The sequence below is a fragment of the Hippichthys cyanospilos genome, chromosome 14 (genome assembly GCF_059441005.1).
Source record: "Hippichthys cyanospilos isolate Australia breed blue-spotted pipefish chromosome 14, RoL_Hcya_1.0, whole genome shotgun sequence".
NCBI lineage: Eukaryota > Metazoa > Chordata > Actinopteri > Syngnathiformes > Syngnathidae > Hippichthys > Hippichthys cyanospilos.
In genome coordinates, this window is record NC_142382.1 from 8,922,148 (window position 1) to 8,994,236 (window position 72,089).

Sequence of the window (72,089 nt, forward strand, 5' to 3'; positions counted from 1 at the left end):
TGATCAGTGTAAATACATGTATATTTTTTCCAGTCATCCATTTCTAAATGGCTTATCCTAGCAAGGCTAATGGGAACTTTAGCCTGTCCTGGATGACTAAAAACAAAAAGAAGAATTATCCTTGGATAAGAAAGAAACAAACATTCAGCCATTAGGTTGCTAGACACCAAGCTGGGCATTTTCTTAGCTAAGATAAAAAAAAAAATCATATTTGGAGTAGATAGATAGATAGATAGATAGATAGATAGATAGATAGATAGATAGATAGATAGATAGATAGATAGATAGATAGATAGATAGATAGATGGATGGATGGATGGATGGATGGATGGATGGATGGATGGATGGATGGATGGATGGATGGATGGATGGATGGATGGATGGATTCTGAAGGAGCAACTCATCATCATTTTTATTATTATTATGGATTGTCACACTCATTTTGAACGGCATGTAAGGCAATGCAATATTACCTTTGTCCCTCACAATTTTGTATTATACATTAAGGGAGGAAAAGGGCAATTTGCTTTTCATGCATGCTACCAGATTATTCTCACGGGAGTGATTCTTCCTTGGTGTTGTGCCAAAAGTGTGTATTGCTTGGTCGGTGTTTGGGTGGTGTGCTGATTGGATGCATAAAGTGATAGATGCTAATCTTGGTGATCTTGTTTTGTTTTGCGGGAAACATCTTACCCAGTAACAAATGACACTTGGCCTCTGTGAATCTTCAATCAAATCTAGTGTTCCCTTGATAACAATAAACACTTAATGTGAATGTTGAACATTTAACAAGGTTAAGCAACACAGTTTGGCCCTTGATTGGGTTGTAAATTGAATAAGCATCCATAGGAACGAGCAACCAAGACCACATATGAGTTTTTAAACACTCAGAAACTAGAATTTAACAGACACAGAGTTATTGATGAAAGTTGAGCGCATCAACTGTACTCAACAAATTGAATGATCGAGCCAGAAGCAGACGGAAGAAGGCTCAAACAGGTGTGACACCAACTTTGTGCCTCACAGGAGACAATAAAGGCCTTGGTCAAGGGCACAGCACCTGGACCATTGTTTTAGCCCACAAACTGGCTTTTAAGTGCAAATTTCCACTTGGTCCTAAAGGAGACCTGGCCTGCACACTTGCTTTACTCATTTCAACCAATATGTGATCCCTTCTCATTTGCATAATGGGTAGAATGCAAATTAGGGGGCCAGCTTTGTCAAACCAAGACAAAAAGAAGAAAGAAAAAGGAGTGGGGCAGTGGCGGTGGGAGGAGGGGGGTGGGGGCAGACTGCTGCCATTCTGCTAAATTGCATCTGTAACAACACAAAGCTGTAATATATCTTGGCTCTTATTTCAACAGTGATCAAAGTTTATATTGAGTACTTTAAGGGCCATTAATACAAGTAGCTTATTATACAGCATAAAGGCGAATATAAGCAATTTACACAAGGATATTTAGCTTTCTGTACTTCAGATAGGATTTATGTATTTTCTTCAGGCTACTGTTCAACTTAAACTTGAAACAATGACAGCTTTGAGTCTCACAATTTGTTTTGTGCTGACTCTCTTGCCTGCATGTTGCATCATATGTTTTCTCAATTGTGTCTCGCAGTCTGCTTTGCAAGATAGCAAATGATGGTGGGATTAGAGCTAAAGTTGAATGGGGAAAGGTGTCCTTGAGCAGCACCCTACAAATGCAGGAGCGTACATGTACACAATAAGTAACATCGCTGATTGAAATGCTTCAAAATTGGTATTGAAACCATATCTTGGCAAAAACAATAAAAAAATATCATCATTCACGTTATATTCACTTATATAAAGTTGTTAGTCAAATTTTGACTTCGATTTTTTTTATTTAAAAGAAACCGCCAACAAAAAGGTGCAGGCTCGCTGGTGCCTATCCCAGCTGACTTCGGGCAGTAGGGACACCCTGAAATGGCTGCCAGCCAGTTGCAGGACACACAGAGACAAACAACCAATTTTGCACTCAATACCACCTAAGGACAATTTAGTATGTCCAATACACCTGCCATGCATGTTTTGGAGTGTGGGAGGAAGTGCCTGCGTGGGCTTGGGGAGAACATGCAAACCCCACACAGAAAGGCCAAAGCGAGGAGCATTGGAAATCGGATCCCCGAACTGTGAGGCAGACGTGCTAACCACTTCTCCGCCGCGCCGCCATCGCATCACAAAACACTGTTATTTTGAAATTCAGTGTCTTGATATGTAGTTAATGGTAACAGTCATTCTCATTTTTACAGACTAATAGACTAAATCTATCTCTCGCGTCGAGCTGAGAATTCCTGATCTATTTTCTAGTACTCTTCTTAACGCCACAATACGATAAGTGCTCCGCTGATATTTTGAATAATCCATTGCTGAGACTCCCCTTGTGCCTTCCCTTTGCCACACTGCCACTCGGGCTCATAGGTATTTACTTTAGATTAATCTTCTTGAGCTTCTTACAATCAGTAAACACGTTTACGTACATTCTTACATGGACAAATACACAGAGAGACTAAACCCGGTCGCCTTGTTCTCGTCGAAGGTAGATTATCTGCGAATGTACGGGGGAATTTCTCCAGGGATGTTTTTTTGGCGCTGCGTAATAAAACTCAGAGAGTGTTGCCTTTGCCAAGCTGAGACATCTGGTCACCTTATCACAGATAAGTGGGGGTTAGTCCTGGCATCTGCTAGAATTAATCCATTTTGCAAACACCGTTATCCTAATCTCCTAAATATGTCAGTCCACAACTGTACAGTAAGGCGCTAGGTATCGTTTCTCCGTCTCGAGAAGGCTGACGAGTGTGAGCTCGTCGACCTGCGACGCCCGGTGTAGCAGTGCGGGACGAAAAGACGTGGCGGGATCCGCCTGGCCAACAAACGCTACTGCCCAGTGTGCGCCGCGACTCGCTACCTAACATTCCCCCATAAATATTCATGCAGGCGTATTTCTCTTTTGTTGCTTGCCTAGTCAGCAGTCACAGAACACATGGTGAGTGTTGGCAGTGGCCAGCCTAGGTAGAGAGGCCGCGGACGGAGGCAGTGGCAGGAACCAGGACCTGTGAGGCTGACTGACATTTCCATCTGTGGCGAGGCCTGGTAATTATCGGGGAGAGGAGCGCCCGCAGCAGCGCGCCATCTGCTAGGGGAGATGGCTCAATGAGGTATGAGCACGAGCGGCGCTCCGTCGGGCCACTGCCTGTCTCTGACATGAGGGCTCGCATCTGCTACTGAGGAGCCGGGCCGCCCAACACAGCCTGCCTGCCTGGCCGAGAGAGGGGGCTGACAGGAGGGAGAAGAGCAGCCAACAGCCCGTCTGACCCCCCCCTCCCCACACACACACACACACAACCACATTTTACCTCTACCGCCACCCATCGTCGTTCACTGCCATCGCTAGCCTGCCGAAGAAACACTTGACAAACCGTAAAGCCACGATCAAGTTTCTGCTAAAAGATGTTCCTGAGTTTCAGCTAACCTTTGCCCACTGTCACTAGCCTTTTACATTGGAGTTTAAGCCAGGATTTTTCATGTCACTGTCATGTGATTGGCTGAGAGATGTTGACGTTTCTTGTAGTGATGTAACAAGCAACATTAGTGCACTTATTAAATAAAAAAGGTATATATATATATATATATATATATATATATATATATATATATATATATATATATATATATATATATATATATATATATATATATATATATGTTTAATTTATCAATGACCTTTTATTCTGTATTAGTCTGAAACGTCCGACTGTATTTGAATGAGCCATGAATTTAATTTTCACATCAGTATCTACCAGAGACTTGGATGTGTCAAGTTAAATGGAATGTAACCAGCACTTTGGGGAAAAACTTCAAAATAAAAGCTTGATAAGGCTATTGCATTGACGTCCATGTATTATTTGGTATTTTTCTTTTGAAGTTGGCCTTTGTTGGCTTGGCAAAGTGTGTAGTTGCAGCCCTTGACATGGTTAGGGTTAGAGTTACTACTAACCCTAACCCTACTACTACTTCTCTTCATCCTCCGTATTGTGGTGCTTATAATGTGTTGATCAAGGAACGTATGAGTTGCTTCAGAAAGAGTAGACCATGTCGATCGATAAAAAAATGAAAATAATTCTCATTCGACTGAACGGACCCAGGGACATGCACATGTTTGGTGAAAATTTGAAAAAAATTAACAAGCTTCTTTTTTTGCATCTGAAACGGAATATGAAATTGTTGATGTGTTTATGTCTGTAAAACACATTATCTAGTCACTGTATAAATTGTCTCTTGCTGTCTTGAACCTGATAATTGTTTGGTTTTTTTTTCGTCTGTGTGAAAGCTTCTGTGTATTTAATGGATTTTAATGAAGTTTTGCCATGTAACTTTTTCCATTAGACATTTATTTTTTTTGTCATGTCCAAAACACTTCTCATATCTTATGATCAAAGGTGCGTGTTGTCCTATTCCATTCATTGTATAGTTTTGTACCGTATGTTTATTATGTTCAGTAGTTGGGTTAAATGACAGAATCCAAATAACATAACTTTTTTCGATCCAAAATCTTGTTGGAAGCACTCATTTATACACTTGACTACACAAGGGCAAAGAAAGCTGCTCTTTCATTTGCAAAACAATGAACGCATCTATATTAGCCTTCAGGTTCTTCACATCAAGTACCCTTGGCAGCTGTTGAAATCCGAAGTATTCTTGGAAAAGCTGCAGGCTGCCTGCTGCATCTTCATTCTTGGAAGTTTATTTTGGTCCTGGCATAATCACGCAAGGACATCAAGGTGGATGAAGAGAGATAATGCTCGTCATCCGCGTTTGCTAATGCATCATCGGGTCACGTGGTTTCACTTAGTGATGGTCTGAAAGCTGCTCGGGTGGCTGTTGGCAAACTCCCAAGAAGGCTCTCATGTACATTTTAAGGAGCAAGTCCGGCCTGATGTGGAGGTATGATTGTTGAGAGCTTGTCCTCATGTAAGGTTAATCTTCAGTCAAATTGATCTGGGAACACCTAAGGAAGCTGTGCTTGTTTCTTTTCTTACTCTTTGGTATCTTCATTGCATTTCTTGTATCCTCCCTCCCAAACATTCACCTCTCTCGCTTCTCACTCTGACATACTCAATTAGGTGTGTGCCTTTCCTAATTACGTTCAATGAGTTTAGTCAGGCACCAGTGAACTCCAACCATGTTGTAGAAGCAGCTCAAGGATCGTTGACAACCGTAGGTGGGTGCATCAGTTCAGTGTGAGGTCCCACTGCCCTGCGTGTCGTAGATAATTTGCTGCTCCAAAACGGATCTGATTTAAATAGTTGGAACAACATTTAACTCCTGTTTTAGACTCATTCAAGCAGGAGAATATGCTAATCATGTGATAAACTAGATTGCTAAAACCAGCATTGACAAACAATCCACCAAAGCCCAGAAGTGAGTTTTTTGCTTTTAACAAACTGCATTCTAATGAAAAAGGTGAAGGTTTTTTTTTTTTTATATTTTACAATAAATTGATGGAAAACTCATTTTAATATATTAAAAGTATAAACAGTAGGACAGGCAGCATTTGCAGGATTACACGCAAATGTCTACTTACAGTTTTTGAAGGCCACCATCCTCTGTATCTCTAATGTTTCACTCCTTCATCTGATTCAAATGATCTGGAGCTCGCGTGTTACACATACTTTTTATTGTCAACTGAGAAATGTTTTTTAAATCCAAGCCAACCGATGTGTCTTTTTTTTATGCTTGGGTTTTCAGCTCCAAAAAAAACCAAACCAAACAAACAAACAAAAAATACCAGGCATCGCGACATTATTTGGAGATCAAATACTATACGTTTTTAAATCGTAACAAAGTGACACTTGCTTTGAACGGTCACTCTCAATAACATCTGTCAGGTTGATGCCAAGATTTCTCCTTATCTTTTGTGACTGATGTTTTCGTACTTGCGTCTTGCATTTGCATGACTACCTCTTGAGAGTCATTTTTAAAAGTGAGAAACTAGCAAAGAGCGAGGGAGAGGTAAGAAGCGAGCGAGTTTGCAAAGGAAAAGGAGGGCGGGGTGCGCTGAGTGAAAAGCGCATCGCCTCGTCACAGAATTTTATCAGACTATTTGGACAGATTGGTAGAATTCAAAATGCAGCAGGGGCCTGTGATGTGGCAATAAAGTGTTTGCCTTTGATCCCGCCTCACTGTTTTTTTTTTTTTTTTTCCATTCCTGCGCTGCACATGTGCATGTCAAACCGAATTAGATCAACCATGAAGAGGCGAGGCAGCTGCGGCGCCGCGTAGCAAACCTTTGCATCACCTCAGTTTACCAACAGTCTGCTTGTTATTGTCATTGTCAAACTCAACAACGCGCAACTCGCAGCGGCTGCGTCACCTGCGCGCACAACAAACTTCAAGGTGTGTGATCAAGATGAAACGGCGCACAAATAGAATATCCTTCTTACATTACCAGCCTCAGCTGTCAATTACCTACGACGAGAAGGAAAAAAAACACTCTTTGATAAGGAAAATGTGAAACCAGCCAACACCCACACTTGGAGAGGCTTTTTCAGATGTCGTCGCACTTAGGAGAAATTTGCGACGGCACATCAACGCGCCTATTTCCCATTCAGCAGCATTAACTCTGTGCCATGTGTCGAACAAACGGAGGCCATTTTGGAGCCCTTAATGACAAGGCTGCTCCGCTCCTCTCCTCTCCCTCTCGCTCTTTTCAAATTGCTCTCTAAATGAAGTACAGCTGTGTGGACCAGGTGCTGCCTGCCTACCCTCATCCCAACCCGCCGCCGCCCCCCTTTTTAGAAAGAACAGGAAATTATGAAATCCCCCAAATCCTTCACAAATGGGCAGGAGGGAAGGTTGGAGAATGTCAAGCTGCACGTCTCTTGTCGATGGATGAGCTTTCATTTGGGTTCATCGCCAACGTTTTCTTCATCCACCAGCCCGACGCAGGACACGTTTTACGTTTGGGTAGCAGGGCATGCGCCGTTACTTACTTAGTGGATGCACTCAGGAGTGGCATCCTTTTGCTTACAGAGTCGACACCGGTGAATGCAGACTGTGTGGGGTAACACTTAATGAGCGCTGACGTTGGTAGCTTGCAATTACTGAAAATATTTGGCTCATATTTTGGTTTGTGCGGAAGCAGATTAATCAAGAAATGTTAAACCTTTGTAGGGCACTCATTAAAATACATGGAAATTCCAATTTGATCCTTCAATGGATTTGAATGGCTATTGCAATGGAATAATACATAATAATTTTGAGATGTTTTCAGTAATTTGCACTGAGTTGTTGAAACACACACACACACACACATATATATATATATATATATATATATATATATATATATATATATATATATATATATATATATATATATATATATATATATATATATATATATATATATATATATATATATATATATATATACTTTGACTATGACAGCCCTAATGATAATAAACACTTTTATACTCTCTGTCCCACAGACAGGGCACCGATTTTGAGAAAAGCTGCATTTTTGAGTGACCGTTAAGTTTGTGAAGTTGCAACTTTATTCAATTTGTAAATCGAATCAAAATTGCGCAACGCTTGACTCGACGTGCCCTTGAGTTAACCAAATACGATTTGCTCTGAGGCTTAGTGACGGTCCCTATTTGGTAGCTCCTGGATAGCATCCAGCCTATAAGTAAGCACTCCGTTTGTTCTTTGACAAGAGAACGCGCACGACTGCTGAACTAGGCCTCCTGCTCAGGAGACCGCCAATGTGCAGCTGTCAATGTCTCCATAAAGCCCCATATCCATAATAGACAAAGCACTCATCAAGCCTCGACTTCATCTGGCCTCCCAGATGCCCCATCACCAGGGGCAAATCCCATCCAGGTCTCAGCGCCGCACCATGCAGCCAGATGTGCGCTGGCAACATGGCCGTGGGGTCAACACATGGCGAAGGTAGAGCCGATAAATGAATTATACTCTGATTATCATAAATGCGGCATCTAAGCGTTGACGTTGTGTGGAATTGAAATGCCGGGACATGCGTGTTGAATCACGCGCGGACAGACTCGATGAAGCCGCCGCGTTGTGTTCAAACCGCATGGCAAAATAAATCTAGAACTCAAGCGTGTGCCGCCGTGTTTTGGCACGGGTTTACAAATTGCTCAAAGTTTCTGCAGGAAAATGACATGTTTGAGCCAAAGCGCATTTAGGATTCTCAAAATGGTTCGCTGCCATATGCCCCGTATTTGTACATCTTTCCGCAATGTTCTAGGTCGCTCTCCCGAACATATTCCGTTTCGTCACATGCCAAAAAGACCTTTTTCCCCCTCCGCCTCCATCCCGCCGTTCCTCGCTTCGCCACGTTCGCGCGCGGCCTTGGCTCCCTGTCCTTCCCCCTTGAAGACACCATGCCAACTTCAGAGGACCCAGGTGTATGGGTGCCTTATCAATTCCACTAACAAGCGTGCTTACTGGGATCACAGGACACGTCGTGGCTTGCTTTAAAGTCCCCGTCTGTAGCCAAGAGTGACCTGAATTGGAGACACGGGGCCCCTTGCTGATAGCAGCCAACCTCTGATGGGCAGTCCCTCTTCCAGACTTGGCCAGCACTCCGCCTGGGAAGGAGGAGGGGAGCGCGGAAGAACTCTTTGAAATGTTGGAGTTCCATGAAGAATTGAGAAGCAGGACGGAATCAAAGACTTGTGCGATAGGAAAGCAGGGAAATATAGAAACTAAATTTGAGCAAAACTGACTGCACACCAACAAAGAGCATGTGTGAGGTTGCATGTATGTATCTCAAGAGTCTCCAAATGAGACCAACCTGAAACTGCCATCTGATCATCATTTTAGCATTTATTAATTAGCATGCAAAAAATAAACAATCCAGCATTACGGTTAACATCAAATCATACAAACAGGCCATTTATCCATTCATAAAGCGTACTTTGGGGGTGGAGCCTATTCTAAGCTTGAAAACATAGAAGACTTTTGCATATAAGTCAGTGCTTCTCAAACAGTGGGGCAATCGCGAGGTGATGCCAGGGGAGGTTCGGATGATTTTTAGTTTCAGGCACTTTGATGCACTTGGTTATTTTTTTTTCTGTTTTAGACTAAGCTGTAATCTGTTTAAACACGGTAAAAAATGATTAACAGTTGTTGAAAGTTGATGTATAGAGTGTTGCTTTTTTTCTTTTGGTAATTTTAAAAAGGATACTGGTTTAGGTCTACTTTTTTACAGATAATCTCATTAGGGGTCGAATGGGGGGGTTCTCTTTCCTAGGGTGGCTTGGAAAAAAAAAACACCTCATAAAATGTTAGTATGGAATAGTTATGGGATTCCCATTTAGTTGTTGCAAATCTGCAACACCTGTCTGGAGAGGGTTAAGTGTCAATGTAACACAATTACCGCCTGCCCTGTTGAAATGGATCTTTAATTTTTATAGCTGTCAGTGGAGCCCAGTAAAAATGAATATTTGAGGTTTATACTCATCAGTGGCACTGACTGTTAATATCAAGTATTTAAGCATCTCCCAATAGATTTAAAAATAATACCTAACTACCTCATCCCATGTTCTGCAATGTAGGTCTATCAATATCTCCACTATCCTAATGAGACATACAAAACCTGGCAATAGCTACAACATGAAATACAAAAGACAGAACTTCCCTCTCATCCCGACATCATCTGTTGTCCAACCTGCCCTCTCCGTGCTTGGCAAAGTACAAAAACAAACTTTTGATCTTTCAATGCACTAGTTTATGTTGTTACAGCCTCATTTTATGTCATTCTTGGATCGTTTTCATCACCGGATCAAATGTTATTAATTTCTGGCCTGCAGAAGCAATTGCATTGCCACAATAATAGATTCAATTGGATCATATTCTCCTTCAATAGGTATTCAGATCTTTTATTTTGCCTCTTTGCAAACTACGAAGACTAAGTAATATTAAACGACTTTGCGTGTTTTAAGACAAATGAGATAGAAATGGGTTCGTGAGTCCCCCTTGTATTAGCAGAGATGGTGGCAGCTGAAGTCCATTATGTCCAGGTGGCCTCGAAAACGCTATGACTTTACAGAGTGCTGAACAGTTTCTCTCTCTCCCTACACACACACACACACGCACACACGCACCCGCACACACGATACAGAAAGCCTCACAGCTGCTAGGCCCTGCTGCATGTCAATTAGGATGGTAGAGGATGTACAGGGACACATGGACGTTCACACAGCACATGTATAATTCATGATAGGTTGCTTGGACTGTGTTGAGTTCTTCTACTATACTGTGCAGCACTGGTGCTTTTTTTCAGAAAAATTTGTCCTGTTAGATGAAAAAACAGAATAGTTAATTGTGACAGTCACTAGAATAATTACTTATTTCATGCTCTCACTAGAAATAGTCCCATCAGCAAAATTAGCAGGGAGGGAATTGGGGTTTAACTCATATTAAAGCTGGGATTTGCAGTTTTAAAAAAAATAAATAAAAAAAAATCTCAATTCACTATTTTGGCATAATCTTGATTTTCTGACCAAAGCCACACCCCATTAAGCACTGTCTATACATTGTTCGCAGGTCATGCTCTGTTTGGAGTGTCACTCCAATGCTAAATCCTCTGGTTTCATAATCTGAGAGAGGGAGGGCTGTGCCACTGTGGGAGTGGTCACTATCGCCTTCAAGCATGGTCATTCTAAGTAGTTCTACTTATTTGCCATTCAATACATTAATGTAACTCACTGAAATCTATATGAAGTAGGTACCTGAAGACCATTCAAATCATTTGTGTGTCCAGCTACATACCTGCGCTGCCCAGTGGGACGATAAAACATATACAAAATAGTGTTGTGTAAAAAATAACTTGATTATGGGTCAAAAAAGGACGGACCTAGTATTTGGGTCAACTAGACACAACTCTCTAGGTCATTTTGCGCGTGACAACCCTCAAAAATGGGTTGTTTTGCTCAATATAACCTCAAAAATTGAGTTGCTATATGTAAAACAACCCAGAAAATCAGGTGTAATAACAATAATAATAATAGTAATAATTTTTATTATGATAATAATATAAATGGTGTCTGTCTTCTTGCACCTAAAATTCTCCAAAACTGTTTTCTACCAGTGACTTATGCTGTATATTTGGTCTGAGTAAACCGAAATTGAAATCGCCTTTCAGTCACCAAATTGTCACATCACTAGCAACACTTCTCATACTGGCATGTCCAGCTTAGTGAAGACCTGCCATGATTTGCATCCCACAAATGATGCTTGCATGAATATTACATTAACTAAATGAAAAACTACATTTAATAAAATTTCCTTTGCCTTATGTAAGTAACATGTATTTATTGACAGTGAGTACGTATTCATAGTATAGACCCTGGGAACATATTTACTCAAGTGCAGAGAGTAGCAGAATTTATTTAAGCAAAGGCCTGTATTTTCACAAATGCTCACATATAGATTGAGCAAGGTACACTTCTGTCTGTTGACAAGGGCAATTGTTACTTTTGTGGCCCCACGCTAACAATATCTCATTGAGATCCTTGACAGAGGAGGCAGAATTAATTGTTCCTGTCTTCCTTTTCCACACTGTCACACCTGCCTGAACAGCACAGCTTAAATATACACGCAAAAATGTTTTTAAGGTCAAGGGAAGCGGAAAAAAAGGAGGTGGCCCATTATGTTGAGTCCTCTTATGAAAATTAGATGTGGTGGGGTCAGGGGTCAGCTGAGCTTAATTCAATTTTCGTGTTTTGTTACGTAGCAGCTGTGTGCGCGTGTGTGTTTGTGGGGGGGTGAGTGTGTCAAAACACAATGTAATATGCTGAGTGACACTTTCCTTGTCAAATTTTGACATTGGAGGTGAACGAGAATGTGGTGCCAGGGGAGCTAACCTGGTAGAGAAACTATATTACACAGCAGGGGGGAGTGTAGAAGAGGGTCGCCCCAATACATTTGCATCATGTAATGAACATTACTGTATTTTTCATCTAATTGATCTCAAGCATTTAAATGAACTGGGTTCTATTCATTGCCGCCTAATGTCATGAACTAAAGTCATTTTTCCCACCCAAAAGTCATTCCTTCTTCTCCCTTCTCACCTTGACCCCCCTTTGTTCTCATCACACGTTCTTCCTTCCTTCTCCCTTTTGCTCCTGGCGTAGCTGGTGGAGAGAAGAAGGCAGAGCAGCAGCCAGCGCTGTGCTGTTCCTCAGGACTGTCCTCCTCCATGCACAACACAGATGGTTATTATGGAGCTGCACATAAATTGATTATGTTGGAAATTAACTGTTGCTGTCAAAGGCAGCCGCCAACCTGTCCCAGTGTGTCCCTGTGCCCGCTGATGCATAGGATCCAGCTGATGGGCCAGATGTTTGCACAGTGCGCCGCTCCTTTTAAGGTCGCCGCAAAAAGTGGAGCGAAGGCTCTCTAATCTTTGCGCCTTTGTACTTTCAGTTGGAGCCCTCTTGACATTTCCAGAGTGTGATGGGATTTTCTCAATTGGTGGACTGGATATTTTGATGTTGGACTGAAAAAGTTGCAGTGTTATTACGTCCATGTGCTTTGATTAGTTGATAATAGCAAATCTTGTGGTATTTTGCAGGGATCAAGTCGAGGTTCTAGAATCCCTGTCACTCATCAAATATGTAGAAGATGGACAGATTGAATGGTGAAAGACCCCCAGCTAAAACAAAAGACTAGCTAAGTAACTTTTAATGTACCTGGTGAATGTGGCTTCACATTTTTGCCAGAAGGCCATGTATTCCTTGTACGTGAACTGGCACGCCAAGAGCCTTCAAACATCATCCCTAAGCAGGACTGTCCTCCAGCAGCTCATTACAGGTTGCTGGGGATAAGCAGTGATGGGTGATTCCTGGCTGCAGCCTCAGGGGACAGCTTGTGCACACAAATGCCAAACTCAGCAGAAATTCAAGTCCTGGGAGCGTCGCTACATCGTTTTCCAGGCCTGACCTTGATTCCAGGCCCGCTCCTGCATGTTTCCGTATGCATGGCGGAGTTTCGAGGGCTGCCAAAATTGCAGCCAAACGGAGGATAGGAGCCCCCTGTGATTTCCACACATACGCAGCAACATTTTGAGGCACGGGGATAAACATTCTCCAGCGTGGGCCAAGTCACATCATCAAGGTTAACTTGCATGAGAGTGGAAGGATGGAGATCTTATTTCATATCATCTCAAATGAAAGCGAATGCGAAAGCTTGTGGATCTTCAAAATAGTAATAGTTTTGCTGATGACAAGTTTTTGAGCCTTCAATTTTCACCAGTGCATCATAAAAGTAAAATTCTCAATGACACATTTCCAACTCGTGTTAAATGCGCTAATGCGCTCCAACGCTCTCCAGAAGCATTTTGAATTGCACCACTCAGGAGATCAAGATGAGTTTGACAAGCTTTTTGAGCAGAAAGCTGCTTGATGCTTTTTATAGAAGCGTTTTCGGTGGAAGAAAACCCCGCTGATCAGTGAACTCACCAAAAAAATCACATCTTTGTCCAGACAGGCAACGTGAAATTAATATGACTGCTGGCAGGTGAAAAAGAGAGCAGATTTGGGGATTTAGGAGGTTGGATGTAAGTCAGCTAGAGTACACCACACAGTATATACGTACACATATTATCATTTTCTTCTTGTGTAAAGTCTGTGGAATAGGTATGGAGCCAAAGAAATAAGGTTGGTAGGATTTTCATTTTAATATCAGAGTAAATTTTATTCTCAGATAGTTTTTTTCCTTAAAATTCAAAATTTACAGTCACTAAGGTTTAAGGTTCTGATTTTAATTCTGACTTTAAAGTGAGAATTCTCACTTCTCACTTCTCAGAATTTTCATTTTAAAGTCAGAGTGAGAATTTTGAGAATATTGGTAGATTTCTTTATTCTCTACTTTTGAGAATTCTGCTTTTTAAGTTACAACTGAGGATAAAGTCAGAACTCTGACATAAGAACAAGCATCCAGTAAACCTTTATTTATTTATTTATTTATTTTCTCTAATCTTTCCCATTACAATCTCTTATGTTTTGGTTTGTATACCTGCTTTTACCACCTCTTGACCCTTCGTATCATTGATGTTTTTGGACTTTTCTAACTTTATTTCCTGCACATTATTTGGCGTTAGTTTTTGCTTTCTTTGTAATGAGATTAAATATGTATTTTTTCTGTTACAAAACAATACTCATACAGCTCTGCAGAGAATGTGCTCGATCGCTTTAGCGGAGAAGCCATTGCAAATATTTCAACAGGAAATATCTTCTTTTCCCAAAGTATGAGTGTATAGTATCTTCTAACACCCAGATGGAATTGGGAAGAAAAGGTAAAGAGAAACAAAAATCCGGATTCCAAAGCAATGTGCGTCCATTGTACAAAACTTAGATTATGAAAGAAAAGGCTGAGGGATTTCTGGCGATTTATACTCGTCTGAATATAAAAAAGGAATAAATCTTCTATTCTTCTCATGTCTATCAGCTTGGAACACCTTGAGTTGAGAGCTCAATTACAATGTTCCACATTTATGTATGTGTGAGTGTATTAACATCAGTGAGTGTGTGGTTGTGGCAAGAGATATTTTCCAATCACTGCGCTGCCGCTTCCCCATTGTTCGGCGGCTGCTGTTTGCCATTGCGCGATTAACAACGTTATCTGTAGCGAACCCAGTCAGCCAGCCGGCCGGCCCTTGGGCCATTGTGTTTCCGTCAGGGGTGGGTGCCCTCAGAACTGTGTGTCAAACCAGACCCCCCCTCCACCGCCTTACTGCCGGGACAGGCTTGGCTTGGTCCAGGTGCGATGTGATGTGCTGGCATTTGGGCACTTTTCCGTACAGGGGGAAAGGGTACAACAGACTTTTACCCTCAACCACATTTGAGGGGTGAGGAGTGGTGAGGGAGAGAGGATGGGAGGCCCTCAGGGGGCCATCTTTATGTGCCCTGCGCGTCAGCTTCCATCTGGTCACTCTGTAGAAAGGACAGCATCTGTGACAAGCTGACGCTTTAGAAGCAGTCGCTTCATAGTCTTGGCTTCCCTGCTTAAAGTGCGGTGTTGAGGGCTTTATCCATATCGCTTGGTACTTCTTTAAATTCTATCACAGCACTGTTTGGAATTCAATGAAAGTCCACAGACCATGGATTTCCAAACTGTGATGAATACACCCAGGGTGCAGGTCAAGGAACATAGCAGATCCCTGTCTATGGGCACTAGAACATAGTCTGAATTTTTGTTGTAAGGGTGTTGTGCTCAGTCTACTTGTTAAGTAGAAGAGGAAGAAGAAGGTTAAGAAGAAGAAAAACAGGAGGTTATTGACCTCGTAGCAGCTAACAAGCAGCTCCACTCGCAACTTTACCCATGCCATGTTGTTCATGAATGCCTCTAAGGGCCCTAGAACAGAATATTTAACCAGTAGGGGGCAGTCAAGCATGAAATGTAGCCAGTCTGTTTGTTAGGTAGAAGAAAAAGAAGACAAACAGGAAATTATTGACCACATTGTAGTTTACAGGCAGCTCCACTCACAACTTTACTCATGGGATATTGTTGATGAATGACTCTATGGGCCCTAGAACAGAATATTTAACCAGTAGGGGGCAGTGAAGCATGAAATGTAGCCAGTCTGCTTGTTAGGTAGAAGAAGAAAAAGACAAACAGGAAGTTATTGACCTCATTGCAGCTAACAGGCAACTCTACTCTCTCTCTCTCTCTCTTTACTGTTTGTTGATGAATGCCTCTATGGCCCCTAGGACATAATATTTATAGGGGGGTCGACTTTAGAAATAAGTCAACTGAAAATATCTGTCTCAAGGCTCCACCGGAATAATGTTTGAGCCACAATTTTATACACAGGCCTTTCTTGCAAACACACAGGGTATTACAATGACAACCAGGAAGAACAACTCCTCCAAAATATAAGGATGCCAGATGTTCGGCATCATTTAGAGTTAAAAAAAAAAAAACATAATAAAAACAAAATTAATATTCTATCTGGTCAAAGCAGAACAGGTCAAAAAAGGGTTAAAATTGCTTTTATAGACCGTCTTGACCTCTGGCTCAATTTCTTGTTGTTTTTTTTTTTTTTTTTGTCTGTGGTTGAAAACACTAATTTAGTAGTTAATTGAGTTCCATTTTCCTTCTTTCGAAAGGAGAGAAAGTTTCAATCTTCCCAAATGCCAGAGCAGGCTGAAATGTCCGAGAACCTGTCACTACAAACGATCTAAAGTACGGTAGCTTGCTTTTAGGTATTCACATTTTAACCAGTAAGGGGTGGTCAAGCATGACTAGTGCCCAGTATGCATGCTAAGTAAGTAAAAGAAGAAGAAAAGAAAATGGAGGATATTGACAGCAAATACACAGCTTCACTCGCAAGTTTTTCTCATGAAATATTGTAGCTGTGACGTAATTTGTGCTAAAAAGTGCTGGTGGTTCTACAAAGTAACTGGCAAACATTACTGCTTGTATAAAAACATTTTTTGGGATCATTATCAATATAATACTGGGTATGTAGATCAGTTATGGATAAGTGGGATCCTATTTTTTCAGATTTTGCTGGAGTTTTCCAGATTTCTGCTTAATCAGTTCTTTTTTTTTCTGCAAAAATGGCCTTGGCGACCGAATTTCAAATAGCCTCTTCTGGGCCAGCACTGAAGAGGACAGATGTATGCTTAGAAAAGGCCATTTGAAATTCAATGGTATTTTTGGTGTTTGCAAAAAATATATAAACAAAAAATGCCAAATCTGACCAACCATTGATCCCTATGAAGTTGAAATTTTACATGTTGCCTTTCCATGCTATGGCCTTCAAAAGTGAGATGGATTGACATCTAATTGCTTGAATTGTGGACTATAACAATAAGTTTAACTTTTGTTAGTGGTAATAACATTCAAGTAGGATGCTCCATTAAATTTGAGTTGCATTTAAATGGAGTTTGCAAGTTAAAATGAAAGAAGTTTGTCATTGACTGACGCGAATCTCTCTCACTTGAAATACAACAAACATGTTTTGTGCTGTTTACTTGCCAAAATACAGCACTTTGCTCATGTTTTAATTTCATGCATGATTGTAGTGGTGTCGTCCCTGGTGTAAATATCATATTAGCATAATTATTGACAAGACTGAAGCGCTCCATCTCCCTTTTTTTTTCCACCCACAGTCTCGCTTCCTCGTCGCCTCTTCCACTGTTGACCTGCGCGCCCTCTCCTTTTGATGGACTTATGCATTCATTGCCCCCTCTCTTCCTCCCCTGATCTTGCCCCCCTCGCCCCCCTGCGCTGTATAATTGACTCAGCTGCAGCCTTTGTGATATAATAGCTAGTTTACCTGGCAGAATGACATTTCACAGGCTCAGAGCCACCATAAAGCTAATTGTTCAAGAGCGGAAGGGAGAGTGTGTGCGTGTGTGTGTGTCTGTCAGTTGTGTGCGTGTTTGTGTGCGTGTGTGTGTGTGCCGCTGATAACAGTAGTGCGGCTGCTCAATTTGTGCCGTATAGGCCAATGGAGAGTTGGAAGTGACATTTATCTCCATAGTGAGCCTCAGAAGAAGCCATGGCCTGCTCTGCACTCTCATTCCCTCACAGTTTCTCTGTCTTATCCTGTTATGTTTTATTTATTTATTCTGCCATACATATATGCATGCTAATAATTAGTGATGTCGTCCCGGAGACCTCCAACCAGGCAACCTGTGCAAGGGAGATAGTTCCTTCAATTAAGGCCAGGGGTAATATACAGTCATGGGGAGCGAGGGCTCTGGGTGAAAATTCAGCATTGACACTAAAAATAATCTGGATAATGTTTTATGTATGATCGTCTTTGCGCTTTGCTTTTTAATTGGCACTGTTCTGGCCATTCAGGGACAGCCAATGAAGGGACATCAGTCCGTCCCGAATACTTTGTACCGTTTCCGTGTTGGTGATGACCCGATAATATGTCGTGATTCGAATCGGTTTATAATGGAAACCTTGAAATTATTGTCAAGACTACTAGTCCTCGAAAATGTAGTCCCAAACTAGTCCCAATTAACTATCATATTTTATTTGTTTTATGCGACTGATGCAACAATTTTTTAAAAAGAAATATTATCAACTAACTTTTTAAAACAAGACAAATGAGGAAATAAAGCTCTAAGAAACCACTTTTTATTATAAACGTTAAAACAATTTTAAAGAAAAAGAGTTATATATACATTATTCTTAATTTGCTGATCTTGTTTTGGCCTTTATTTTTTCTAGTTTAACCAAATAATTAAGTGCACAAAGAGGACAAAATTATAATGGATACGATTACTTTATATGATTTAGATATGTAATTTTCATAACAAAATGTATTTTAACAAAATTTAACAAAGGCAAATGATGACAAAGACCAAGTGTAACAATCTAACAATTGTTTCCTTTTCCAATTAATTTGCTCTTAATTTGAAAAGAAAACTGTTCCTGTCACACCATTTGTTTTTTTTTTTTTTTTTTGAGTATTGTAAATATAAGCACCTACTTTTTTTCTCATGCATTGAACCCGGCAGCTTATAGTCAAATGTGGCTTCTTTGCAGTTTTTTAAATTGCTGTTGGGGTAATCCCTCGCTAAAAAAAGGATGACAGAAGAAGACGCTATTGAAGTGTTGTTTTTTGTTCAAATTACTATTTTATTCACCACAAGGGGACACTCTCAATTAGTATATGCATCAGACATGTTACTGTTAGTGCAGTATTCGAACGATTAGAGTGTGTTATTTCTAAATATGTCTTATTTCTAAATATGCGAGTATGTTCAACCAATGTTGAAGGTGTGTTGGTGTTGTAATTAGGCAGTTTCTAATAAATAAATGAATAAATAAAAGCAAAAATGTTAAAAACTTTCATGCACCATCTTTCTGCTTAAATATTTGATGTTACAACTGCCACTGATAGGGTGATACGGCCTGCTGTTACGGTTTATAATCCCATGCAGCTTTTGTCCAACAAATAAAATGTTTATTTTGCATCAAGTGAGATTTACTAATGCGTGTGAGCATTTCACATACTCCCTGAATTGTATTGACATTTGAGATGCACTCCTCACATTAACTTCCCGAGCATGAACTCAATTGCTCATTAATTATTTGATGCTATATCATTGGATGGTCTAAAAACGGCATTTGAATGCAAACTGCGACCGAGACAGGATATAAGATTGTTTCCGACGCTAAGCTAATGTTATCAAAACGGTGTCACATGCACACGCAGGCTTGAGGGGAGGCATGTCCTCCTGCCTCTGCGGCGAACAGACTGCGGCGTGTCACCGACTCGTCTGCTCTGTTCCCGTCAAAAAACCCACAGGCCCACCCATCCAAGATGGCCTCTCTTCTTCCCACTTAGTGGAATAGATGGAGTGTTTAAGTGTTTTTGTCGAGTCAAATGGCACCAGGCAGATGACTGCATGCCATTACCATAATTTAGCCGGATGCAGGCTGTTGGGGTGTATCATCAGCAGGTCTGTTTTCTACCCAGAGGAGCTTCCGGGCACATATAGACAGGTGTACCTCGCGCCACTCACCCAATCGGTCAGTTTGGTCAGTTTGACATTTTGAGTCGTCAGCACGTCCATAAGTTTGGCCGGCTCGCTCTATGGTGCTGGAAGGATGCTGAGTAGCACTTGCCTTCCAGTTTGTCCGTCTGTCCGTCCCACCTGTCTCGCTGTGCCAACGCTTTCAGGCGCTGCCCGCACAGATCTGTCGGGCAGATGGGGGGGCCGGCTTTTTACATGTCACTTGAGGGACACCCAGTCAACACAATCTGTAGCCCACAATGCAGCGTGTTTGAACCTTGTCAAGCCCAAACGGAGAATGGATGCGGTGCCATGCGCGGCCCAGATTCTCTGAAGAATCCCTCTGTATCCGTCCTGCCCGCGTCTACCTTCTGCTAGGCTCCTTTAGATAAACTCTGCATCTTTTATTTATCCCTTGAAGAAAGGCTGGACCCTGACGAGAGCAGAGGCTGTGCACACACACTCGCTCGCTCGCTCGCTCGCTGGCTCGCACACACCAACGGGCCTCCTTCTGTTACCGAAAAGTCGGCAATTATGGAGAGAGAGGGGAGGGACAGTTGGGATTTGCATATGTCATTGAGAGAAGAAACTACATCTCCCACAAGGCCCGGCGGTGGAAATGAACCAGCTGTCCATGGTTTGTAGATCAGATCCCATCCTCTTGATTACGAAATCACACAATAACAAGGACCAAGAAGTTGTGGGCCTCGCCGCTCGTTCCTCCTTTGTTGTTCCCTGGAACAGAAGTTATTTTGCTTCGGCTGCCTCCGAGCTCTTCGCCATGTGTGCCAATGTTTGCTGCGCCGTGCTCCACTTGCGCTCCTTTCGCGAGGAGCCAATCGCGAGTCTGCGGCCCTGCCCCTCTAAAGCTGTCGTGTGAACTCCCGCCTTTTGTTTAATTTACATTTGGAGGCGCAGCCCATCAATCCCCACCTCCTATTCCTGCTGCCCCCTGCCAAAAGCGCCGCCGCCGCACCACGCCAAATGGTGTCATCAAAAATGCAGAGTTCAAACTAATTAGTGACATTTGGTCATTTGTAAAACTTTTCTTTGCCTCTCCGAGCACAACTTCTGAGACGAAACTGGAAACTTTTTATCGGCATGACAGATTGGATTGCTCAACATTTATTGATGACTGAAGTCTATTTCTACATCATTAGCGGTGCAGTTCTGAGCAAAAATCAATAATTTTCAGTAGAGTCCTCCTCCAAGTCCTAACAAAATTGGATGAAAAATGTGGAATGTTGCCCTGTTTTTTTCTCACAAGATTATCGAATGACAGTAAATGAGTGACCTTTACTGTGAAGCCACACACAATAATATAAATAGGACCATTGGCATTCTGGGGGGATTCTAACAGTTTTGTTATGAACAGGAAAAAAAACCCTCAGTTTTGTACCTTTTTTTATTGTTTTAACTTCTTCCCGCATTTGATTAAAACGATACCTTTCCTCCTAATGCTTGGCAGAATATGCATTTTAAACCATTTTAGGCCTCCATCCACAATTTTACTTCTTCGCTATTAGAAAGCCAAAAATAAAACAAGTTGATTGTGTTTTGCACGTGTTTGTGCGCAGTATGTGGGAGCATTTGAGCTGATTTAAAGGTTTTGCTTTTGTCACGAGAGACATCTGTCTCACTGATTAAAAAGTGCTCGCAGTATGGAGGCAAACATCTGTAGGGACAAAAATAAATAATGTGATAAAGCAACGACATGATTAGGGCTTAATTACACAAATATGGCTGTTCTTCAGTCGGGGGGGGGGGTTTACTTGTGTGCGTGTGCAATTGTCAGGCTTGTGCATGTTTGTTTGTGATGAAAAACAAAGAAAGAAGGCAACTTCTACCTACTTTATATACTGTGTACTGTGTAACCCTATATATATATATATATATATATATATATATATATATATATATATATATATATATATATATATATATATATATATATATATATATATATATATATATATATATATATATATATATATATAAAAACAATCAGGATCTTTATCAGGCTTCTGCTGAGCTTGCTGATGAGCTGATTATTTGAATCAGGTGTAATTTAGGGGAGAGACATGAAAAAAAAAAAAAATGCAGGTATGTGATTCTCTAAGACCGAGCAAATGAATATATTAGTGTTGTCAAGCAACTAGGTTTTTTTACTATTTAAGACCAAAATATTTCATAATTAACTGTGATTAGTCACATTTTTCAACTCTTTTATGCAAAGCTTGTAACAGATATTTAATCAATCACATTTGCTAAAGTATACCCTTTTGCAAGTGTATTAAAAACAAAAGCCACCTGTCTTTTACAGTTCAAGACCTTGTTTGCAGCATACTTTTCTTGTTGCGCTTCCCGTGTTGTTGGAGGAGGGCTTGGAAATTAAATGAGTGAGTGGCACAATATGGCGGGATGCAGATGAGGAGCTAGGAGTTAAAAAGCTGACAACGTTAATATGGAAGCAAACAGAGAGCACAGTCTGGCAGTCACTCAAATTCTGCACCTGCACTTTTATAAAAAAGGGAAAAAAAACACCGTCTCTGGTGTCTTGCCTCTTCTTTTTTGTTTTCCTCATTTCTCTCTTCCTGCTTTGCATGCCATGTGCTGTGGCTCGCGGCGTTGTCGTTTTCGGAGCGGTTTCCCTCCACCATTGATGTGTATGTGTGTTAATTGCGGCCATCCATTGGGAGAAGAAAACGATGAGGAAGATGAAGACCTGTTTGAGCAGCCACACTGGCTTCTCGGCTCTGACCCACACCGGGTCTACGTGAACGTCACGAGAAGGTGGATAAATTTGCTTTCACTCTCCTTTTTGCCCTCCCTTTACCCCCCTCCCTCCACACACACACACACACACACACACACACACACACACTTTCTCCCAATTGCTGTCTCCAGTTTGGAGAAAACAGCTGTTTACTGGCATTTCACCACCAGGCCAACATATCCCATCAATCATTGTTCACCACTCCTACCTTTATAATGATTGAAAGTCTACTAAGATGGGAGAGAAACTTTACAGGTGTGACTTTGAAACATGCAGACCTTCTATCAGCTGAAAATATGTATGATTGCAATGTTACAGCAACTCCTACAGTAGGAGGCAGTACAAACGGCTATAAAGCGTTTCCCCCCAAAATAACGGCTATGTTAAAAAATGACCACCTATAATGAAGTTTTTTTTCTGCAAAAAAAAAACAACTATGTATAACAATGAATTGTTTTTTTTCCATTCAAAAACAAGGCATTTAAAAAAAAAAAAAACACCATCCATGTAAAGTAGGGCATTTTGTTTTTTCCCGTAGACATGAATATTCTCAAAGCATTCTATTCCCAAAAAGCAATTGTAAATGGTCGGGTTTGGTTTAAGACAAAAAACAAAACAAGTATTGTAATAGACGTGTCATCTAAAATGAAAAAAAAATGCACAAAATAAATAAACAATAATAAACTTCAGTATAATAGTGAAGTATGTTCTAAACTTATATATATATATATATATATATATATATATATATATATATATATATATATATATATATATATATATATATATATATATATATATAGGTAATATTTTTAAGGGAATAATAATGGCAAAATACTCAACTTCAATAGGTTGGACTGGGTTCCTCAGACGTACAGTGATGTTAAAAAAAAAAAAAAGGGTCAGAGTTCAGCATCCAAACTACAAGTGTTTTTTTGGGGGGGTAAATTTTCATGCCCTGCCACTATGTTTTCTCTGACTCAATCTTTGGCCTTTTGACTCAACTTTGACATTTCCTCATGGGCTTTGTGGCCATATGTGCTCATGGCGTGTTCAAAGCGAATGAAAACAGTTTTCAAATTCCCATCCAACATGTTTGCAGGACACAAAGATGCTCACTGGCAGCCAGACATGACGACATTCTGACACGTTCTCTCTTTTGCTCATGAAGTCATTCGTACAATTGTTGGTCAGCAGCAAAGAAGACTTGTGGGAAAACAAGCAGCTGGAGGAGTAGAAAAAAAAAGACCAAAGGCTGCGCGGCTTGCCAAATTTCATCATCTATTATGGATTGCAAGAGATGCATACTCTACTGCAAACCTCACATGCACACTTTCAAGTATTAACATATTATGCATACAAATGTGCAGTATGTCAAATTGTGTATCACTTGTATGTATGGTAGATAAAAGGCCAAAGTGGGGTACAAGCAGGTGATGTCATAGTGACCATCTTAGTCCATGTGTGTGTATGAAGAGAAAAACCTGTACAGAAGTGACCGTAGCATGAGGTTTCACTGAACAGTGGACCCCAGATACACTAAATTAATCCATTCCGCAGTTGGGATCGTAAGGCGAAATCGTCGTATGGCGGGCAATACAAGCCTATGGTAATTAGCTCATGTTTGTAAAACCCCAGGTAAAAAACATTGTGAAGAAATAGTATAGTAAGTGTTATAACAATAGATGTCACTCCCTCCAGTTGATCCACAACGCATCACTAGATTTTCATATGCAGCTGATGTTTTTGCTTTTAATCTGGAAAGCCTGTTTTTACCTTGCCAAAACTGATTGGCAGTCAGTCTTGCATCACGTTTCGTGTCCCGTCACACCACCAAAAACGTCCTGTAGATGTCGCCCTATCACGCATGAATGCAAACAGCATTGCCTGCAATTCAAATGTGTGGCCGTCCACATTGTTGATCTGAACCAAGCATTATTTATTTTCCCAAACCACAGAGAGCCGCAATATGAGGATGAAAGCGCCACATGCGACTCGGAAGCCACAGGTTGCCGACCCCTGGATTAGTCCATGTGAAAATAATGGCAAAAAGAAGTTTGTGCTGGAGGCTTGGGCAGCTGAATATAATTCTCACATCTGCAGTATTCTGTTTAGGGTTATGGCTGTGGTTATTTCCTAACCATAAATGAACTGAAACCAATTGTGAGCACAGTTCAAATTTGGCAATCCGACTAGAGAACTGCACGGAGCCAACTGTGATGAAAACAAGGCACCTGGTATATGTAATATCTAGTTAGTAGCCCATGTGCTTGGTTGTAGTTGAATCCCTAAGACCTTAAAACAAATGGATTTAGTGCTATCGTATCTTTGTTGGGGGGATAGCCACAGATTGGTGGGTGTCTCTAGAAAGCGTATTCCCTTCATGAGGCAGCAGTGCACCGTCGGCCGCATGGCAGCTGGTGCTCTAAGCGCACACAGTAGACTTTTATGTTCTAGCTGTTGCCGGCGCCTAATGTGCGGGGCCGACATTGGTTAATACTTATGATGAAAGCTGGGCCTGCATTTAGCCTGATAGTCCAGAAGCAGCGATCAATATTCAGTGCCTCATAATGCAATTGGAAGTTTGTCTTCTTTTTATTATTTGTGTTTTTTTGAAGGGTAGCTTTTTAGGGTAGCTTTTGTACAGGACATTAACACAAGGCAACTTCCAGCAATAGGTGTCAGATTAACAGATGGATTTCAATCAATTAAGTACAATTAAGTAAACACTGCATTTTCAAATTAAGAGCGAACTAACTGGAACATGAGACAACTTGCTAAGTTTGCAAAACATTGTATGCTTTTATTTTATGGTTTGATATGGATGTGCAGTGTTATTTTGTGATGTATTTTTCTGAAAAAAGATGATATTACACGGAATTCTAAATTCCTGAGTAAAATATGCAGCGAGATACCACTACAAATGTATCAAAGTGTGATAAATCAGACTTTTTTCTTTTTTTTTGCATCAAAAAATGTTTGCTCTGTTTCGGAGCTCCTTGTCTGGAGCGTGATGCTTGAAAAGTGAACTTTCCATTTTTTGGGTTCCATCTTCACCCAACTTGTTGTTGCACATGTTTGTATATGTTTTCAGAGGGAACACTTTGGCAGGCTCCATTAGCGCCCAGCAGTAAATTGCCTTGTAAATTACAGTAGTGGGTAATAAAGCCAGATTTGTATATCACCAAGAGTGGAGACTGTGTCTGTCTTGTAAATTTAATTAAACAGCAGGTGCAAAATCAGGTCATATGGCTTTGATGTGCCCCATGTGAGAATGACAACCAGACAAAGATCCGAATACAGGCCCCATTTCCATATTTTTGCATGCGCCGCGCGACTTGTGCGGAGCCTTGTCTATCACCTTGTTCTCTATTATATTCTCTGTGATTCAAAGAGGATTCAAATTAGCTGTCACCTTTAATTTTAATAGATCTACAGCAAAATAAGCGGTTTGGTTCTTGGGGAAAAAAAAGGCATAAATGCAGCCATTAGTGACGTCAGGATGACAAAGTGAGTGTTTTTTTGTTTTTTTTAGCCATAACAAAAGAACAAACATTCCACAAATAGGGCTGAAAAAGATGGGCATTTTTCATGGCAATTATACAATTAAAAACGTGCGCAGTAATTATGGAAATTCAGCTGAACCTCTTCGGATGAAAACAATTCATTTGTTTCAGGAGAAAATCCTAACTTTTTGGATTTTTGACAGGGTGGCTTTATATGATCTCATTTTGATCTCATTGTGAGGCGAAATTGCACAACACGGGCATTAGGTGGTGCAAGAGGGATCATTATCAAAGTCTGTCCTTTCAAACTTTTGAAATTGCTAACAAGCCGTTAAGCCTCCATGACACCATGAAGAAATACTTAACAGTAATGAAAAGAAAATAGGACATCTCATTGTCAGTGGGCTCACAGTTGCCATTAATGATTATTTCATTAATTTGTTTAAGAAAAAAAAAACTGCACAATGTTTTATGCCTTTTTCTTCAGGTTAAAATGTTTACGATATTAGTGCTCCTGTGTTAATGCTACAGCTCAATTTACATTTAGGATTATTTTATTTGATTTGATATATTTTTCAGCATCAAACGGTTCACTTGTTAAAACAAGGATTGACATGTTTTGTTTCAGACACTTTGATGAACTATTTTTTTTAATTTCTGTTACAGCCTAACTTGTAAAAAGCAAAGTTAACGTTTTTTGAAAGTTGGTTTATATAACTCTCTTTGGGAGATTGAGAATCTCTCATCCAAGCACAAATATAAATGTTGATCAAAACTTTATGACTATTTGGTCATCCCTGCAAAATGGAAACGTGTTCATGTTTTTCACCAAGCAAATACTATACATTTTATTTTCATACAAACACTCAATATTCTATTTGTATATCCCAATACCCAAGATTGCTGCAGGGCTTCAGACCTGTCTGTTAAAACTAACTTCTCACTCTACTACCCTACCAGAACCGTATCCGGACAGCACTTCTCATCCAAATGGGACATTAAGTATTTCCACACCTGCAGTGGAGCGGTGTGAACGCCTTGCCTTTAATATAGATACAGTATTTGCTTGTGGCTGCTGTGTAATGAAGCCCAAAAACATCATCTTGACCTGTGACTCTGTCAACGGGCTGTGTGGCCTCCAGAGGGCCCCTTGCCGTAAATGTGTCTGTTTTGAGCTCACTGCCAGAAAGCGCCCAAAAAACGTGTCAACGCCATCAGTTGACCTGACGGCAACACCTTGCCTTGTTACCCCTCCCCCCCACCTTGTTGTCGGGAAGGAAGTAGTTGATAATTACCACCTAGGATGTAGCCATCTGTGCTGCCCTTTCACGGCCTGTTAAGCTCGCTTTTCAGAAAGTTTATTGTTGACAGAGGGCACGCGAGAGGGGCGAACAGCATAATGTACAGTGGACGCTCGCCATACGAAATTAATCCCTCCTGGAGTTCGTATTGTAAGGCGAAATCGTCATATGGCGGGCAATAGAAACCTTTGATAATTAGCTAATGCGTATATATATATATATATATATATATATATATATATATATATATATATATATATATATATATATAAAAAATTAGTAACAAAATAGTACAGAAAAAATCAATTTTATTTACTTTTGCACTGACGTGACTTAAGCTAGTTACGGCCATATTCCCTCGTGAGGCTAACGATGTGAGCAGCTTCGTTTCCATAGTAATCATTTTCTTACTTCTCCTTTTAACATCACTAGCAATCTTGGCACCCATGGCTAACCAATTGAAGTTTGAATTAAACACCAAAACGCATCGTAAATACAATATCGTAAACACGCACACAAGACCAAGTGTTTAGCTTATCGGCATCTGCGTGATGCCACGATGCTGACCAATAGAAGACCAGCATCTTAGGGCTGCTGTGACGCCGGCCAATAGCAGACCAGCATCTTAGTGACTTATGCAGTAACTCATATAGTGACGTATGAGCATGGTGTGCATATTCACCGCCAAGTTTGACTTTTGTAATTGTTGTTGAAGCCATAAAGAGGGAAAAATGCCGTGACAAGAGGATATGAAAACTTAGTATTCCACTTTGTAACATGAAAGTAACGTAAGCTAGGGACGCTGTAACCCCGGGGTCCACTGTATAAGGGAAATAAGCAAATTGTGGCTGGGACTGATTTTGTTTCTGTCGGATGGCAAGGGGGTAGGGCACATCCACTTTTGTTTCCAGTTGTGTAAGTTTGCATCAAAGCCACGCATCACTCAGAGCTGTCTATTGTCGTCAGTCATGAGGGACACCTGTGTTTCTGCAATAAGGCAACGGTTATCATCAAGCTGTCGGATTTCTGTCACTGTGGCGCTTACTATGTGCAAGCCGTCGCTGTCAAAAGCTGTCAAATTGCAGCCAGTGTTTAATGAGAAAAAGCCAAGTTGAAACCACATGCACTGAAGCGTACTTGTGTGCGTGTGAGGGAACAGGTGCATGGCTGGAAGCTGTGGCGCAGTTAGGAATACAGTATGTCATCACTGATGGCTGACGCTCGCAGCCTCACTAATCAAACGCAGCCAATCTAGGAAAATACCTGAGTGACATTCTGTAAAGAGCAGCATGAAGGAAGTGCCACAATACTCCAACTTTATGTTAAATTAAAAAAAAAAAAAAAAAAAGTTATCCTCTCAGTTGACATCGTCTTCTGAAATTTTTGAGGATCGAATAGCGCAGAAATTCTCGGGACACATCTGGGTCTGTGACATATTTCGTGTGTGTGCGTGCGTGTGTGTGTGTGTGTGTGTGTGTGTGGGGGGGGGGGGGGGGGGGATTTAAATTTTTCAAGAGCAACATCTTCAATTTTTGAACAAACAAGCTGTTAAAAACAAATAACATTTAAAAAAAAAATTTAAAAGGCACATAAAGCCAAAGTTGAATGAAGAAAGGGCGCGGTAACCAGGGATTACAGAACCCGTACACGAAGTATCTAACCATCCGTACTTGCGCAATTGACCCCCCCCCCCCCCCCCCCCCACTACTTTTCTCACTTAATTGAGTTACGTGGCACCGAATTAGAAAGCTTTGAGTGTTCCTCTGTATTTTCCAATTCCTTATTTACAGCATAGAGACAAATTAGTGGTACTGCTTTGACGTGACTCGACTCCCCTCTACTGGCGAATAGTGGCAATAACTTTATGTCTTGGGTGCCTGTTGAATAATAATTATGGGGTTAAAACTTACACTTTCCTATATTTTGTTTCCGGACAAGATGAGCCATGATTTTTACAACGGTTGAAATGTGTTATTAAGTTTTTGAGTGTACAAAGGCTTCTCAGTGTTTTCTCCTCTCCCTTTCCTCATCAACTTTCCAATCCATGTCGCCATGGCGCCCGCAGATGGCAACTTCCTGTGGCCCTGCCCGGTGATTGGTGGACAGACTTCCAAACAGAGGAACAGCTGGTGTGGGGATGATATATCAGCGAGAGTTTGCACTTTCATTCTCAGCGTTGTCTTGTTAACGCTGTCGACGGATGCAGCATCTGGCAGGAAGAAAGCACAAAAGGCAAAAAGAGAGGCACGCAACCTGTTGTTTGGCACAAGAGAATCAAGCTGCAGTGTAATGAAAGAATATTATACATAAGATGATGCCATCACACCAAAGTATGCCATGAGCTGCTGGTAAGAACGTGCTGGTTTACTGACTGAGATTTCACCACATTATAACAAAACAAAATGCTATTTAAAAAATAAATAAATAAATAACGCCCTCTGGTGGTGGCGTTGATCATAAGACTCACTTACCGCGCACTTTTTTTAAATGAATATCATGATAGGAAACTTCCGATAATAGGCATTGTAACGTTGTTTTTCATCCATCCATTTTCTAGAGGCGCTCATCCTCACACCTCCTGATATTTCAAACATCAGCGTATTTAAATATAAATATAAAATACATGTTCTCATGTATTTTGTATTTACTTAATTTTTACCACCAGGGGAAGCTGAATCCACAGACCGAGACGTATAAAAAATGACATACCGGACTTCCATGGGTTTGAAAATGAATCAGGAGAAGAGAATCATAAAAAAAAGAAAACATTTAATATCTGGTATCACAGTGTTAGTGGAACTGTAGATATACTGAACCTCCATACACAACTAATACAAATATGTCATAGTTTTGTTAGCAACCAGGTGAGCTGTCATTTTGCTTTTCTCTCCCTCAATAATGCAAACACAAATACAAAGTTGATGTGTCACTTGTATGTCTGTTTAAAAAAAAGAAAAAGAAAACCCCTAGCCTAACTAGGGAATGGAGCTTGGCTCATTGGAGAAAAAAAAACTATCTTTACAGGTTAAATTAGGGGCTAAAACATTGTTTTTATGTTAAATAGCCATCTGAGAAAAAATCATGAAGCATTATGCTATGACACACCATTAAAATACAAATTGCATGGGCTTGAAAGGATTGTTACATCTGCCACATTTAGGAGCAAGCCCTTATTTAACACTTGTGCTGATGTCTACTGTGGAGTATGTTTTATAGAAGTCCTGATTGGCATAATGAGATTAAGTTTGGCCCTTTAGTTTTTTTGTTTTGCATATTCAATTGTGTAACAATTGTGCAAACAGAAAATGCCATTTATGTATGAATAATCAACAACGGAAATGATCAGGATTTGACATTATTGTGTGACTTGTATTATAATAAGACAGAATGTATTTTTTTCCCCCTCATTCTTTCTCGGTCCTGTTACGGTAAAAAAAAAAAAGTACAAGCAAATTATCTTTTGAAAGCTATCGCAACTAAATTCACTAAAACCACACAAATGACACCTCCATATGAACAATTAAACCTCGTATACAGTGCAACACTCACATTAAAGAAGCATTGGGATAATTCCACCCTGTAAAAACTGGTCTTACATTACAAATACATAGTCAAAATGCACATACATCAAACAACTCTCGCCCTTCTTTAAAGCAAATCTGCTTGGCACGATTGTCATGAAAATAAAACACCCCCTCCAAAAAAAAAAAACGAATAAAAGTGCTAAAATCACATTCAGGGGAGGAAAGACAATTTAACTTGAAAAATCTTTTACCAAATGTGGTGTATCATGCTTACACACCGTTGTAAAAAGGGCTACACAAACTTAAGGCGGCTAATATGACAAACGGATCCATTTGTGAGGATAAGAGGGAGCTTCAGATGTTTGAGCTACCTTCTAGCTTAAAAAAGCTACTGTTATAGAACACATGACCTGCTTTTGCTTTGTTAATGTAACTGTAGACACATTTTAAACTAAATGCTACATGAACCCCACCAGAATGATGGTTAATACTAGTGCATTATTGTAATGCAGCAGTTGGAATATAGAAGTATGTTAGCATTAAATTGAATGTGTGTGTGTGTGTGTGTTTTCCCAGCAAAGTGAGTTGTGACTTTTACAATTCCATTTTTTTTCATGACAGAAAAATGGTATACAGGGGATGCATTTCTTTTTCCATTGACCCACTGTCAACAAGAGAGTGTGACTGTGCCCTCTGCTGGCTGTGCATGTTGTCTCGACAAATAGGTTCTCCTAGCTTTTATAGGATAACTTTAATGCAACAAAGATGTTTAGATGCAGTTTTTCTACACTCAGTTTTTCTCAGCACTACACTTTAACTTGAAAAATATTGGAGTAGGCATTATTCAATCGGTTCCAAACCTTTTGCACATTCCTGAAGGATTGTGGATGATCATTCAATGATTATGCTAAAGTGGCTAACAGGATATTACGTGTAACTGAAACTGTTTGTTTGGTCAAAAAAACTTGTAAATCAGCGAGGTACCTGATTTTAATGGGTCGGGTCACTTTGCAGGGATTAGATTAATGTGACAAAAAACATCACTACGCAGAAACTGATGAATGATGAGAAAAGATGATACAAAACTTCCATAACATATAGAGGATGGTGGTGCGGGGGTGTATTTGGGATATGCTGTTGATCCATGGGAGGTTTCTATTTATAGATATAGATTTATAGATCATCCTCTATAAAGCATGGGCATATGCATTTTGGGTCAAGGCTGAAATTTTAAACTATTAACACTACAACTTTACCGATGCCAAGCTTGCTTTGGAGGCAAAAAAAAAGAAAAAAAAAACAGGAATAAATGTAATTCCAATTATTCCTGGTAAATAAATAATTGGTTCTGCAGGGTTCTAATAATACTAGTAATACTAAACTTGTTGTTGGCGATAAATCAGTGCACATTGAAATGAGGGGCATGTACAAACTTGCATAGACAAAGTGAGAGATCAGAGCATATTTATATTAAGGTGCCCTAAAATGGAACATTCGTTTCAATTGACTGTACAGGCTCTTCTGTTGCTCCTCTTACAGGTTTAGCTGCTTGTCGCTGGAGGTTCAACTACCAACAAGACAAAACATTAACACCGCGACCACATATATGCAAGTTTGCAATTTGGGCTGTTAGATCTCCATGGAGTGGGAGATCCGGCCATGTGCTGTGATGAGGGAATGGATGTGAAGACTAAGAAATGAAGGCCCTTGGTAATACAGAGGTTGACCCACCCCTCCCCCAACAAATATGGCTATTAACAGGGTGACACATTAACGACATCATAGAATCGTCAGAACACAGAGCTCATCTGACACTTTCATAGGTCTTTGTACACGTTTTCCCTGGGATTTGGATATTTGGATTGACCACAATGGGAAAATGGCTCCTTTTGGCTATTCTCAACCCTAAGGCTATCTGTTTCTGTTTGGCTAAACCACCACATGGGAGGCCGGTGTATTAAAGGAGAGACGTCTCTTGAGAGAAACATGGATTTCAAAAAAGAAAGTCCTCTGATTGGCTTTTAAGTCGGCACTGAATTTGAAAAAGGGGAGCGCCGCTCGCCCATGACGAGTGTGCGCATTGGAGCGGTCGCCCCTTTTTAAGAACACGCGTTCCTTAAAGGTTTGGAAACTCTTAAAAGTACAAGACGATACAATACATACAGTAGACATGAGTCAGATCTATTAAAAGCGGGAGGATATAAAACAATGACATCATTGAAGGGGGGCGCGTTGCACTGATCTGAGCGTAGTAGTCTCTACTTCAACCGTCAACATGACAAACATGTTGTGTGCAAATCGAGCGACCACCCGACATGCGTGGTGCGCTTCTAATGCTACTGGTCTCAACCTGTAGAGCTACATCAGGTGATGTGGTGGGAGGTGAAGGGGGGGGGGCGGGATTTAGTTGAGTACAATAAGAGCAGTTCATTGTCCATACGATCTCATAATGTTTGTGATATCCAACCGATGGCAAAAGCACTTACAGTGGTGCAGACTTGCTCCCCCAAATCAAATTAGGACGAGACTGATCCGAGAGGAGCCTTTAACCCTGCGCCCCTCTCTCCAGGGCCACACTGTCGACTCGTTTATCTACCATGCAAAGCGATGGAGCCCAAAGCAAGCCTGGGCTTCGTGCAGGCTCAGCCCTCTAAAAATTGATGCGCTCAAAGCTGGTGGGGAGAAGAAAAACAAAAACGGCGTGAAAAGAAGAGGGGGGGTGAGGGTCAAAAATGACAATAGTCCTTTGAGCGGCTTTTCACGTCATGGGCTCTCGACGGCGGCCTTTAGGTGGGCAAAGGGTCGTCGTCGCCTTTACTGCACTTGCACTTGCAGCACAAGACGATGGGCGTGGCCAGGAGGAGGAAAGGGGAGGCGACCAGCAAGAGGAGGCCAAACCCTGCAAAGATCCCCACCACCTGCAAACAGATAACAAACTTTAACAAACCTTAAAGAGACCCTATCACGAAAATTCAACTTTTTGGAGCATTTCTGAGCATACATTGCTCATTTTGCGCTCTCAAACCAGCCCTGCCCGAGCAGAAAAATGACTCAAAGAACTCTTATGATGACACAAGAATTCCGTACCTCCCCTACACCGCCTCCATACAGCCCATACTAGAGAAAATACATTCAGGCCTTGACCACGTCTTTTAGTTTCATTTTCGTTCCAGAGTTGAAGAGGCGAGATTTGGCACCAAGTAAACAGCAATGTTTCATTTATCAGATACAAAGTTTTACTGTAGAAAATGTGGACGTGGCAAAAATCAGTTTCTCTATTCTCTTTCTAATGCCTACTGTTATTTAAAGGTAAAAAGTTGCCTGACACAATTAATTCTTGAAAATAAAAGAGAGATTAAGATGTGAAGACAAAGAATTGACGAATGGAAAAATGTTTACGGTTGAGTCATTGAAATGAGTAATACCAGTGTGAACCAAAAGGTGGCAGGCATCGCTCGCAAGTGCCTCACACCCCGAAGCTGGAATAGCAGGAGCCTATCATTGACTCTGATCTCAAAAGTGAACAAACAAGTGTTTTGTGTGTGTGTGTGTGTGTGTGTGTGTGTGTGTGTGTGTGTGTGTTTGTTTGTTTTGTTTTGAATCCCCACGGCGTGGCCAGTTCGTTTAAAGTGCACGCGGATTAAGTGAACTCATGTCCTCCAAAAACAATCAACGCTTAACAATAACATTTGTTGGCATACGCAGGTCCGTTACATGACCACAAGAGGGAGCCAGACACGAGAATATTTGGAAACAGCGGAACCGCATAACACTCAGTCACATGTGCCAGCCCCTCATTATAACACCGTGCCACTGCTCCTCTGTTTTAGGTCAGACACGTGTGTAAGAGTGTTATTTAAGTAATATTTACTGAATCAGGTTTTAAAGAACAGAATGTTTTATAGAGTAAAACAAAATGGACTTGGAATAATTTGCGAATGTAACAGAGAATATCTATATCAATTGAAGGTTTGAGATTGCGGCTACATTTATCTTGGCAAGGTCGTGCTGGTGCGTCATTAGTATGTATGAAGGAGTAAGAGGAGGATACAGCGAAGAGAGGGGGTGAAATGAGGCGAGCCTAACAAAGACACGCACGCACATTACGAGCAAGTGATGCCGTAGCTTGTTCCCCACCAGCTGAACTGTAATTGTGTGACTCAGCCTGCCCCACTGGGCAACAGATGCCACTGTGTATGCTAATAATGACAAAAGCGGGAGGCTAGACGGCGCAGTGCCCTTTAAGGATCCTGTCAAAATAAACATGTAAATCTTGGTTCAGATGACTAAAATACACCAGCCATCACATCACACGTGGAAATATTACGCAATTTGAGTATTCATTCTTTGGAGGTTGCCATCTGTATGTTGTCTGCCACTCATCAAACTCAAACTGGCTCCCAGATTTATCTTTTGTGTTTGTGGCCCACTAAAGCAAATTAAGTGGATTTAATTACTTTTCTCTCCTAAATGAATTTGCTCTTTTCATTTTGACATAAAAGATGTTCCAAAAAATGTAATCTGGATGCAATCTGGATCCAATCCAGTTAACAATCCAGTCAACATGTCATTTAGAATATCCTACATGTACTCGTCAAACGGAACGACAATTTTATTTTATTTGTAGTGATAGTTTTCTTTAGTAAATCTAAAAAAAGTCAACGCATAAAATATGTCGGACGATCGTGAGACATTGAATCTAATTTCAAATCGTGTGCTTTTCTAGTTAGGTCAAAGGGGAAGTCGAACATAACATGGTGGTTGCCTCTGCCCTGAGGCACTGGCATGTCATTTTCACAAGAGCCAGTGCCAAAATGGCTGCCTCCACGACTGTTAAAAACATAGACCATTACATATTATTGTTCAGAAAAGTTTAGGGTCCACTTCCCCTTTAATAGTGTTTGCCAAAAATTCATTAGTGATTCTCGCGAAACATTGTAGTGTTCGTTGAGGAGAGCTGCACAAATGTTACGTAAGTCATTTTCATTAAACTTACACAGAACAGAAAAACACATTCAATTTTAATGTAACTTTGGGGCTTCATTTATTTTTTTGGGGTGGGGGGGTTATTATTTGTTTTTTGTTTTTTTCAAAATAGATCAAAGCAGTTCACTTATTGATTCAGCAAACGGTTGCACCTTTGTGGATGTTAAGACGTATTTTCTAAACAATAGATACAGCAGGTTATGTAAAACTCGCAAATGTGCGAAAGGCTGCACGTAATTGTCTGAAGATGGAGATGTCAGGTCATGGAGCAAGCTGTCCTTTTTCTTCCATTGTATTCTAAGATAACGTAGAAAGAATACACGTGTGCGCGCCGGCTCGGGCGGGCGGAGAAAGAGGCAGAGCACGTGCGTAGCCACTCGGTGCCCTTAAGAGCGCGAGCCAGGGGAGGAGCGTTTCTCACCTGCGTTCTGTGCCAGATAACAGACGCCCTGGAGTGACCCAGTTTGTTTCGACAGGGCCCTTTGTCATAGTGGATCAGGAGGAAGTCGTCCTGTCACACGGACACACACAAACAAAACTAATTACACTGAAGCGGTCTCAAAAGGCAAGGGCGAGATGGATGCTTTTGTACAACTGCTATTACATAAGAAGCAGCGGTCCCTTGATGGATTCCAGAGAAATAAACATGACATCGTTTCGCTTTGCTTTTCAAGCTGCATATTCCTCAAGAAAATCATGTCTGAATGATTAGAGGGTGAAGGCCAACTCACGTCGAGGGATTCCAGACAGTACCAGCAGAAAGCGTGCTTGCAGTTCTTGCACATCATCTGCGCGCAGCCTTCGTCCCTCTCGATGTACACTTTGCATTTAGGGCAGCGCTTGATGGGGGCGTCGTCCTCGTCGTTCTTATAGTACGAGCTGGACAAAAAGACACGAGCCTGCGATTGAAACTGCGCTTCATTCCCTTGCAGAGCACAAGATCTATTATTTATTTATTTATTTTTTATTTGGGGCTTGTTGGGAAAAGCAAGTTTTGGCATGCAAACGTGGGAAATATTTCCCCCTGGTGGTAGGATGACAAAGTGCTAGACTTTTTAAAATGTTAATATTGGCGTGGATCAGCTGAGGTACTCGTGGCAGTCAATATTGTGATCGCAATTAAAACTTGATTAATTGTGCAGCCTTAAAGGTACCCATAAATTTCTCAAAATTTATCAGTTTTTTGCCTGTCTAGGCTATCGGCCGAAAGCGGCCGCAGTGCCCAGTAAAGGGTTAAATTAAAAATGTTTTTCAAAGGATTCATCACTAAAGTAATAACTGAATAGTTTTGTAATCGATTAGCTGTCAGCCAATTAACTGTTGCAACTCTGCAGCTCTTCAACAAAGTGCAATGTGGCGTTCAGTTGTCGCTGTACATGGTTGCATAATAATTACATTACGTCCCATCACATGGCGACAGAAAATAACAGGATACAACAAGGTACACTGACCATGTACCCTGTACAGTATCCCTCACTAACTCATGCAAAGTATTTATTAATTGTTGCTAAGTGTTCCAGTCATTTGGGGCAGTTAAAAAGTTGATAAAACAAAAGCAGTGAGTGGCCTTTGGAAATGAAGAGGTTAACAAAACTGGTGGAACAGAGTGCAAGTTTGTAGTATGCCTGATGAGCAAAGAGCGAAGACTGGCTGGTGCCAATGAGTGTTTTATAGATGAGCAGATAACAGTCGTCTGTGTGGTCGCAGGGAGGGCCGATTAACCAGAAAGTACAGGGAGAAAAAAGTGGATGTGGTGGCATGGGGTGTCTCGAGACGCCGGGCACACATTTAAGGAGATACATTCAGGTATGTCCCGAAGTTAAGAAGACAATCCCAACTCCGCAGGTGACAACATAGCAATCGCTAGCCATAGCACTTGTAAGCCAGTTGTGAAACATTGTCCATAAAACCAAGTGGAACGCCCTAAAAACAAAGATTTTAACGAGAAGCCATTTAACGGAATGTGAAACGCGACAAGCACAGGACAGCAAAACTGCTCAATTAAACTCTGCGTTCTCTGAAAAAAAAAAAGGGCCGCTCTACTTTTATAAGATCCGCGTCCTGTTGTTTCGGGAGCAATCGCTATAAACGCCAGTCAAATACGGTAAATCTACTTTAGCATTCTATCTGATCGACAGCTTTTAACATTCTTTACGCAACCACTCCTGTCACTGAACTCGAGTCGACAGCAGCAGAATGTGTACGTGACATTCTTAAATAGCAGCCGGAATCTCCCTGAGAAATTCCAACAATCCAAAGCTCGCTTGATCAGGTATCACTTTCTTCTCACGCTGAACTCAAACGTCACGATAAAAGGTCAGGTGCGCAAAGAATAAGCTTGCCGCCGACGAATGTCGTTCTAAGAGTAGACTTGGTAATCCTCTCTGCCTCCACTGTGGCCTCTGATAGAGGAAGCCTGACAGGCCTAATGACTTTTTCCACAGTAAGAGGATATCACAGAGAAATAGGTCAGCTCCACGCGGTGTGTCTCGGGGCAGTCCTCTTCTGGACCCCCTCCATGCCGAAAGTGGGCACCACATTTTAGTTGCTGCATATTCTTTTATGTCTTCTTATTAATTTAAGATGGAGCGCTGTCAGCTTAAAACTATGGATTCTCTTCATGAATCCAGCACTTTATTGACAAATGGCACTGAGTTAAGGTGGCCAGACTATGACGTATCGATCGCTACTTGTCAATATGCTGAATGTCTCAGTTAAAGTGGCATGAGTCATGCTCGTTGGCAAGAGTAGTTTTATTGCTGTTGGAACGTAGGGTTTAATAGTGAGTGCAGACGCATTTACTTTGAACTTATTTAATCATGATTATTTTAACTATGTTTTCACAATAAGGGCAGTTGCTATTGCATGTCATTATTATGAAATGAATCGAATGAAAAAAATGTTCTGTCTGTTGTGATATCAGCTGCTATGTGGTTGCTACGGTCCTTTTGTTTTCCTTTTTTTCCATATAGGATTGAGATTTAACAGTATTTAAACTCGAGGTTTTCAATGATATGCTGGAATGTTCAACTCTCAAAATGTCACGTCCTTGCGGTCTTGCTTGTTTCTTTCAATCTCATTTCCGGTCTGCTTTGCAAGTCAGGTTTTCTGTCAAATTTTCAGTCTGACACTTGATGTGTGTGTTTGTTGGATTTTTATTCATAAACACTTTCTGCATTTACGGTTCTGTATCCAGTCTACTTCTGGGTCCATGCGCTGCTCTCAAATTAAACTATTGAGAAACAGATAAGAATTTGGGAAATATTAAGTAGAAGACTTTGTGTGCCCATGGACCATGACAAACCTGTAAGACAAACCTGCAACTCTGTCAATTTTAAGGTCATTTGTGTACATGGTTAGAAACTTCAATAATTTCTCAAATTTTTACATTTATAGGGGAAACATTTTATGCACAAAATTTAATTAAGGTCTAATTAAAGGTAAAGCTCAAAATTATATAATTTCTACATGCTATTTATTTAGCCATTCATTTTTATAAACATTAAATTATATATATATATATATATATATATATATATATATATATATATATATATATATATATATATATATATATATATATATATATATATATATATATATATTCTGTTAATGATGTGATAAAAATGCAAACCGATGTTTGATGTTATCACAGTAGACACATGACTTTGACACATGATGCTGTGTCATGTTCTTTGTTAGTTATGTAAAGCTTTCTGATCAGAGAAAGAGATCATTAAGACATTTGAGCCTATAAAAATTTCAAAAATGTAGACGTGAGAAAACATGACGTTTATTTTCTGTGTAGACAATCTCAAAGTTGTACACACTCACTGCACCCCTTTACATCTATAATGCCTAAAAAGCTGTCAACTGTAACTTTCTCATGAACTCAACAACCCGTTCGTACAGGAACTATACGCAGATGCAATCAATGCAATTTTATTTTAAGGTTAAAAACAAATACTTTTTAACGTGCTTCGAATATGATAATTTGCTGCAATGCTTTTAATCATATTAAAAGAAAGTTGTACTTGAATATAAATTTCTTGTTGCTATAACGAGAACAGCTATTAAACGTTTTCTTGGCCAAAGCAAAATGTCGTGTGATCGTATAAAAATTTTGTATGCAAAATTGTTTTTATTTATCTTTCTTAAGGCAGAGAAAGTTATCAAGGTTTTAGTTGTTCTCGCAGGAGAAATTCTTTTTACATAATGATGTATGGTTTTATTGTGAGTTCACTGGCTCAGTATGTTCCAATTAGAAGATGACATGCTGATGATTAGGACTGGCCTTAGAGTGTTATGCAAAGGTCACGGGGTTCTGTTTGACATCACGACAGACGCATGCGGGCCTCATACTTAAGATAACGGAGATAAGAAATGGTACCTGTTCTCCCCTGGTAAGAAAGACGCGATAGGAAGGTTGTTCTCCGAGCAGGCCTGACCAGGGTGCCAGTTGGCCTTGCAGGTGGAACAGAATTCAAGTGCGCAAACGGCGCACTGGACCAACTGGGGCAGGGCCGGGGAATCGGCCTCCTTCAGCTGGCACACGGCCTGACAGGTCGAGGAGGGGCACCACGTCCGACAGGGGTCCAACAGCACCTCTTTGGGCACAAAATCAACAGGATACTATCAGCGACATGAGCCCTTGAAAAATTCATACTTTTACACAGCCATGAAAATATTTTTTAAAGACTGGTCAAACTAAGTGTCAACGGTTTTAATAAAGTGTGCCAGAGAATACTAACTTCATCAGTAAAGTTTTATTTAATGTATTGCTGAGAGACACATTGGATTGATGCGTTATGAGCTAGAACTACAAATCGTAACACAACATCCTACAGTATATAAAGAGTAGGACACCTAAAGCTACAGGTTAAAAAAAAATAAAATCCTCAAAGCCTCAAAAGGCTTTTGACGTGTAAAGTGACGATTATATACATTTTATACGAACATTAAACTTTTATCACCATTTTATCACGTGCGGATTGTGCAGTCTTTTTAACTGATTAAGTACTCTTTCACTTGTAAAATATATATGTTCAAAACTGCTGCCAATTAAAATATTTGCAGCATCAATCAAAACTTTGGAAGTACCTTCAATTTCAAATGCTCTTAAACACATTAAGAGGTCGTAAATTTAAGCTATTAACTTGAAAACGAACAGCTGTGAACGGAAAATCATGCCGAGTCATAAAGCATTATCTGCATCATAAAGCTGACTGCGAAAATACCACGATGTGCAAAGTTGTCATCCTGCCCACTTGTAAGACTCTAAGATGCAAAACATATTTTTGGTTTGATGAGTATTTTAAATGTCAGTAAATAATTCCATGCATGTTGCCGCACAGTCAGGATAGCATCAATATTCGTTTTTGATGTCGCAACAAAAGGTTTCGAAAACCAACAAAATTAAGTTGAATTAAAAAGGAAGTGTTTCTTGTTTGCTAAAGTCACCAAGAGACAAAGGAGGATGAATTAGCCACTCGTAGCTCTGGAGTCATAGCTTACGGAGACCTGTCCTATGTAGTTATTTTATGGTCATTATCTGACCCCCTCATTTCAAATGTATTAATTTGCCATGCATGCACTATATCCCTGAAGTGAGAGTCAAGTTCAATGTACAGATTGTGTCAGTGTGTAGGCGGCGGACCCGCAGGTTGAGTGCCATAAAAGCATGAATGCGTTGCTAGGTTACCATTCGCCCTGGCAGCAAAAGGTCTGCGCTAATGTGCTCGTTAGCAGAAGAGCAATTAAAGCAGTCAGCGAGAACACAGAACCTGCCTTCATCTTTCCTGTGTCGAAAACAAATCACTTCATCGCGTAAAATTTGGACCTCCCCTCAGATCTTTCTTTTCTTTCATAACGGCACATGTTTTTCCATGACTAAAACAGCTTAAATGGTTTCTAGATTGCTAGGATTTTACTAATGTGGCGAGGAAGGAAAATAGCACATGATACTGGAGACGATTTATGCTGCAGGGATCCTCTCTTAACTGCCCGAAGCCCAGCTGTGTGTGTATTCCAGCCATGTCTAACGTGTGTAAATGATTGAGTCGGTGCAGCTACACGTGTCCAGCCTCCATTGTCGTCATCCCTTTTGTGTGTTGCTGTGCGGTACAGTAGCTGAGGGAGGAGCACAGAAGAGGCTCAGAGGATGCACGTGCCTGTAAGAGTGGCCATCGCCGAGCACGCCATAGCCCCGCTCAAGTGAGCACATGCGATATAGTGGCATCTTTGTACGTTTTTTTTTTTCTTTTTTGCATTGACTCACCTCTTTCAAACTGAAGCTTCTTGTATCTCTGCATCATCTCTGTGGCCACCATGCACTCAATCTACAGAGTAAAAGAAAGAATTATTATTTGGTCTAATTCATTCATTGAGCATATTCTTAATTTATACAAAAATATATATGTATATTTTTTTGTGTTGGCAAAATAACAGATTAATTGCAATAATTTAATTACTGTCATAGTTAAAGCCTTCAGATTTTCAAGCGTCTTGAAGTGTCATTTTTAATCTCTAACGTTATGCTTTCGGTATGTTGATTCGGTACGTTTTTATGTATCTTATCTTGTGTTGAAAAACAAAGGTCTGAAGTGGACACTGATTGGCTGTCATTGTGTTTAGCATAATCCAATAGGCTCCTGTTGCGGGTGGGAGGACACAAGGAAGACATGAAAATGGAAGAGCATTTAAGTGTTGATTAATTTTAAATTTAATGCTGCGAAAAGCACCTTTGATGAAGGTAGTGATAGCAATCTTTGTAAAAGGCACTTGCTTACCACAGAGGCCCCTCAAATTTAGCCGAGCACCCACGTGTGACTGTAGCCACAGCTAATGATAGCAACAAAGACTAATTTAGCAACGTACAGCAAAGCTTTTTGTCAAACAGATATGGAGGACCTACCGCATTTTGCAAGTCTGTGACTGACAGGATGGTGGACATTTATTTTAATGTACCAGGTGCCAAGTTAAAGCAACTGACGAAAAACAGCGCCAAAAATTGGCAAAAATAAATGTTGCAGTCAATACTTCAGACCAGTCTCAAATACAGCACAACGTAAATAGTCACAATGGCATCTGTTAATCTCTGTTCAAGAAAATAAATGCCTGAAACCACTTTTTGTTATGTATGAATCTTTTCATTTGCCACAGTAACACAATGAATATATATATATAAATAAAAAAAAAAAAAACATCTCATTGAATGTTTTTCCTCAAAAGATACACAAGACTGATAAGAAATGATGATGAATTACAGATCCTGATGAATTAATTTCTCTCATTTGAATCTTTTGACCGCACTATGTTTTTTTTTTTATACTCATATTCCCTTTATGGAAAAGTAAACAATGAAGGCTATGTCATTTCTCAAACAATCTAAAATTATGGAATAGAATGCTTCCAAGACCTGAATTCAAAGGGTTAGTAGGCTTCAAGTATGATCAAATATTTGTGGAGGAAGTTGAAGTTGGAATTGTACCACTTCTATTGACGGGAATAGACGTCAAAGATCTATTTTAACTCGTACGGTGTTAATAAAACCAGGGCTGCTGTGAGCTAAACCATGAGAACCAAAGTGCCAGATAGATGAAGAGAAGAAAGCTTTGCTCTCAAGATGACGTCCAAATGAAACTAAGACAGGAGAGGATTTGTTGCAAGAAGAGGGAATCAAAAGTTTGCAAACCATGATATTGTTTATTTTATGGTAATACTATGCAAGTTTAAGTGGCGCATGTTTGGTTTGTTACACATCGCTGCAAACAGCACGGACATTTCTTGATGGAAGGCACTACATGCCAAACCAAATTAGGGGACATATTGAATACATTTGCAGTTTGCAAGCAAGGCAAGATGCAGTGTATGTGGTCTTATTGGCCATGAGTCATCAGAAAGTTGAATGACTGTCAATACCTCATTTTCCTGCAAGTGTCCTCTTTTTGGACAAGCGGAGTCTGGACAGCTAATTGCAGTTTCAAGGCCTTCTTTAATCAAATGTTCCACATACTGCTTCAGGCACTGCGGGAAGTGACAAAGAACACCAGTCAGACCGACCAGACAAATGAATGGAAAAACAAAACAAAACAAAATGATCACAGCAGTCTGCTAACACCAGACAACATTTTTTTTCTCTCTACACAGAGAACAAAAAGGTCTGATGATCATGACATGCAGTTTGGAGATAAAAATCGCCAAGAAAAACATCAGAATGATGTAGCTTTGAAAATTTGTAGAAATATATTTCCCACTGAAATTAATGGGGAATTGTTGATATGAGACATTGAAAATCAGCTACATTTTTTATTATATTATATTATTATAAAAAATCTGTGAGGGGAACTTGTGAGGGTGGGATTAGCAAAGTGAGGTTACATTCATACTGTATCTTGATAGAAGTTTAAAAACTTTAAGTGAAATTAAATGTACTGCTGCAGCACTCTGATTGGGACTTAAAGTTTACACTAAAGTATTAAACACACATAAGTCTATGAATTAGTCTCTATATCCTCTAGCAGGCATTGATAAATTATTGTATAATCTAGGCAAACATACAAAATTGATGTACAAAGCTTTTATCATTACTATAGCTATGGTTAATCATCTCAATCTAGTGAAACTGCCATCATTAGACTAACCTTAGGGACATTTGACATAAGAAACAATTGTTTCATGACAAATACTTCATTTTTGTCCACTGTGACATACATTTGTTTGTGGTGTGTTTCTTTGGACTTTTTTTGAGCTACTCTACAATGTCTTGGTTTACAAAGTCCTTCCAATGATGTCTCATGTGTTTGTGAGGGATGCAATTTAGTTTGTTGTTTTGCTGAGACAAAATGGACACAACAGTGGACACAAATGAATAGACTGTGTCTCAGGATGATATTAGGGTGTTTTTACTGTTAAAATATAAATATATACATTTTACAGACCACAAAAGCTCATCATGTCCAATAAACAACAAAACAAAACACAAACAACCATCTTCAATGTAAGTCTTACGTGTATAAAACATGAAGAACCCTAACCCACTTATAATTGATTCATAGGAAACTAATTAAATTCTGCTCACCAGTGTACAGAAGATACATTGGCACTGTGTGATGGTGGTCATCTGCTCCAGGGGGAACTCTTCAAGGCACAGCTTACATGAGACCAGGGGGTCCACGGCCAGGTCCCATGTGGGACGGTACCGTGCCGCGTTCATCTTTGCCGCCACAGAGCTTTAACAGACACACACACAAAACAAAAATACATAAGTATTGTGCGGATATGCTTTTTTTTCAAACATTTTGTGGACACTTGATTTTTTTTCATGCCACCACATAAAAAACTGAAACAGTTCATTGTGTAACAATAAGCTAAGCTACTGCGGTTCCATTTGGCTATATCTGTCAACCTGCGGATTATTGTGTCGCTGTGCTGACTTTTAAAAATAAATAAATAAGATGAGCCTTCTCCATCAATACCAATCAGATGAAAAATCAAATTAACAAGCCTAATTTCTGATTGTGTGGTATCAGGATAACCCTACAAGGCAGACAACCAAAATATATTCATGTATGTAATGTATTAATTCATAAAAATGGTTAACAGGCATGTGTCACTACTGCTGAATCATTATAATAAATGATTCAATTGATTGAACAAATAATAATCATTGTCATCTGTAAAATATTTTTAAGAGCCCCAAGCATGCCTAAATATGCCTGGATGCTAACCCTCAGGGCTCAGTGTGCTTTCTGAGCACTTATTCACAACAACTGTGACTTTATCCAGGGCCAATTTGACATTGTCTGTCCTGTATACGAACTTTGCTTGCTTCGACCCCCAGAACAAGCACATCAGACTCCTCTCGAGTGACGTTGGGTGTCCTCCCATTTTCTGGTCAGGTGCACCACATTTAATGTTCATTCTTTGTATTATGACACAAAAAAAAAAAAAAAACAGCCATTATAGCTCCCTGCCACTGTATGAAAAACAACTTTATTTATTTATTTCACATCAACGTGCCTCTATGCCAGCAGTCAAAAGGTTATTTTCACCAGTGTTGGCTCACTCCTTCTGTCTATCTGTGACACCCCCACACCATTTTTTTTTTCCATGAAGTGATCTTGCTTGTACAACGTCAACACTATCAAGCTCTGGCCTTGCTGCTTAGCAACTGACTAAAGGAGGATTAGGGAGGTAGAGGGGGCATGGAGAAAGAGGCGGAGAGTCAAAGAAAACACATTCAGACATTCTACTTTGTTTTGGCTGAAAATGGTGTACTGCTGTTCTGTCATGTGCTACAAAATGATCTATTTTAGTTTTCAAGAGACATCTTTTTTTCTTCTTGGTTTAGTAGTAAAGATGTTCATTGATGTAGGTCCGCATGCAAAGTATAATTCATTTGGATGGGAAAAAGTAGTACGTAATAATGTCTAAAAATGCTAACTCACAATTCGTTTTTATAAAGCTTTGAAGCAGTCCGGGTTGCATAAGCAAATGGCAACATGAAAACATATCCAGATTTATGCCACACCCACAAAGATTCTATTGATGTCATTCAAAAGTGACGTCAACACACATAAGGAACAAATTCAATCAAAATGATTTGATTTCCTCCATTACTCCTCCATCACATTATTTTAATCAAACCTGCGCAGGAGGAAGAAGAAAAGTGATAGGGCAAATAGACAAAATGTGCACCTCGTGTTTGACTCACTGAAATTACGGGGCATTCATCCATCTATTCAGCATCCATCACGCTAACCGGAAAGCACTGAGCGGAAACGACTCTCCATTATGCAGACGCTGGACTCGTAAACCGAGGCTTAAATGGCAATTTGTTATCGAGTTGCTGAGCCAAGGTGCCACTGCATGTGAGTGAGTGTCTTCTGTGGCTTGAAAACAAGAATTACGTCATTTAAAAAAAAAAAAGGAAGGTATTTACGTTTCTGAAATAGGATGATTATTTCCAATGCTGATAAGAAAAATAGATATTAACCACTTGGTACGTAGATTTTGGATGACAGGATATAATATCCTTTAGTAAGCAAGTATGCTGTTCGTATGCTGTAATATCTCTAATGACTCTCACCTGTTAGTTGAAACATGGATTTGAAATGGTTAAAAGGAGACGGCTAAGTAGTTGTGGACAGCAGTTTTTAGCCAGTTAATACAGTATGCTATATAAAATGATATAACATGCTACACTATATGCTGCTTCATAACAGTGGCTGCACAACAACCTATTATAAAAAAAACGAAGGGTATCGGATTAAAAGGAAGCTTGCTTACCAGAGGCAGCTCAAGTTCAGTTTACTGCATAAATGCAAAGCAACTAAATTAAAAGGCAATCAATGTTCAAGTAAATAAATGACTGAAGCCACTTTTAAATTGCTGTATAAACATCTTTTGATAAGTTTCAATAATAAATTACAAAAAAAACTTTATGGGGGTTTTAATGAGATTTTTTTAGGTGATCTTCAGATGAATTAATTACATACCTCAATCTCATTCTTAATCTTTAGACATTACTATCAAAAATTGACAGTGCGATGAATTGTACGCAAGACCATTCTACAGGAGCAAAATTGAGTCAGCTTCCTAAAGGGTGAAAGAGCAACTGTCGTCAAAGTGTCAAAATCATTACAAGACTGATAGTGTTCTTGTCTTGAAAAGCATAGGGCCTATGCTTTTCAAGACACAGGCATCTCAATGTGAAAGGGTGCTGTTATAAGACTTCAAAAGCAGCAGTGATTGAAATTGGACTGATTTCTTGCCCAAAATTGATGTCAAATGAATTTAGATTTACAAAAGGAATGTTTAAAAAAAAAGCATAGTAAGGATTTTCTAAAGGAGGCAAGAGACATAAAGACATAACTAACAATTGGATTCACATAGAAAAGGTGGTGCAGTGTAATTCCAGTGCTGCATTATTAATGAGACAGTCCATTATCCCTTGCATTTTCAAAGCATGTGCAATTGCATGTTTCCAAACAGAATCTTACAGAGGTGAATAGGTAATTGTCTATATATAGATACATATACAGTACATATATATATAATTTTTCTAAAAGGCACCTGACTTAAGCTAATTACTTTTTAAAGTGCTCCTTTTAAGGGTGCACAAATCAATTCTAAGTATGTTTTCGTTATTACATAAAAGCATTTGATTGATGCTTTTCAATGACAGTTAACGTCATTTGTGAAATTTTCCCAATATTTTCTTCTAAGCTTCTTTGCTTCTAAGGATTGAAACGCAGGCATCCTAGCGTGTGCAGTGTCATGAATCGGGTTGAACGTTCATTCAGTCTGAAGGGAATCCACTCATTGTTTAGCTGATTGAGGGAGCATTCATGTGACTGTGGCTCCATAGCCATTAGAAAGAGCCACAAAAATGCACAACAACCTATTGCATAACAACATGATGGGATGAGGGATGATTTCTCTTGGGAGCAACATAAAAAAGAAGCACATTCTCATTGATGTATTATTTTTTTCCATAATAGCCTCTGTATCAAACTTTGTGATTACTTCTTACGAGCCTTGTAGTTTACTTTCCCAGTGATATTGTAAAACTGAATTGACCAATCATTTCAACATTTCTGACTGAAAATATTTTCTTGTCCTGGGTCTGTCTGAGAGCAAGTTTAATTTTTAAATTAATCATTTTTGATCCAATGTGCGAGAACAACAGTATTCTAACGTATCTTGCTCATGTACTACTACAGTAAATACCCTGTTATAAATCGCATCATAAGAGCATATTACAATCTCACAAAGGTCTAATATCTCATTTCAAAAGGTCTAATATGAGCCAGTCTCCACAAGCGAAAAAGAAGACTCAATTTCAGGGCGGAAAAAAAACTAACTCCATAGAATGTTATATGTAACGATGTGGGTGAGTTCAAGGTCTGTAATAAGCACAGATGACTATGACGTCAATTGCAAGCATTCCCTGTTCCTTCCATTCTTTTTTTCTTCACAGCACAGACGCACCCTACATTGCCGATTAGTTGGGGCTATAGGCTTTTCTTAAGTCATAATGTAGCTTTTCTGCTTTGCCTTTTAGTGATAAAGACGAAATGTCCAAATCTACATTATCCAGATTCATTTGCAAAAATACACATTTGTCCGTGATGTCAAAAACCCTAGTTATGAGAAGACTCGATGGAAAAGGACAATCTTAGCTGAGTGCAACCCCCACTGGAAACAAATCCGACTTTCTCTCGGCAACGTGAGCCAAACTCAGACATTGGTCATACAGCCCGTGTCAGGGGGTTTGGTAACAAGAACAATCAAAGCAACCCCCACAGAACTCTCCGAGACACAGTTGAACACTTTCTCCAAATCCACACGACACGTTTGGACTAATTTGCAGAACACCCGAGCACACTCTAAGACACTGTGCCACAGCAGGGTCAAAAACCACACTTCTCTTCCTGAATTTCACATTCAAACTCCTGAAGGATCCAGCAATCCTGAATAGAACTTACCAGGGAGACTGAGGAGTGTAATCCATCTGTATGTATACACTCTTTGGTCCCCCTTCGTATAAGAAGGGACCATAACCCTAGTCAGCCAATTCAGAGGCACTTTCTCCAATGTCCACGGCATGTTGTAGAATCTTGTAGACCAGGACAGCCCTACAAAATCCTGAGCCTTTAGGAACGTTCTGATTTAACCCTTTGGCTTTGCCAATGAGAGGGTTTCAAACTACCTCAGTGACTTCAACCCCAGAGACAGGAGAGCCCACCATAGCGTTCCCAAAATCTGCTTCTTCTTCCTGTGATGGAGAATCTGTTTTTTAATTCGCATAGTTAATTATGAAAATGTTGTGATTAATGAATCTAAGAAATGTACTCCCTTGAAAGTAATAATGCATACTGTACATAAGCAACTTACATATACATCTGATCAAGCGAGGGTCCAAAGGTATGACAGTTCATGTTTTTGTCAGCCCTCTATTGGTTACGCAATATTTATAAAAAAAGGATCTTTGAGGGCAAGTTTGAACAACAATGACCTAGAAAAACAGGAATGTTGTATTTGCAGTGATGTCTTCAAAAGGTCCTAAAAAAATACCAACAATGTTTACATTCTGATAACGAGGCCATTTTAAAAAATGTTGACCTTGACATGGATTTCCAAATGTTTCATTCTTTGAAGCAATTAAAAAAAAAAAAAAACATTACCCCATAAGAAAAACTGATAATTTGAAATAATAGCAACTGCAAAAATGACCTCTAGATGCTATCCCAGAGTTATCATAATGAAGTGAACGGAGAACAACATAAATAAAATATACGAGAGATGATTTTAACATGCGCATTAATTAACAGTTACTAAAATGCAGTGACAGATGATAATGCTAATGCCACATGGGGACTACTGAAGATAAACATAAAAATATCTTTGAGGTTACTTTAGTTTCCTTGAAAAACATGCAAACTGTGTAAATCCACTGAATTAATGCTCTCGATTCAAAAGAGGTTAATGTCTTTTAAGCCTGAACGGGATTTAAGGGACATCCTATAAACACCTTGCAGTTTGTGTCTTTGCCATCATCCTTTAATTCGTGACAGGTATCATACCGGCTTTAATCCCCTATATTAGAGGGATTCCAGCCTGTTAATGTGCAGACTAAAAGAGGCGTATCCTAATGAGGTCCTTTCTGTAGCCAAGTGACTGCTTTGCCACTTCGTAATACTGCTGAGGATGTTCTGTGTCACATATCTGTGGAACATTTCCAATGTACAGCTCCCCAGTCCAGCATATTGCAGCTTCCAGAGAAAGTAGATACAACTTCTGGTGAAGTTTTTGAAAAGTGTATCCTAAGGTACTTGAGCTTTGAGAACCACTTCCACTACTGGTTCTCCAATGTGCAAGGAAAAGAATATGAAGTCTACCACCATCTTTACGGTCTTCAATCTGATGTGTTCTTTGAAACTGTCCACAAGATATTCTACCACTTTCCTGGATTTCTACTAATCATTGTTTGTGATGCATTCCACAACCACTGTGTCGATCCACAAACCTTCTCTGAATGGCAGCACTGGAATTTCACATAATAGTAATAGGTCGGTCATGTGAAGTTCACACTGTGATCGACAAGGGGGCTCAGCACACAGCCCTGCGGAGCACCATTGCTGAGTCTGACAGAGGAGAAATGATGTTGTGACAATCTGTGATCTGTTGGCCAGGAAGTCCAGGACCCAGTTCCACAGTATTAGACTCAGCCAAAGCTCTGGCATCAGGTTATGTGAGATGATGGTTTTCAGGGCAGAGAGGAAATCCGGGAAGTACAGGAAAATGTATGAATTCCTGCTTTGTAGGTGGGGGTACCACTAATGAGATATAGTCATCAGCGGAGCGGTTCTTCCTGCAGGCGTATTCCACACCACAATGACGTCGATTTCATTTTTGATTTGCGTCAGCTTCTAAAAACACTCCATGACTATTGAAGTGAGGGTTATGGGCTGACAGTAATTCAAACCTATATTCAAAGATAGACAATTTTTTTAGGCAGGTTGGGGCAGAGACTACCTAGAGCAAAGTGTTGAAAATATCTGTTTGCACCTCACTCAGCTGGTGGGTTTCTCAGCACCCGCCCTAAGATATTGTCCGAACCTGCAGAACTGCGGGAGTTAATCCTTTGCAGGGTTCTCCTCATTTCTGATAGACAAAAGATGAGGAGATTGTGATTGGGTGGTGGTGTGAGTCTGGCATCTGAATCGCATGTGCTGCTTTAGTTCATCCATTTTTTTTTTTAATAATCATTGTTTTGCTGCCTTTTTTACAAAGTTACAAAGTGAATGAAAAAATACTGTCATGAAACTGACAATACCAAACCCCACATTCCCCTTAAGCGTTCATTATATAATAACTAGTAAATTAACATAAGGTCAAGTCAGTGAATGCAGAAGACGAAAAACCAATAATGCCTGCATTCATGCTGTCTGAGAGAGGAAGAAAATGCCTTACGGCTGTGTAGAATTTTAATGACCTTCACCACTTTAGCTCCTTCATTGTTTGGCCATAAATGCAATTATGTTTACAAAGTTTCGTGCACACATACGGTGAGAATTCATTAAAATGCACTTCCCCAATCAAACTAGAGGGCAGAAACATTAAGCAATAGCAGGAAACAAAAGTGTTTCATATAATTGTCTGGTTGTTGTTAGAAAATGCAATCACAACCTAATCATCTGGTATTGCAACATTTTGCAAAGAGCTGCAACATCACCTAAAATGATTTTCTTGACTTGCCTGCATGTCACCTGCTTCATAGTAAAGCAAACCTAGAATGGTGTTCCCACTGCAGGAGGAAATGTGCTCACATCCTGCTGACTTTGTTTTTACAAACACAAAGGATAGACGAGTGGAAGGGAAACAACTGTGAAAGGCTGACGTCTGTGTGGCTGACCAAAAAAAAAAAAAGTGAAATCTATTATCCACTAGCACAAAAAAAGCAGAACGGTGCTAAGATCTGTTATTACTTCCACTATGGAGGTTTTCTTCCATGTGTGGTCATTCGCAGGATGACGCAAAACTCAGTGAATTGAATTCCGCAGAATGTTGGTGTGAGATGTGCCACAGTTCTCTGGAAACAAACTGGGGCTGGGCAGTTTAATCATATTACATTGTCATTATAAAAATTGACAATATTAATATTGGCTAAAATTGCTAAATCCGAGATTTTTAAAAAAAAGTGGCAGAATGCTGAATGGGTTGTTTAAAAGATCAGTTTCATATATTCATTAAATACTTAACTGTGGCATTTAGAAAAGTTATGCATAACTTATGAATAAGATAACGTTTTGCACATAAGTGTTAAATTAACATTAAAACCTATTTCAAATCACTTAAACAGTGTGCACAGGAATTATCTTTGAATTAATGAGGCCTGCGAACAAATGTTCTTTTGGTTTATTCCATTAAAATCAATAAAAATCTTACTCATCCGTTATGATTGGGTGAGGTTAGTAATCATTTCGAGCCATACTGCCCAGCCTTTAGACAAACTATCGACTATTAAACTATTAGTTGCACAGTCAGATATTAATGTAATATTTTTATTTACTTTAGGTCACCATTAATTGTAATTCAAAACTCAGACACAGCTAGGCCTGTCACAAAAAAAAAATCTGACGAACTTTTTTTCCAAAAATCCATCACAATAGACAATATTAGTGATTTTTTTTTCTGTAGGTTTTCAGACAGCTTTTCAACATCATTAAAAAGCAAACATGTAGGCAATCTTCCAATCACACAACGCTACTCTGTGTTTGATTTGAGTTACGCCGTACCAATTTAGGATGCCGTTTTTTACGCGCAGTTGTTTCCTGGGTGGCATTGAAAAAAGCGGCTCTAGACGCCCTGCAGCGACTGATGTTTATTTTGCAAAGTGCCAGACGCCGTTTGGAACAATAGTCCGCGTCAGGCGTAAAAAGTTGTGTTCCAAACACATTCTGGCATCTTTTAAAAACAAACGTCGGCTGCCAGTAGGCGTTAAAAGTGGTGTTCCAGACAAACGCTTAAATTGTATACTGAATCATTTTTTCAGCTTTGGAAAACACTAAAAATGTATGTGATATGTTTGTAAATCATTAAAATGAAAAGTATCTCAGCCACATCTTTTCCATTTTTTTATACATATATTTTAAATATCTCCATGGAGCCACTAGGGTCACACTAAAGAGCCGCATGCAGCTCCGGAGCTGCAGGTTGCCGACTCCTGGCATAGATGATCGCGGTTAGCCAAACAATGATTAGCATTCGCGTTATTGCTACTTACGGCTGAGCATCACTAAAAACGAAATCAAGTAGCACGCACGAATGAATGGATATGACATGCAAAATGAACTAGGAATTAGTCGTGGTAAATGTTGATGATGAATGTAAACAAACACTCAAGCAAATGGCCATTTAACAAACCCCATTTTTTTTCTGATTGAACGATAATTTGACTGATACAGTTTCAAGCCTAAGCATAGATAGCCTAAATGTGTATTTACAGAGGTTTTGACAACTATATAACCGTTTGTCATACACTATTCTTGTTTTAAAATCAACAACAAAAACAAGGATAAAAAGTAGTGAGTTCCCTTGGCAAGTGCAGGGAACACTGTTAAAACGATACCCTGAGGAAAACACGGCGGAATTTGTTATCAGAATGACCGACCGAAAGTGCTCTGATAACCAGATAAAGCTTCAGTCCCTTACCTTTCCAAGTCTAAGGTATTTTTCTAAGATTAGCAAAGAGAACTCCCTTTTCCTCCGCCTTCTTACTTGAGAGAGAAGGCAAACCAAACTTTATAGCGGCTATATAAAAATGCTTTTGACAATATAAGAAGCAGGGGATTTTATATATTATTGTGTAATTATATATATATATATATATATATATATATATATATATATATATATATATATATATATTATAGTTATATATATATATTATATATATATATTAGATAGATTATATATATATATATATATATATATATATATATATATATATATATATATATATTAGTACATAAAGTGAGTTGTGTGAGTAACAGATGAGCACGTTTTAATATTTTGTATTACTATTAACTTATATCTACACTTATATCCCCATTACTTTGTTGACATGTTACATAAAACATTGGCAGCACTGTACAGCAAATAAAAGTTTTATAATGGCTAAAGTTCATCAGCAGGAATTTAAAAAAAGGCAATAAATAAACCAGATGTTCACTAGCCTCAAGTTTTTGGTGGATCAATGGCATAGTAAACATAGTTTATAACATGCATTTATTTGATAAGAAGCAATTCAAATGTTTTCTAACCCTGTGTAGGTATCGACTCGTGCTGGGTTGCACCAACTCCTACCCGCTGACACTCCCAGATTTATGCCCACCTCTTGACTCATCTATTTCTACTGTGGTTATTCATTGCCAAATGACGCTAGTGCAAGTCTGGACGCCCTCTGTTCTCTTCTGAAGTGTAGGCGGCAGAGTTCAGTGATAGACGCGCACGCTGTAAGAGCTACGGGCTGGCATATTCCCAATCGAGAGGAATCGTGAACACAAAACTCGGTTCGTAGCTGAACTTGGCTGGGGCGAAACATTTATATTTATCTCCTCATCCAAAATCTCTGTCATTTCGTTCCAAACCACTTGCAAAAGAGTTTTTGGCACGGTGAGTGGAAGTGGCAAAACATATTTAGAATGTCCTCGTTTTTTTTTTTCCCCCTTCTTGTTGTAAAAACTCAATTTCGATTACATTAGAAATGGCTTCACTTCATGAATGGTGCAGAACAATTTATAGGCGAGGCTTTTCTTCTCAAGTAAACCTCCAATCAAAAACATGGTCCAGAAATGGCTTTAACTGTTATTTTTAGAACAATTTACCTGCAGACCCATACAGTAAGCCAATATGGGTAAGTATTGGGATGCAAGGGCAGAAGGGATGCAGCACAAATGTCGTATAATAACCCAGTTTCATGCAATTTGTCGTGAAATTATTAGTCATTCATCCGGATTAGTTCTATTGGCCATATATTTGGACATTCACTGATGTTCAGCTGCCGTGACTGTTATTTTCTCCTGTTATAGGATAAGATACATTTTAAGTATACCCACCCATTACATTGTCATTAGTCTGCCCTAAAGTTACACTGCAGATTTTTTGTGCTTCCTCTTGGACCCAAATCTTTAATTGTATAAGACATTAATTGACACGTTCCAAAGGCTAACTGTCCACATAATGTTTCAATATTCATACTGAAATATGGTGTATGTCAAACCATTTTATTCATGTAAAATGTGTGCCTTTGCTCCTAAAGTAAAAACAAAGGGAAATGAAGGACATATAGAGTAGGGGCTCTTCGAAAAAGATTCTTTCAAAACCTTTAGCATGTGCCTGGGAATTTTTGTGTGTACTTGATAGGGTTGCTCTCAGGGATCAAGTGACATTCTTTCACAACAAACTCATCCAAGCATTCCTTTCCGGGCTTTGCTTCGTTACAATGAGGAACAGTCATGCAAAGAAAAAATAAGAAACATACAATTGTCCAAAGCGTGTAATGGCAGTTGGTACTATGATTGTTTGGTTTAAAAAAAAATAAAAATACAATTTAAAAAAAAACTCTGTATACTGTATTGGTAATCGATAGAGGGTAGATGAGTGTCAGCTTTCATATCTCCATTTTCAATACAGCTAGCAGGAGCTATCTCACACATGGAGAGAACATTGAAACTCACACTGTGAGGTCAACATAACAACAAGGACACTGCACTGCCTCATTACCTTGGCTTACTACACCGTACGTGCAACAACAAAATAAAGAGACTAGAGCATGTGAGTCAATTTCTTACAAAGAGTGTTTTAATGATGTCTAACGTATAGTGCTCAACCCCATCCATTTATGTCTAAAGTTCTTTTTAAAATAGGTCTCAAAAACATATTATGGTTACGGCAAACAAAAGCATGTCCCAAAAAAAAAAATGTAGGTTAATTCATGTAAACAGTGAGTCAACTACTTGCGCAAAGCTGATGTTATATTTAACCTATTTGGGACCAATCCAGATTGTTATCCTCATGTTAACTGTCAGACTGTGATAGATGTGGTAGATATTTCAGAACCACTCACGGGATATAAAACATTGGGTCGGTGCACTAATGTTGCCCAGGTAAGAGTGTAAAGTGTAGGGGTATCCTCCATTGATATCGGTTATAAATCCAGTTTCAGCCCAACAAAAACAATATTGGATTATATTGGTCTAGATCCAAAAGCTGTGGAACATAAAGCAGTGAGACAGGGGATAATATTGTGTTTTATTTATTTTTTTGTCTCAGCATCTGTTGTTCCTTCCATAACCTGAATGAAAATAAATAAATAAATGAAAGATTCTTAACATACTGAAGTCCTCAAGAGTATAATTTGGTTCCATTGTGCTTATCGGGGTTATTCTCAGGGTCTATTTAATTATGTATTTATTTTATTAAAGTGCAGTAGGCTCTTATAGTTGAGGTTACATTTATTTAACCCATATGTCTGGAATAAATGGGTCATATTTTTTCATGCCTACTGTTGCGGGTTCATGTTTTTTGTTTAAATAGTATCACTCGATCAAGTCTCTTCTTACAATTCACACTGAAAAATAAATAAAGGTATGGATCATTCCTGTTGATATTGAATTAGAGTGATACCGGAATCAGACTCGGCAGAAAAATTGGCAGCATATCTGAAAAACGTTATACTGGGATACTCCTTGGAATTTGTAAAAAAAAAAAAAAAAAAAAAAAACATAAAAAAAAAAAAACACATAAACGACGAATACAATGGGCAGCAGGTCAGTCACCGGTGCTGGGCCCAAAAAAATTGTGAATTATTTACAATTACAGATATTCTGTAGTTTTAAAACTCTTGGACATGTAGTCAGAATTTCAGTAAGTCTGTCAGTCTATAATTTTTATTATTTTGATTCAGATGAATACGTGAAAATAGTGGCAATAAGATTGGAGATTTCTTTACTGCATCACTTGGATTTGCCCTTACAAAGATAATCATCCTTACTTTTGAGAGGTACTACCACAGACATATTGATTATTACAGCCAAGCAAATATTTATCATCACGCTAACTTTGCCAGTATGGGGACTAAGTTCACTTTTCACAATATGATCCTGCAATAAAATAGTCACAGTAAATTTGAAATTGCTTCCGAACTGTTTACGATCTGTTCTGTTACTTATTTTTCTGTTTAGATGGCAAATTGGAGTTAGTCGTGGGTACCACCCAGCTGTTTTGAGTACTGGGCACTAAAATAAACATACTGTAGACTTTGCTGGAGAATAGTCATAGTTACAAACAGAAAAACAATGCTGTGGTCCACCATTGTTATTTTGGGTGTAACCTTCCTCTTCATGCCTAAAATGATATTAGTGTATGTTAAACTGAAAAAAACGTGTTTGTTTGTTTTTTTGTATGAAGACCTTGTGTCTCATTTACATTCCGTATCTAGCGTATGTCGATTCATGCTTGTATTGTTACCACGTGTCATCCTTTAGGATTCACATGCAGTTTTTCGAGCATCACAACTTTCCTCCTCCTCAGTCTTAAGTAAACTTGCCTTTCCTGTGGGAGCGGAGTCGATAGCCGCCGGGTGTTTCTGTTTTGTGTGGGCCATCTTTTTTTCCTTATTTGTAGCAAAGAGGGGCTTGGTGCATTTGATTTTCACACAGGAGCGTTCAAGAACACTTGGCCACAACAAAGACTGCCATCACGATGACGGTGTGTCTGAATACAGCATGCCAGAAAAGTGCTATCGGTTATTACCCCGAATAAAAGTAGCTGGAAGAATCAATAGCATAAAATAAGGGTGGATTATATAACATGTCACGTTAACAAGGGTGGACCTTTGGGTGTCGTCAAAAATATATTGCAACAGTGTCTATTTAAATCATTTTGACGTTAGCAGACTACTCAAGCATGCAATAGGGCCAAATTTGAGCATTTTCTCTCCATCGCATTAATGATTTCCATTGATGTTAATTTATTATTTTTTAGAATCCACAAGGGTTTAACATGAGTTGAAGAGATTGGCTATAGCTCCTCACTTAGTTTTGTTTTTTGTTTAATTCTGAGTATGTGTAATTAATAGTCATTAATTTCCTTCAATCAAAATGTGCCTATGCTAACTAGTTAGCAATTGCGATTAGCATTATCAAACGTGATTACCCATAGAATCAACAAACACCAACACTAACTTGCCGTCATTGAAACACTGTGTATGTCTGCAAGAAATGTCCATGTAAATAATAGTGGCACAAACAAGATTCCGATGTAGCTTTGAGGTGGATATTTTGAGGAGACCTATTCTTAAAAAGTCGGCTTACCCGACTTGGTCGACATTTTTGCCCCAGCCCTGTTGGACACATGGAGGAGCAGCAAGTTATGTTAAAAATAAAATCTAGTCATAAGATAAGGAAACAGCAAACTGCTTCAACTTCTTTTAATATTCTCCCACCACCACTATTCCTCCCTCCTCTCATCACTACTACTTTTTCTTCTTTGCTTTTCTCGGCAGTCTGGTTTGAAAACAGTTACGACTGAAGCGGTGGGGTCTCTCACGTTGTAAGAATTGGCTAAGATTATGTATCATGTTGTGCGTAGGCTGCTTTACGAAAAAAGGAGGTAAAGGACAACAAGATGAGGCAGCAGTCATGTGCACACATATCCCTGGCTACTGGAATGTGAAGCCGTCAATCCTGCTTTTCATGGGGATGTCTATCATGTGAATTCACCCCGAGCGAGTAAGCCACTAGTTTAATTTAAAATGGAAAGGAAATTAACTTTTCTTTTTTTAATTAAATAAAGTACACCCTGTGATTTTTGTCCCCCACCAAAGCAGTGTACCTATTAACTAGGAAATATATTTTGAGGGATAGGAAAACAAAATTAAACAGTGCCGAGCCATCTACGTCTAATTTATTAAATATTAGAATTAAATTTGCAGTGGTATCATTAGACACATTTATTTCATCAACTGCAGAAGATTGATCATGTGGCATCTCTGTTTGATTTCTGGCTTGTCTGCTGGAAAACTCTCACTGATGACAATTATAAGAAAAATAGCAAAATAAAAACATAAGATATGTCCAATTGATTTACGCTTAATTTAAAAAAGGAAAATAAACCCTTCCCCTCACGCCATTAAAACGAATTAAATACGATTTGCTGATATGTTAAAATCTAACGCAACTCACGAAGTGCCTTAAATGCACTTAAAATGACCTTTCCAGCCTAAGAAAAAACGTTTGATGTGAGGGAGCACCAGCAACATACTCTCAATAAACATCGCCATGGTTGTTGAGATGAAGGGCTTGGATGATGAAAACATTGCAGTTCTACATGAGCCACACTGCTGTTATGAGGCAAGCACACCTTACCTGGCTCCCTGGGATGACGCCGTCGTGATGGTGAAAGGAGGAGGTGGTGGAGGGGAACGTGAAGATGATCTCCTGAATCGGATTTAGCAACAAAAAAAAAAGAAAAAGAAAAGAAAATGTAAAAAAACGGCGTCCAGTCAAGCGACTGAGACAAGGTTTTTGTGGGGTTATTTCAGGCGGGCTGATGCCCATCCATGGTCCTTGTGTACTCGGTTGATGAACATCGGCACCGCATAACAAAACTAACACAACAGCTCTTTAAAATGCAGTTACTCTTGGAATATAGATTAGAATCCTCCTAACAGTGCTATTCTTGCGAGGCAGGCTTTTCTTCTTTTTTGTGAAAACAACGACGGGAGCAACAGCGGCGCTTCTCTCGGTTCCGTTAAGAAAGAGTGCGCAATGTCTGCAACATGCAAACGTCTGTCCTGGTGCTTAAAAAGGGAAGGAGGAAACGTGGGGGAGGAGGCGGTGCTTTTACCTTTAGCGGTCGCCTGATGCTGCCAACCTCAGTAGGAATTGAGCACACTGCTGGGACGCCATAGTCGGTGTGCCGGAGAGGTTTCCTGTTTGCTGCTTAGAGGACGCTTACAGCAAACACTTGGCAGCTATTTTTAAACCAACCACACCGCCCTCTGTAGGTCAACCATAGCCACTGCACCACCTACGCTTGTCTTGTGGTCACGTGGCAGTATCGAATGGCATCAAATGAGGGACCGTCCCTCACACGGTGTCAACAAATACCGTTTTTCATATTGAACAAAAATTACACACGTGCGCATGCACGCACGTACACTCACGCGTGCACACACATGCATACACACAACTACACGCACACACGCGCGCGTGCACACATATACGCACTTACTCTATTGAATTACACAAGTTTTCAAACACGTCAGATAAATAAATAGATATGCTCTTTTTTTCTAAATTGTCTTTTAGCACGATCTCTTTAATTGGTCTTTCTTCATTCATAAATAAATACATTGGATGTTTTCATATCATCAGATCCATGATTTTCAAATATTTAGTCAGAATCTTTGACCCAGCCTGCATTTCAATAATAATTTTCAATTATTTGAGATGAATGATAACACAATTTTAACATCTGTAACATTTCCTTCACATGGCTTGGTCATAGCCTGCCATCAGTTGTTCAATTCATTTGAACGTGATTTTTTGTGTCTACATAACGGTTGCAAGTTGCAACATTTTGAAAATATTTAGTTATTATCTTTAAAATTTAGAGAATCGATGACAATTCATTTGAAACTTATGTATTAAAAATGTTAGCAGGCGTCACTTACAAATGTCATGTTGCTCATGTTAAATGTATTATTCTTGACATCTACTGTATTTGACCCACGGGACAGTGAAGGTAATCTTCTGTAAAAAGTTGTACAACCCTTTTACCAGTAGAGGGTGCTAATACATAGATTTGACTGCATACTGTATATGCGAAAGAGAGGCCTAATCTAACATACTATAAAATACACTGCCTGGTTGCCATATAATGTCACCAATGATGAGTGGCATCTGGAGTGTCCAATTTCAAGGGCGGTACTGGCAACCCGAGGCTGCTCTCTGGCTCTGCCAGTGGCGGAAGTCTGCTTTCACTAGATACCTTTATATGTTTTAATGGATGGATGAGTGGGTTGAAAGGGGACACTTTGTTTCCTTGCACAAGGCTAACTCAAGAAAACTATGACGTTTTAAATGGTGGTATGATTTATTAGGGAAATAAAATTATTCAAAGCTACATGGTCCTGTGTAAAAAAAAAAAAAAAATCTTAATAGTTGGACTACTCAGTAGAATTAACTGTCAATCAGTCAATCAGCTGCTTTGGTAACTGGCAACATCTTCCACAAGTCTGTGGAGATATTTAATGAGTGCGTGTGTATGTGTGTGTAAATACAACTCCTCTGGTTTTAATTGTTTTATTCAGGAATCTCAACATGTGAAGTACAAAAATATTGATAGATATTTTCATTGTTATTCAAGTCCTCTTGAAGAAAAGCACTGTTCAGTGTGATGAACGTTTCAAAACACAACAATAATTTAAAACTAATGGTTTCACAATGTTTTCAGGACAGACCAAGTTATTTTACTTTGCAGAGCAAGAACCAGCCTTCTGACAAGAATCAATACTGTGATGAACATAAAACGCCTTGGAAAGCACAATAAAATAAAATAAAAAAGCTTGCACTCAAAATTTACACTTTCTGAGTGGTAAAACTTCACCACTCCAGCTTCATATCAGCTTTGCTCCACACATACTTCCCTCCCCTTTTTAGGAACATTTTCTCATCAAATCCACTAAAGCTGATGGCTGCGCTTACGCCAACATCGAGGATGGATTTGGATGGATCCTTTCGACCCTCTCGACAGTCCAAGAAACGCATCTAAGAGAGAGATGGAAAAAAAAAGGTTGTAATTATTATTAACTTTTACTGCTGTTGACAGCTAAAGATGTCACAGATCAATTTTAACAGGAGTGGCAGCGGATAACTTAAGTCGTTCACTGCTATTGACAGCCACGTAAGTCAAAATTCAATTTAACAGGACTTAATGTATGATTTAAACAGAAAACATGCAGAAAATCAACCCTCCCCACTCCAGACATGAGCAACAAGTTAAATGGATCCGTTGTTCCTCGTGACTACAGTAAACAATGTCATCAGACATACAAAGTGGAACATGATAAACCACTTACATATTCATCCAAGATCAAGTAAGAATTCCTCATCTGTGAAGAACAAAACCACATGTTTGCTTTAGTAAACAAAAAAGTTCTATTAAAGAATCCTTTGACAACAGTGTTATATTAGTAGAAAATAGTTTGACTACAATTCCATATAATATGTTCATCACTTAATGCATTGGTTCTCAAATTGAGGTAGTTGAAGGAACTTCAGGGGGTACTCGAGATTTTAAATAAACAAACTTGCAAAAATCCTTCAAAACTAATTATTGAATGAATTAATTGCTTCAGGAAAATATACGTTCATAAATAATTTTTTTTATGTTAAGTGGTTATTCAATTTCATTTTTGTAAAAAGACAAATTCTCCCCCATAGTAGGATGGTTCAAACAAACTCATGTGTCACCTCTCATTACCTGTCAAGTTAATGATTTATTTTTGTGAACACAGCTCTCCTATGATCCTAAAAGAGGACAGTTCTTTTGGAGAACAGGTCCGACAGTTTTATGTTGATTTTTTTTTTTTTTTTTTTTGTGCGGACAAATCTTTAGCAATCATTTAATAATTTATTTTTGTGAGGAGATTTCTACTGTAATCCCAAAACAAGACACTTTATGTTTAATATTTTTGGTGGACAAATTTTATTTATACATATTTCATTTTGAGAACAGGTATGACACTTTATGTTGATTTTTTTGTGGACAAATATTAATAATTAATTTAATGATATATTTTTGTGAATAGATCTCTAATATAATCTCAAAACAGGATGCTTTAAGTTTAATATTTATTTGTGGACAATTTTTCTTGTGAATAGGTCTGCCACTTTATATTGATTATTTTTTTTGTGGAAAAATATTGATCAAAAATTAAGTTAAGTTTTTGATAACAGATTTCTTCTATGATCCATAGGAGGACGCTTTAGGTTGATAATTTTTTTTGTGGACCAATACAAATGAAGTTTGAAAGGGTCTAAAGCTGAATAAATCTGACCCTGATGGCACTTTTTTTTAAATATATAAACTCATTAATGCTAAGCATTGGTTAAGGGGTACTTGGCTGATATTTCACAGGGTGGTACATCACTGAAAAAATGTTCAGAACTACTGGCTTAATGTTCTAGACTCTTGTTTCCATGCTAGTGTTTTATTAAGCTGAATAATGTTACTTGGAGGAGTTTAACTGGAGTATTATGAAGGTCTTTTTTTTTTCTTTAAGGAGTACAAACCACTCACAATTGAATTAACTTTGTAGTCAAGTACTACATTCGACTACATTTCTTCAAGACATAATTAATTCAATAAATAAATTCCACATTATATGTAGCAGTAAACTGATAATGCAACGCTACCTTCTCATTGGACTCTGGAACCAGACATGAGATGTTGCTGTGTCTCTCCAAAAATTCCTGAAACTGTTGGTCACTGATGATGAACCTCTCGGCCTCTCTGAGGGCTTCCTCTCCGGCATTCTCACCGTCAATCAGCAAACACTGGAAAACCTGAAGGACAGAAATAAATCGCATAGCGTTGAGAATCAACATGGTGACTAAACTATACAGTCCTCTCCATTCCGCATCAATACCTTCCATCGGACCGGGTTGAGCTGATTAATGTGTTCCGTCATGTCCTCGTCCACGTTAAAGGTGTTGATGACTGAATTGATTTTAAAAGCCACTTTATATTGCTGACACCACTTCTGGATCTTATACAGATTGTCCAGGTGGCTTTTCCTCCCTTGGGTTCTGCCAATAAGCTGGTTAGTCTCCTCGTCAAAACTGTCACACGATATGGCCAGAATGTCAAGGTGGTCGCCTAAAGAAAAATTGTGAGACATGCAGGACATACTGTGATATGGAAAAGGACACTTTTTGAAAAACAACAACAACAAAAAAACATTTAGTAGCTCTTTATGCTTTAAGACTCAGTAACATAAAATGTAACAAACATATAATTGGAAAAACAAAAGTATCTAGCTTGGTTAACAAACTAGCAATATTAAGCATCTGACGTTTGCTCATATTTCTGATATGCTTCAATAACGAGAGTTCGTTACAATTCTAACGACCAGAAAATAAATGTTGACTTCTAGAGTTGTATTTGAAAAAAAGGACATAATTATATGTAAGCGTGATGTCCTACAGCTAAAATTGTTCAGGTATTGAAATTTATGATTACACGGAGCCAGTCCGAGTTACTACAAAGAGTGGTGACGTCACCTAGTGGGGAAATCGGTAATTACAGTTTAAGAAGGCCAAACAAAAACACGGTAGGTACATAAAAAATATGCGTACTAATACAATACAACGGTGATAATAAATAATATATAAGTCGTCATATAACTGGTTTTTTTTTCAAATTATTTTTGTCTAAATATTTTGGTACTTTTCATCTTTTATTATCCAACCACCAAATGGCAGCAATGTAACTAACACATTGTGCTTTTAACCACGGTACCCCTCATTCTTCATTCTGCATATCTTTTGCTCCTTTGAGTGCAAATAAACTATAAAATTCTTTCATCAACATGACTGGAGATTTTAGTTTTAAGGAGGTATAAAATGCGTGCCTGTTAAAAGAGGAGACCCAAGTCACCAGAGACTGTTTGAATTCATTATCGTGGCCAGGAAAGCCCAAACAAACATGGGGAGAAAAGTCCAAGTCAAACAGGAATGCTGAAGCCAAGATTTAAATCCCGACCCTCAAAATAGTGAAAAACTAGTTCATCATGCTTCATGAAAACAACCATATTTACCATAATTTTGAAACCATTGTTCCTTGATCATGCTTCCATTGCTGACGATGCTGACACTTGGAAGTTGCAAGTCTTGTTTGCAGTATTGGACTAACTTGCCAAGAAAGTTCCCTTTTTCATGCAGGAATGGTTCTCCTCCAGAAAAGTTGATCTTTTCCATACCTGAGAAAGATGTTAAAATATCTTAGTGAAGTGACCAAAAGAAAAAAAAAAAGTCTAAATGCTACTTACCAGAATCCTTTAGAAGTTTGAGTCCCCTCTTGGCTTCTTCCAGAGGCAGCACAAAGGACGTCTTTGCCGTATGGAAGCAAAAGCCACATTTGTAGTTACACTTGCGTGTGAAATGGTAGTTTACACTGGTTGGAGTCACTGCATTCGGGCTGGTGGCTTTGACAGCTGGGACTGTGCCTGGTCCTGCGCAGGATCCTGCCGTCCAGGAAAAGGTTCTGTCCAACACATTGGCAAAAAAAGAGAGGATTGTCGTGACGCAGAGCTGCACTAGCAGCAAAGGACCTGTAAAAACTGTTGACACATTCATTTCCCAAGCAGCTCTCCCGATCTTACTCTCTACGGTGGTGATTCTTGACTCAGCCTCACTGCTTAAATAGAGCCCGGGAATATCAGCTGACCGCCTGGTTTCTGTTTGTAAACAATGAAACTGAAACTTACTGCTGAGTATGAGTGCATTCAACTGGAATGTAAATTTAGAGGAGTGTCCAGCCACTTCAAGCTTTTACTGTCATTCAGTAACTGTAAAACAGTAATAAATATTAAAACCACACATATTTACAAAAAAATAAAAGAAGTGAATACTCATGTACGTCTATGTTTCCTTAGCGCTTGTACTTGATTAGGATTACTAGTAAACTGGAACCTACAATACTTCGGGAAAGAAGGAGTAAACTTTGGACTTGATGCTAGCTAAGCACATGTGTATAGTTAAGTTTCAGGCAGTGGTGCCCAAACTAAGGCCCGGGGGCCATTTGTGACCTGTCATCTATTTTAAGCAGCCCAAGACATACCAAAAATTATATTTGGAAATAATGTTTTCTTTTTTTTTTTTTTTTTAACTGGAGAGCTTTTATAATTATACAACTGTACTGAATAATACTAAAAGTGTTTCCTAAATTTTCACGAACATACATAAATGATCCATAAGTAATGGCTCCAAAAAATAATCTATTTATTACAGATTGCAGCAGTTTTGGTTCTCAGTGTCACGATGGGATTCAGTTGCTGTGCCGTGTCTGACATTTTCTAACGGTTTCAAGGTTTTCTACATCTACAAAATCTAGTAAAATCCAAAACAATGCCTTGGAGAAAACTTTTCATCTTTAAAAGCTCTATCAGCAATGAACAAAATGCAATCACTTGATTGTCTGATGTTGATGTGTAAAAAACTCTTGATTGCCCTTACATTTTTCATTTTGTTTATGAATTTGCCTTGTTAAAGTCTACAATTTTTTCTAGTGCCAGGGTATGAGGAAAACATATTCTTTGCCAATCTGTTCACTTAATTTAGTCAATTGCATCCACTTTAATAATCTGTACCCACAGTATTATGTATGCGTACTCAAATTTTATGAATCTGTAGTTTAATAATCTGTATCTACAGATTAGAAACCTGTACTCACAGTTCTGTCATCTGTTTTCAATTCACTAATCTGTGGTTTCTCATACCCCAGCACCAGAAAGGCTCTGTGCTGTCCCAGTGTCACTTTTGTTTTTACATTTTACTGTTTGGATTGAGGCCAACAACGACATATACTGTGTAATTGTTTGGGGAAAAGAAAACATTTTGTGGAACCTGTGACGAACCACACGGCAAACACCGATGTTTACAATGTGTATAGGTCATTATTTATGATGGCGAGATGAAGCTTATTGCCATACCACAATGGAAAAAAGTCACTCAAAGAAGCAAACAATAATTGTATTATAATATTAATATAATATATACTGTTGTGATTACACATTTCGTCTTTCAAGAGCCTTCAGGTTGAGTCACAGTTGACCTTAATTTTATTGAGAAATTGCGTCCTTGTTTTACGACAAAAGGAGGCTCACACTTCAAACGTTAAGACTTGAAAGATACCATGTCATGTGATTTCACCATCTGAACATTATTGTTTTCGTTGATCGTCTCCTGGATCAAGTGTGCCTAATCTAATGTCGTGTTTCGCTTGCTTCCTGAATTAGGACGATTGCGTAACCTCTTCCACGCTTCAAGCAAACATGTTTCCTCTTCGGCGCAGCGTTTACTTTCGTTTTCCTTTCTACAGACTGAAAACCGAAACATATGTCATGACGAGTCGGACAATGGCGCTTCTCTCCCGATGGTCCTCTCGTGTTTTCTCCGTGGAGGTGGACGGGGAGCCGGTTTATTTTAAAATCCACGACGATCAACATCGCGAAGAAGGAAAAGAAATGCAACGAATCTTTGGTAACGTTCAAAAGGATGCCAAGTGCTATTCTCTGCTGGTTTCCAGCGCGGACAAAATCCACACCGCAAGATTTCACTGGAAACTCAAAGAGAAACTGTTATCAACGCTTCCTCCGCAGTGCCGTCTGTCTCCGATGTGTTCGTTTCTGCCTAGCGTTAAAGATTCCCTCGTACGTGGTTATTTCTTACAAGTTGCTTCTCCTGAGAGCTCCGCTACGACAGAGCGACTTTTACGACAGTGGCTGCAGGTTGACGACCCTTTACTGGTGTGCTCATATTTGCACGGGAACGAGAAGACTCCACGGTGGATCCAGCAGCTGTGGAATCACGAACAAAATCATGGCATTGTATCGTCAGATGCGCCGCAGTACCACCCAGCAACCCTTAACCTGATCAACTCTGATGTTTTCTACAATTTTCAAGCAGCCCGTGATGTTTTTAAGCAGGTTAATAATGACGCTTACTTTATGCCTTACTCACCTGAGGCTTCATTAAAATTTCATGCAATTAATAACCAATAAGTAATTTAAGTAATAATCATATTAATTTGTATCACTTTTAAAAAAGATAATAAATATGATGTACATATTTATTTACACATCATTAGGGGCATAGGTGTACAAAATGAAGTGGTCTGTTGTTCTGTAATGCATGCAGATTTAAAATTATAACGCCCCCGTGTGGTGTCATGCGGTACATCAAATTAGGTCATGTATAACTCACTGGATGTTTAATTAATTACACATTCACTTAGTAACTAATAATGCGCAGTTTGAATAATGATCATAAGCATTCATTTTGTATCACGATTAAAAATAGTAAATATGATTTACATATTTACACATCATTCCGTGTGAAAGTGTACATAAAGAAGCGGCCTGTCTTAGAGTAATGCATGCTATATTGAAAATGTGGCGTCCTCGTGTGGTGTCCTGCGGTATATCAAATATAAACGTTTTCATGCTTTATTACCCCAGTATTAAGTTCGTTTGGAAAAAAAAAATCTACCATATTTACTCAGTTTGTGATACATAGCGTCTTACATTGGACGTTTAATATTCGATTTTAAATGATAAATTATGTTGGTTGTCTGAAGTCAAATGTACAGTAGATACTATCAGCTTTCATTTGGGATTCATTTAAATTGAAAAAAATGGCAGGTGCAATTTTTACCGAGTTAAAATGTGATCACTTGGAAAGCCGGCAGCACGGTACTAAAGTGATCTGTATCCCCTTGTCACAGTTCCTAAATTATGGTTTCAGATTTCAGCTCCGGTCATTATATGAGGAGTTTGAGTATTCTCCCCTTGCTCGTAAGATTTCCTCCAGGTGCTCTGTCTTCCTCCCACATTCCAAAACATGAATTTCCTTATGTGTGAATGATTGACTAGCAATATATGACCCCCGTTTGGCTGCCGACCTGAATCTACTTATCTAAAATGATATACAATTCATAGCAGAGCCAAATGTACATTGGCTACTATGTAGGTCTGCTCTTAACATGACTCCATTATATCTGTGCTTATCTTCAAAGGAGCAAAGTGACTGTGTGTGTCTTGCAGTGTGCTGACATCATTCCAGAGGCCACATCTGTGCTGGAGCTCCTGCCTTGTGACAGTGACGTGGAGGCCAGAAGCAAACCAGACTTCCCCGTTATTGTCTTGGAAGGCCTGGATGCCACAGGTTAATGCCATTAGGCTACAAATAAAGACATGGCCGCCATGATGTATGGATGTTATGTGAAAGCAATGGCCGCTCACTGTCTGCTGAAGCTATTATCCACCAGTGAGCTCAGGCCTAATGGAATATCGTGTATCATGACCTCAGAAGAGGAACGTCGCTGGGAGAATGGTTTATTGAATGACTCACTCATGCAATACTCTCTGGCAAGCCTCATGAAATTCTGTGATGCAGCTGAACTTTTTTTTTTAGGTCATCAACTTTTCAACAGCACTGTGATAAAATTTTAAGATTGAGTCTTTTTTCCTCATCGCAGGTAAAACGACATTGACTGAGTCTCTAAGGGATGTGCTTGGGGCCACTCTTCTGCGTTCCCCTCCACCGTGTCTCTCCCCGTGGAGGGCCCGTTTTGATCAGGAACCTCCCATCATCCGAAGGGCTTTTTACGCACTGGGCAATTACATCACGGCGCAACAGATTTACCGGCAAACCTCTAAGAGACCGATCATTATTGACAGGTAAAGAGTTTTTATCTGAGAAGTCAGGTGGCATTTTCCTCACTTTTTAAGCGAGCTCCATACACACATACTACTTTTAAGTAACTTACAAAATGGGAACGATCCCATTTGTTTTGTTTTTTTCCTGGGCTTTGCTAACTTTGATCGTAAGGAGAGAAAATGATCAATGTGCATACCTCACTATTTTCCTCAGGTTCTGGCACAGTACTGCTGCTTACGCCATCGCCACGGCCATAAGCGGACCAGTGTGTGCTCTTCCGTCGGAAGGCTCCGAGTTGTATCGCTGGCCCAGTGACCTTTTCCAACCCAGTCTTGTTGTCCTCCTTACGCTGGACCCTGAAGAAAGGAAGAAGAGGCTAAGGGACAGAGGTCAAGGGGAGACCAAAGAGGAGCATGAGCTGGATCACAACCAACGGTTTAGACTCAGGTAATTTCCCCAGATCCCGCATTCCAAAAACATGTTTTTTAAGTCAAGGCTCAGTGACATTTATGATTCACATTTGACTGTGTCCTACAGCGGACCAAAATGGAGCCACAAAAACATTTTGGCATCTAAATTGAGGATAACACTTCATAAAGCTCTTTTATTAATTAATTCACTGCCAGACCAGTTCAATTGAGTTTTGATTTGGATAGCTGCTACTGGCAGTAAAGGATTAACTTATTCTTTGCCACCCTGGTTAAAAACAAACAAACAAACACAAAAAAACATATATATAGTCGTCGATGGTATTGAATGAGAATGAAGTTAAAGCTGAATTTAAATTATCCACCAGCAGCTACCCAAAAATGCAAACTGAAAATGCCATCTATTATAAAAATATATTATAATTTACTGTATATCACTGACCACAGAGCTTAATTACATGTCATAGTTGGATGTCATATTTTTTCTTTGCTTATTTGTTGCCACACCTGGTTAAGTCATTTGTTATTATATAATAATAATACAAAAATACCAATTTGTGCTCTAATTATATGTATATTCTCGTTTTCCAAAAATATTTAAATATGACTTGAGCAATAACACTATATGGCCAATAATATATTAGCAAAATAATAGCCAATCAGTATCTTTACAATATTAGTCAAAAGTTTGGAAACATCTTCAGCAAGCTGTGACAATCTGCCCATAAGCAAAACTATCATCTGGGCAGAAATTTGCCTACTTTGGCTAATGTAGAATCTAAACCATATTTTGGTTCCGATAACATTTGATCTCCAGTAAACGATTTCTTCCAAGTTACCCCATAGTGTGTTTTGACTTCAGTACTAATAAGAAATGTAGGGGAAAAAAAGAAGCATTGAAGTTGACAGTGTTTTGACTGACCAACAGCCAGTGCAGAAGAATGACGGAGCAAGATGCGGCACAGAATTCAAATTGTCTCTAGTAACGAATGAACGAGTGGTTGTGTGCTCCCTGAGATTGGTTGGATATCAGTCCAAGGTGTTACCCCATTTCCCCCCCAAAGTCAGCTTGGATAGACTCCCTGATGGATGGATGTCTGCATTGAGTTATTTGATAACGCTTATACAAGAACAGATTTAGACCATTGAAAAAGATTTATCTGCAAAGCCAACACTCAAGCGGAATGTCTGAGCTTATCACACGCCAGCCATGATTTCCGTTCTCGACTTTGAGGTCAGATTGGGATGTTTCCAACTTTGCAGAAGTCTTAAGCACGGTATATTTCATCAAGAATTGATGTTAAGTGGTTCGCACTTTGTTATGAGCTGACCCGACAGTGTTGAGACAGAACAGTGTTAGGTTATCTCAAGTGTGCCTAAGATCCATCAAACACTTTATAATCAATTACTTTCTTGTGAGAGGTGAGGAGTGGGGAGAGGGTAGCTGATGAGGAAGCCCAGGTGATTAGTTGTTGAAGCATTGTACTCCATTAAAGCAAGTCAAAACTCAGCAGTCACGGTCAGGCCAGCAGGCGGCTGCGCAGACAGGTCGATGGCTACTGTCATTCATCTTTTCTCCTGACATAATGGCCTTTCCACATGGGACAGCCAGATGTTGGGCCAGCACAATTAGAAAACGGAGGAGAGATTGTGCAGACTTGGTCAATCACTATCACAAGGACTCATTTGTCTCTGGAAATGGCTCTGCTCGAGGCCATCTGTGGTGTTTCTTCTCTCATATATTTCAAGGATGTTGCCCCGTTCATCATTGTCTTCTCTGTTCACCATCACTGAGGGGCTCACTTAAGCGTTACCCCAACGTACACTATTGATGTAAAGTGCTCTTTACTTTGGATGCTTTCTTAATTTGTTGACAAATGCCATTGTGTGTATTTGCAGAGTGGAGGAGGCTTACAGGAGGATCAGCGGGCCAACTTGCATCAGCGTGGACGCCAGCTCCTCTGCAGAGCAAGTGCTCCAACAAGTGTTGCTTTTAATTAAGGCCAAATGCCACTTGTAAAC

The 72,089-nt window shown here is 39.4% G+C and overlaps 3 protein-coding genes across 3 annotated transcripts in view; 1 reads left to right on the forward strand and 2 right to left on the reverse strand.

The window, feature by feature from the left end:
- Positions 1-29,862: 29,862 nt before the first annotated feature.
- rnf144aa (ring finger protein 144aa) lies at positions 29,863-60,158 on the reverse strand. The gene is made up of 9 exons (XM_088433624.1): positions 60,041-60,158; positions 59,560-59,631; positions 44,703-44,853; positions 43,544-43,648; positions 41,901-41,961; positions 40,014-40,230; positions 36,355-36,502; positions 36,045-36,134; positions 29,863-33,555 (listed from the first exon to the last, which is right to left on the reverse strand). Exons 3-9 carry the CDS (start codon positions 44,835-44,837, stop codon positions 33,424-33,426), a joined length of 888 nt encoding a protein of 295 aa, XP_088289750.1. The 5' UTR covers positions 44,838-44,853; positions 59,560-59,631; positions 60,041-60,158; the 3' UTR covers positions 29,863-33,423.
- Positions 60,159-61,486: 1,328 nt separating this feature from the next.
- On the reverse strand, positions 61,487-67,667 carry rsad2 (radical S-adenosyl methionine domain containing 2). The gene is made up of 6 exons (XM_088433071.1): positions 65,250-67,667; positions 65,019-65,180; positions 63,849-64,078; positions 63,616-63,765; positions 62,277-62,309; positions 61,487-61,965 (listed from the first exon to the last, which is right to left on the reverse strand). Exons 1-6 carry the CDS (start codon positions 65,554-65,556, stop codon positions 61,801-61,803), a joined length of 1,047 nt encoding a protein of 348 aa, XP_088289197.1. The 5' UTR covers positions 65,557-67,667; the 3' UTR covers positions 61,487-61,800.
- Positions 67,164-72,089, forward strand: part of cmpk2 (cytidine monophosphate (UMP-CMP) kinase 2, mitochondrial) — a 5,627-nt gene continuing 701 nt past the window's right edge. The window contains exons 1-5 of the mRNA XM_088433070.1: positions 67,164-67,907; positions 69,024-69,144; positions 69,458-69,659; positions 69,853-70,086; positions 71,967-72,089. The exon at positions 71,967-72,089 is cut by the window's right edge and continues 701 nt beyond it. Of these exons, the coding sequence (XP_088289196.1) occupies positions 67,254-67,907; positions 69,024-69,144; positions 69,458-69,659; positions 69,853-70,086; positions 71,967-72,087 (1,332 nt within the window). The 5' untranslated portion in view covers positions 67,164-67,253 and the 3' untranslated portion in view covers positions 72,088-72,089. The remainder of the gene's footprint in view (positions 67,908-69,023; positions 69,145-69,457; positions 69,660-69,852; positions 70,087-71,966) is intronic.

What these genes read in the sequence shown, in the direction of transcription:
- rsad2 (XM_088433071.1), bottom strand. Translation starts at nt 65,556, where the DNA reads ATGAATGTGTCAACAGTTTTTACAGGTCCTTTGCTGCTAGTGCAGCTC. An exon ending in TTCCAGAGTCCAATGAGAAG is followed by an intron (nt 62,310 to 63,615) that starts GTAGCGTTGCAT and finishes TGTTCTTCACAG; the next exon opens with ATGAGGAATTCTTACTTGAT. An exon ending in ACTTGATCTTGGATGAATAT is followed by an intron (nt 61,966 to 62,276) that starts GTAAGTGGTTTA and finishes TCTCTCTCTTAG; the next exon opens with ATGCGTTTCTTGGACTGTCG.
- rnf144aa (XM_088433624.1), bottom strand. Translation starts at nt 44,837, where the DNA reads ATGAACGCGGCACGGTACCGTCCCACATGGGACCTGGCCGTGGACCCC. An exon ending in AATGTATCTTCTGTACACTG is followed by an intron (nt 43,649 to 44,702) that starts GTGAGCAGAATT and finishes CACTTCCCGCAG; the next exon opens with TGCCTGAAGCAGTATGTGGA. An exon ending in GAAGCTTCAGTTTGAAAGAG is followed by an intron (nt 40,231 to 41,900) that starts GTGAGTCAATGC and finishes TTGTGCCCAAAG; the next exon opens with AGGTGCTGTTGGACCCCTGT.